The sequence below is a fragment of the Sander lucioperca genome, chromosome 9 (genome assembly GCF_008315115.2).
Source record: "Sander lucioperca isolate FBNREF2018 chromosome 9, SLUC_FBN_1.2, whole genome shotgun sequence".
Classification (NCBI taxonomy): Eukaryota; Metazoa; Chordata; class Actinopteri; order Perciformes; family Percidae; genus Sander; species Sander lucioperca.
This window is the reverse complement of record NC_050181.1, coordinates 15,635,563-15,707,651: the sequence shown is the minus strand read 5'-3', so window position 1 is coordinate 15,707,651 and position 72,089 is coordinate 15,635,563. Positions and strand designations below refer to the sequence as shown.

The 72,089-nt window shown below is 40.3% G+C and overlaps 4 protein-coding genes and 1 pseudogene across 4 annotated transcripts in view; 3 read left to right on the top strand and 2 right to left on the bottom strand.

Annotated features, from left to right (window-relative positions):
* The window catches only part of LOC116046978, a 43,496-nt gene extending 30,011 nt beyond the window's left edge, over positions 1-13,485 (bottom strand). Inside the window, exon 1 of the mRNA XM_036005687.1 lies at positions 13,444-13,485. The gene's annotated coding sequence lies outside the window, so the exon portion shown is untranslated. The remainder of the gene's footprint in view (positions 1-13,443) is intronic.
* LOC116046980 lies at positions 602-4,004 on the top strand (annotated as a pseudogene).
* A 13,379-nt stretch (positions 13,486-26,864) lies between the features above and the next one.
* On the top strand, positions 26,865-69,798 carry LOC116046981. The gene is made up of 4 exons (XM_031295461.2): positions 26,865-26,978; positions 27,297-28,222; positions 46,458-46,465; positions 69,477-69,798. Exon 2 carries the CDS (start codon positions 27,306-27,308, stop codon positions 28,179-28,181), a length of 876 nt encoding a protein of 291 aa, XP_031151321.1. The 5' UTR covers positions 26,865-26,978; positions 27,297-27,305; the 3' UTR covers positions 28,182-28,222; positions 46,458-46,465; positions 69,477-69,798.
* LOC118495954 lies at positions 41,586-43,117 on the bottom strand. The gene is made up of 2 exons (XM_036005686.1): positions 43,048-43,117; positions 41,586-42,632 (listed from the first exon to the last, which is right to left on the bottom strand). The coding sequence occupies exon 2, from the start codon at positions 42,621-42,623 to the stop codon at positions 41,739-41,741; it is 885 nt and encodes a 294-aa protein (XP_035861579.1). The 5' UTR covers positions 42,624-42,632; positions 43,048-43,117; the 3' UTR covers positions 41,586-41,738.
* On the top strand, positions 61,464-69,463 carry LOC116046982. The gene is made up of 3 exons (XM_031295462.2): positions 61,464-61,620; positions 68,181-68,261; positions 68,519-69,463. The coding sequence occupies exon 3, from the start codon at positions 68,553-68,555 to the stop codon at positions 69,399-69,401; it is 849 nt and encodes a 282-aa protein (XP_031151322.1). The 5' UTR covers positions 61,464-61,620; positions 68,181-68,261; positions 68,519-68,552; the 3' UTR covers positions 69,402-69,463.
* Positions 69,799-72,089: the final 2,291 nt, after the last annotated feature.

Genomic DNA, 72,089 nt, shown 5'->3' with positions numbered 1-72,089 from the left:
AATGGCATGACATGTTTTCAGTTTTTAGCTATTTCTATTCTGTTGTATATGTTATAGGGTTAGATATGTAAATATGTACATACAGTATATAAATACATTATCTAATGAAGTTTTATAGTTTTTTGTTTGATCATAATTACTGATAAAATAAGACACATTCTATTCTATTTGTCTTACTATATCAGTAATTATGATCAACCAAAAGGTCAAACAAATGATATAATTATGTTATGCAGTTTAACAGTTTTTCATCTATTTGCCACACAAGCCATTTACGTTCTCCGTCTTCCAATGCCACCATGTCAAGACCTTTTGCCACCCCTTTGCCACCCCATGTCAAATTTTCTAGATCCGCCACTGCCAGTGGGGGAAAAAACGTACACTGTAAACATTTATCTGTAATGTCAAACAAACAATAATGCTCCACATACCACTTGGAACTATCGCTTGTTTGACCAGTTAAGCATAACGTTAGGTGCTGCCGGCGGATTGATAAGCGGATCAGCGCCGTATATCACGTCCTTTGACGTCTAGCGGATCCAATCTAGCATCTACGCATCTACCCCCCACAGGTGTCCATTTAATCATTTCTGGACGGTTATGTTCTTCTTCAGCCAATCAGTGGACAGAACCGGAACTAACGCGTTACCAGGCGGGATCTTGAACTAAAAACACAACAATGGCGGCGGTAACCTCTAGTAGACGGTACCATATTATCATTTTCGGTGCCACAGGGTTCACCGGACAGTTTGTTGTGGAGGAGGTCGCCGATGTGCTGCCGAGGGTCCCGGCGGTAGTTCCCTGAAATGGGCCGTGGCCGGGAGAAGCAGACAGCGTCTGGAAGAAGTGTTGAAACAAGCCGCGGGGAGGCTGTGTATGTGCCTGACAGGGTGTTACTGTAGCTAGCTGAGACACGAGTGTTTGCTGTCAAACTAATGTCGGGCTGCGTTTTACTGCCGCAGGATACTTTACTCACTTGACTGACAGAGGCTGTATAGTCTGTGTTTTTGGTTATGTAATGTTAGCTAGAACCTTCACTGAATATAAGTTGTTGTTTTGCACCAAAAACAGCTATCTAAGCTCTAGTTTTAGAAAGGGGCAGTTGGCAGCTTATTTAGCAGTTTAACTCACAGTTTGACCCAGTCTGACTAACCAGCAAGTAGAGTAATGGATAGTCTTATTTATGCTGTAGTAGGGCTGTGCAATTAATCGAAATTTAATCGTGATTATGATTTTGGCTCCCAATGATCACAAGAACAGAATAATCGAGAAAAACTATTATTTAGCTCATTATGTTTTGCAAGTAAACTGTTATTTTCCTTTGTGTTCTGAATGAAAAAATAAAGTTTCAATAGGAAAAGTATTAAGGTAAAGTTCACAGTCGTATGTGTTTTTTTTTTTTTTTTTTACTGTTGATTTATTTAACTTTTTCCACTGTTTTAAGTTAAAAAATTGCAACATCTTTCCAGAAGTCAACGAGTAATCATGTTAAATTATCGTGATTTCAATATTGACCGAAATAATCGTGATTATATTTTTTCCTATAATCGAGCAGCCCTATGCTGTAGTCCCATTAGTTGACAGTATTTGAGTACACATCATACCCCTCCCAACTTGATAACAGAGCACTGACACAGCTGATATTCAGCAATAACCATTTCAAAATAATTATATTCATATAGACTATTATTTATATTTAATATTTTCTGCTTTGTTTTTAATAACCTTGAATTAAAAGTGGCTCAGAAATGCTTTTCAGACTGCCTACATAATATTGTATATGAAGTGTTGCAGTTTAAGTCTTGACATGAAGACATACTGTACAGTACCACATATGAGGTTAGGGCTATGTGTAAAAGCTATCCACTGTACACGTACTAAAATATGATCTCTCTTTTGTCAGCTATGCCAGAGTTGAAGACAGATATTGAAATAATTGTTGCAGATGTGTCTATGGAGGAATCACTGGCCATCATGTGCCAACAAGGCCTGGTGATTCTCAACTGTGTGGGACCTGTGAGTATGTCATCCAGACTTTGTCAGGGTGTGAAACAAAGGAAACGTTGAGATGACATTTGTAAGGATTTTAAATTTGATTCAAACCGACACCAGTGCAATATTGTAGTTTGTGTTGTGTTTGAAAATTCCCTCTCTGCCCTTTGTCCTTTTAGTACAGATTTTATGGTGAACCAGTGGTCAAAGCTTGCATCGAAAATGGAGCTCACTACATAGACATCTGCGGGGAGCCTCAGGTAGGAACATGAATGTACATTTCTATGTTTTTTAGGTGTTGATTTACTGTGGCTGTGTCTTTGTATTTATAGCTTGGTTATTATCACTGCTCTTAAAGTAGACTGCACTGTGCATGGTGGTTGTGTTCATAAAATCATATATGCAAAACAAAATCATTTAGTTTTTGTGTCTATGTGTACATGTGGGTATCCATCCTCTACAGTTCCTAGAGCGTATGCAGCTAGAGTACCACACCAAGGCGTTGGACAGAGGAGTGTATGTGATTGGCAGCTGTGGCTTTGACTCCATACCGGCAGACCTGGGTATTCTCTATACACAGAGGCAGTTCAGAGGTAGGACACAGAAGACAGGCTGAGTCAAAAAGCTGTAAATGGTTTACTCAATGAAGAAGGTAAAACGTTTAAAATGCTAGTGGGTTCTTTGAGCCCTCAAAACATTAAGGTGTACAACACTACATACATTAAACACAGCGGTGCTTTTTTTCAAAAACTGATGCTTTTACATACGATTGTCAGCTTTTGTTCACTTGTTTACTTTTATACCTCACAATCTCGAAATATAGACAAATCTAATTTTCTTTAGTAGTACCTAGATTAATGAATTAATTACTCAATACAGTAATAAATAATAATACTAGATTTCAACTGATTTTATCAGTTGAAATTGTCATTAATTTATCGACAGATAGAGAGCCTCAAACTGTTTTGCTCCGATCTTTAAAAAAACCAAAGGCTAATAGTGGCAGGTTTAGTTAAATGCATGTGATTGTATTTTAATAATGATACATTTAAACTGGAACTCTAACTGTGCAGTTTGGTCTGATTTCAGGAACACTGACAGCTGTGGAGAGCTTCCTGAACATTAGCAGTGGGCCTGAGGTAGCCTGACCAATTACAGCTTCTGTATTGCATGATGGGAAATGCAGTCTGATACTCCTCCAACCTTTTCAAAAGTAAAGTGATGTCTGTGTTGGTGTAAGTTCATATGATTGAGCTGTCACTTTAAGAACACAGTTAAAGATGTGACCAATCACAGACATCAGAAAAAAAAAAAAAATCAATGCAGGCACAAAGTTGAATACAATTTTTCTTAAATAAAAATCCCTGTGACACAGAAAGGTAATTTAACAGAATGTATGAGAGAGAGTACTTTAATAAACTACTTATTAGAAATCCATTTTAATTTCCCTTGAAATATTCTGATATCCAACCAAAACATTCTACTGACTGCTTTTCTGCAACTACCCTGCAGTTTCAGTCATAAGTAAGTAGGTAGGTAGTTAAGTAAGTAAATAGGTAAGTAATTAAATAGGTACTGTAAGAAAGTAAGTAGGTAAGTCAAGCTACCCCAGCTGGCTCAGGTCACCTAAATCTGTCAATCAGAAGAAATCTGGAGCCTATGTACATTACACCTTTGGTGTTTATTGAGGGGCCTTGTGGATAGCACTGGTTTCCTGCACCGTGACAGAGTTTTAATGTCAACTCAACCCTTGCAGGGCTCGTCTGGCCACGATGCCACTTGGCAGGCTGCTGTGCACGGTTTCGCAGACAGCAAATCCCTCCGCCAGCTGAGGAAGAAGCTCGGCCACAAGCCGCTGCCTGTGGTGGGAGCCAAAATCAGAAAGAGGTAAAGCTATAACTGAACAATTACTGTCTGGCTAAAACACTTTACTCTGAGTAATATTATTTTTATGGGGATGTGGGGCTTGGCAGCGATTAGTCCAGGAAGGTGGAAGGCGTGGTTCTTCAGTGCAGAGCAGAGAGAGAGCTCTTCCCTCTGAAACTGTTCCATCTAAGGGTGCTCCGATCAGGATTTTTGGGGCCGATCACCGATTGCTGTGAGCAGTATCGACCGATGCTGATCACCGGGTCTATTTGAAACCTTCTATTTATCATGTCATATATTTATCATATATTAATTTTAATATTCTTAACAACAATGCATAAGTATTAAAATTAACAGAAGATAATGTATTGTGAATTGTCAACGGTTTACTTTTATTGACAGGAAACGTTCAACATTCCACTTCCTCTGTTAGAAACACACCTTAAACAGCTTAGAGCTTAACATATAGCTAAAGCCTTATTCGGAATAAATTACAAAACAACTGTCAGTGTGTTCTTCAGTGTGTCTTTAGTGTGTTCTGAGCAGGGTGGGGCCACTTAAATTTTTTACCAGCCACTTTTTCCAGAATTCAAATTTATAAAAGAGAGTGCACTATCATATTTTGAATTGCTTTATTAAATTATGTTTTATTATTAATACATATTTTATTAATATAATGCATTTATTATGTGTAAGTAGCTTGTTGATCTTTACATTGTAAGTTAATATCCTATCCTGGCTTGGGACACACATTCATACGGTTTGATAAAGGACTTATTGGACTTTAACTTATCATTGATTTTACAATAACGAGTGTAGCTCATGGATGTATTAAGTGTAGCTGTCCTCAATTTAGGTCATCCTGTACGTCTCCTCTCCGGTTTTTCCTGCATTCACCGTGTGTGTGTGTGTGTGTGTGTGTGTGTGTGTGTGTGTGTCTCGTCAGTTGCGGGGTAGAACTGAGCAGCAGAGAGCCAACAGGATTAAAACGGCAGCAGCTTTCAAGCGACTTAAACATCGTTACAGTCTACATTGACGTTAAAATGTAAACAGGTTGGCAGGACGGTCTGAAATGTTTTGCACGGTCTTTCGCTGTACGTTTTGTCAATGCGCCACTTGTTTGAAAAGTACCTTCTCTTTTTCTTTACTTCGCCCTCAACAGCTTGTACATCCATAGCTACTGCTGACTCCGCGGCAGGCCTCTTAACACCGGGGATATGTCGCCACATTTTTTAACAGATAATTTTCCTTTCGTCTGTACCTCAGCCCAGCTAGCTAGCTAGCTAGTTACACGGCGTCCCAGACCAGCGCTGAAAACTAGCTACTCGACTATGCGTGGTCAAAGCCCCGGCTGTGAACGGTTTCATTTCCTGTAAGTTCTTCACAATAAAAGTCCTCCGTTATTTTGGTATTTGAATGTTTTTATTATGAAGCAGCAAAATCCAGAAATGTTAGGGATTCATTAGCAGTAACGTAACGCGATTCCTATAAGCATTGTGCATTGTTACTTAGCAACAGCATTCTTTGACAAAAACTGTCCAATCCATTACAAGGATACAAGGCTAATTTCCCACCCTGGTTCCGAGGCACTTTTTTTGACCAACTCGGGGAGACTGATCAGTCCAACTGCTTTTTCTGCCAACGGTCGGCCGTCTGGTTGGTGTGTAACTTAGCTTAGCTGCGTATAGAACATTTTCTCACGAGTAGTGCGTCATCTGATCGGCCTATCTGATCGGCCTTTATGGAGACCACCGATCAAACTATTTAAAGCCTTTATCGGCCGATAACGATTGGTTCCCGATCAATCGGAGCACCCTTACTATACAGCCTCTGTCAGTCAAGTGAGTAAAGTATCAAGGGGCAGTAAAACGCAGCCCGACATTAGTTTGACAGCAAACACTCGTGTCTCAGCTAGCTACAGTAACACCCTGTCAGGCACATACACAGCCTCCCCGCGGCTTGTTTCAACACTTCTTCCAGACGCTGTCTGCTTCTCCCGGCCACGGCCCATTTCAGGGAACTACCGCCGGGACCCTCGGCAGCACATCGGCGACCTCCTCCACAACAAACTGTCCGGGGAACCCTGTGGCACCGAAAATGATAATATGGTACGGTCTACTAGAGGTTACCGGCAGCACCTAACGTTACACTTAACTGGTCAAGCAAGCGATAGTTCCAAGTGGTATGTGGAGCATTATTGTTTGTTTGACATTACAGATAAATGTTTACAGTGTACGTTTTTTCCCACACTTTTTTGTCTTTCCCAAAGTTTCCATCACTCTTCTCCTTTGGCTTGTTCACCAGGTCTGGTCCAACCATAAAGCAGGTAACACAAATATTGTATGAGCTTTATAGATTTGTATTATTTTAGTATCCTGAGATGAACTTAAAGCTACCTTGGTGAGAAATGGCTGTCAGTTAGGAGCTTTGAAACCAAGTGATGTGAATTATCTGGTCTTGATGATGTAGTTTGTGTTGTCAAAAGCCCTGAAAACCTATTTTATTAATCGTCTTCTTATTATGAGCAATGGGGTCCAAAAATTAAAAGAAGATCTGCCACAGCTAGAATGGTTTTGGTTACTTTCTGGTCTTTGAACTTAAATGATGTTAGAGTTAAATTCACAAAACAATAAAACTGATTAGCCTGACGTCGTCATACTCAGATTCTAGTCAGAATATGAGTCTGATACTGCTCCATTGGGCTGTGATTATCGGGCGTGTTTCAACCGAACCAGGAAAGAAAATGCCTCTGCACTCAATTGGATAGACCTACAACCAATCAGAGCACAGAGTATGTGACATTGCTGAATCCCGTAGGAAGGACGGCAAAAACATCTTTCCGATTGACAAATGCCTTGATCGCGGTTCTCTGTTCCTCTTTTAAAATGAATGCGTTGTCAGAATCTACACATCTCAATTCTCCAGCGGCAGCCATCTTTGTTGTAAACAAATTCAACACAAGCGCTCTTTGGTGACGTGGTTGATTACGTTACTGTTGATCATCTGTCCATCATCGTCTAAAGCCCGTCCTGACAATTTGATTGGTCCGAACAGCTCTGGTTGGAGCACAGTTGCTCCACAACAGATCAAGTCCAGACCGAACTTCCCGACCTCAAATGTTGTGGGTGGGGCTAAGTTTGGCTGGCATCCAGACTAAAAACTGATATGAATACACACACTCTTGAGACATTCTCTTATTCATACTAAGTCTATGAACCTTTTTCCAAGAGCGATTGTTAATGATGCTTGAGAAAGTATTAAAAAGTCTATGACTGTTTCCTAATGGGATGTTAATCTTGATAGACAAAACAGTTGACTCACTGAACATTGATTATCCATAGTTTTGTATCCTCACAAAGATGGAACCATACAGTACAACACACATAATAAATATGCTGTGGATGACACCTTTTGTGTACAAACCAATGAGGCTGCAGTTTTCCTCCCACTTTTCTGCCACCAGGTGCCAGTGTTTCCTCTGCTCCTCATCCCTGACAAATATTTACACGACATGACAGCAGAGGTCATTTGGTGCCTTTGAGGATGCAGAGACAGTGCACGGCCTCCATTAGAAGACTGTGGCTGCACAATGAGAATGTGGAGAAACGGGAACAGGAACACAGAGGGTTATTATTGTGAGGTAGCAGACATCTCAGATCTGTGAATAGGATGTCAAGTTTAAAAAGAGCTGGCAGCATATTGTCTCTGTTTTTACTCTTTCTCCTCGTTGTGAGTCATTGTGAGCCTTTGTCTCATCTGTGTCCCTTCGCCCAGCTGTCACCACCACTCAAAAAAAAACATAACTATACACACAGAACACTGGTTTCAGCTCTGTGCAGTGAAAACTGAGAGTCTGCTGACAGAAAATGTCAGCTGGGTAGTTTCTATGTTAAATGGCTCTTCAGTACAGTGTGATGGAGGCTGTTGGAGCGGTGGGTGGGGTGGCGTTTCTGCTCTGGGTTTTTATGTACAAGAATGAGAGAGGGGGTGGGGGGGATTGCAGTGGATTCCCTTTGCGTAGCAGAGAGCAGTGAACGTGATATCTCAGGACCCCCTGGAGGGAATTTCTTCACATTTGGCACAGACGTCCACTTTGACTCAAGGATGAACTGATTTGATTTTTTAGTTATTTATTTTTATTGTATTATTTATCTCGAGCAATCAACAATGTTGCGAAAGAAAAAAGAAAAAAAAAAATGAAAACCACAAAATTAAAACAATACAATCAGATACAATCAGAATTTACCAAAGACAAAAAAATAATAAAAAAGGATAAGTTTGAGAAGGAGCAGGCGGAAGCATACAGCTAATCAAAGGTCAAAGGTCAAGGTTACTGTGACCTTCTAAAATATTTTTGGTCATAACTCAAGAATTCCTGCACTAATTATGACAACGTTTCACACAAATGTCTAATAGGATAAAATGATGACATTTTATATCCAAAAGGTCAAAGGTCAACTTCACTGTGACATCATAATGTTCTGCAGACACACTTCCCTGGCCATTATTAAATGCCATAATACAGATACAGATGGAAGATATTTGTTGGATACTGAGTTGGTGACACTAATCTTTAAAAACTGCAGTGGTTGTATAGATCAGTTCAGTTCAGTTTACACTGAAATTCATACACTGAAATAGATTACAGATAGATAACAAGTCTGGACAGACATGGATGCAAACTGCAACTTTACTGGTTGGCTGATTTTAAATTTGGTGGATTTATGAGGACTATTGTTGACTGCTCCTCAGATCTCTGCATGGTAAATTGAGACAGCTAGACTATCTGTCCAATTTGAGTTTTCTATCGCACGACTATTTTGCAGCGGCTCTGTGCGGAGTTTAGCACCGCCCATGATGATTCTGATTGGTTTAAAGAAATGCCATTAAATGCATTAGTCTGTATCTGTGCCCATGTGTCAGCCCTTTTAGGTCAAGGTCTTGCCCCATTAACTTCTGTGCTTTCAGGGTCCTACCTTGAGTGACAGAAAAGAAGGTGGATGGATATATAAACCACAATATTACCAATAAACCAAAAGGAATGTAAGAGGATAAGGTGGAATTTATTACAGTGGCTCCAAAAACCAGAACAATCCATAGTGTTCCTGTACTATGGTCTGGTCTCCTCAAGGGTATTTTGTTATCCTGCTGAATTATGGATGAACCACAGACAGAGAGAGGGAGACAGTCCTTTGGCAATTGAGAAGTATTGCAGCACTAGTTTACACTGATGCTTTTTTTCTTTTCTCAAGTCTCGGCCTTGTCTGAGCCAAGACTTCACTGTTTGAGGGAGAATCAGAGCCTTCTTTTTATGCCTAATCCTTTTGTTTCAGATCAAAGTACTGTAATAATTAGGACTTTTCATCCTACAACAACTGTCTCAAATATCCTCAGTGTTGGAAACAGGCTTCTATTTGTTTTGTCCAGATTTATGATTTATTGTTTTTCCCTCTTTAGTTCTTGTAATAGGAGCAGTTCTGTATTCTACATATAGCTTCAGCTCACGGGATATTCATCATGACCAATAATAAAGTGTTTCTCACCTGTGTTACTGTACTACGCTCATCTAGGATCTACTCTTTTTCTTTTTTTAAAGATCATTTTTTTGCATTTAGGCAATTAGGACATGAAAGGGGAGTGCCGCAGGTTTGTTTCCGACCTGCGGTAATTTCCTGCATGTCATTCCCACCTCTGTGTCGAGGACTGAGCCTCTATATATGGGCACGCGCTCTACCACTAGGCTACCCAGGCAAAAAGCATTTTTACATCATAAGAAATTGCTAAATTAATCTTAGTTTGCGAGTAATAAAAGTGAAGTACTTTTATTGTTCGCACAAGTCCACAGTGGTGGAAAGAAACTAAGTATCTTTACTGAAGTATTGTAGCCTACTTTAGTACAATTTTGAGGTACTTGGACTTCAGTATTTCCATTTCCTATGCTACTTCATACTTTCAGAGACAGATATTGTACTTTTAACTCCACTACACTTATTTGATAACTTTACTTACTTTGCAGATTCAGAGTAATAATACAATCAACAAATAAATGATGATGTATTATTATGGATAAAGATAACACTTTATTGATCCCTTGGTAACATTCACAAGCTACTCTGCAGTATACAGTATATAGTAAAAAAACCTGCAACATTAAAGCAATGTACACATTACTGCATCAATAATTATAATTCAATAATGTACAATATTCTTAAATGGGACATCATCTGTATAATTTGTACTTTTACTTTTTCTACTTTAAAGGGTAATTACATTTTTTTTTTAAACCTGGACCCTATTTTCCCATGCAAGTGACTAATGTGAACAAAAATCTTTAAAATTGGTAAAGAATTGAGCGAGAATGCTGTAACCGGCAGCCGCAAATAAGATAATTAATAAGATGATAAAAACATATAAAGTGAGGTAAAGTTTCTATTGTGTAGAGCCTGAAGCAAACACGCTTTAAGTGCAAAGTTGTCTTTATTGAAAAGTAGGAAATGTGCAGAATAAAGAAATACAGAGCTTCAATACTCAATCAACATCATTGTTTAAAACAGCCATTTAAAATAGTTTGATTGATTTCATTAACAGCAGGTTTAACAGTAGAACCTATATAATGTTGACACTATATGACATTATCAGTAGTGTTACTGTAATATAATTAATTACATTGTTTTATATACTAAAGAAAAAGAGAAAAAAGTGAAAGTGCCCATATTATGCTCATTTTCAGGTTCATAATTGTAATTTGAGATTGTATCAGAATTTAGGTTTACATGGTTTAATTTTTTAGAAAAACACCATATATTTGTTGTACTGCACATTGCTGCAGCTCCTCTTTTCACCCTGTGTGTTGAGCTCTCTGTTTTAGCTACAGAGTGAGACATCACACTTCTGTACCATCTTTGTTGGGAGTCGCACATGCTCAGTAGCTAGGTAAGGATCACATCAGCTAGCTAGCTGTTTCTCTAACTTCAGTCAGTACAAGGCAGGATTAGCCGGGAGACTTCTTCTAAATGAGGGCGTACTTCCAACTTTGCGTGGAATACCTGCAGAACAGGGACATGTAAGTAGTTCATTTGTAGATTATGGTGAACTCGTGTGTGTTGTAGCAGTGTTTTGCCATTGAGAACAGGGGGGCTAGTGACGTAGAAAGCCCTGCAGATTTTGAACAGCTCACCCGGAGACTGAAGGCAGGTTATATACAGAAACCCGTATCTCACTCAAAACAGCATGGATATTTTAGTTTTTTTTCCACGTTTGTATGCGTGTGGAAGCACAAGAGACACAAAATAACACCCCAAATCCCAGAAAAAGTGATTTTTTTCATAATATGGGCACTTTAAATAAATCATCACCAAAATGATTTAACAACATTGTTGCACTCCGCTTTCCACATCAGTGAGTGTTGGTAGTTCTCTGCTCTGCTTCCATGAAGAAGGCTTTCTCAGCCTTTTTACTGATATAAACACAGGTACTCAGTGCTGCCATTATTGCCTGTGTTGAGATTTCTTTCAATAACAGTGACACCAGCCTTCTCTGGAACAACATCTGTGTTAAGAAGCAGGGACATGGCCTGAATGGGATTGTTGCTGTTGTCTTTCTTGTACCACAGGCACACCTGAGGGCTATTTCACAAAACCAAGATTAAGCCGGGATTTCACAGTTATCCTGGCTCAATTTAGTCTTGACTCGGTTTCACAAAAGCAGAGGCACCTAAGTTATCATGGAGATTTATTCTGTAGTAAAAGTGGTCCGGACCAGGCTAACAGCCAGGATTTATTAATTCTGCTGCCTTTTCTGTTCACTTAGCAGTGCTTTTACCTTATTGTTATCTGCCTGCATTAAAAAAACAACAGGTGCATATTGCTGTTCATTTAAGTACTGCTATTATTTAAATAATTATTCATGTGACATTGTTACTGTTATATTGCTGTATGAAGACTGCTGTTCATATTGTTGTTAGACGTTTGATGAATATATTATGGCAGTTGTTGAGATAATTAGACAAGGCTGATAAAGTTGCCAAATGTGTTTTAAATGAAGTCAGTTACTAAGGGCAATATATAAAGTGCTGTACATGTGTGTTTCTATAGTGGACCAGTGGACCGAATCCGATGCTGTATTGCGGCTCGTACAGGTAGCCCCAATACAGCGAGGAACAGTTGCGGATGATGAAGGAACAAGAGGCGGACGGAGCAGCTGCTGCAGTAGAATGTAAAATGTTTGTCTGGCAAAGACTTTTTCAGCAGCAACCTTGCAATTATGTGCATTCAAACTACCGCACATGTGTACGACCGGGATACATTGGTACAGATCAGAGAATATGCAGGAAACTTTATTACAGACAGAATACTCAACACACTACGCAAGCTTCGCCTGCTAGCAGACCGCTAGCCGGGGAAGGGGACATCGAAAGCGGTGTGCGAGAAAGCGGAAACGCAGAACGAGGGCAGGAGTTCGAGCTAGGTGGAAAGCTAACGCTAGCCAGCCACTTGTCCCATCCATCCTGCTTGCAAATGTCCGCTCATTAGACAACAGACTGGACTACATCCAACTTCAAAGAAACTCCCAACGCGAGTTTGCAGACATCCTGCACCTCTGTTAGTATCTTCATCCACACGGATGTAACCTTCCGTGAAATAGTCATTGTCTGATCCATAGGAATCAGTGGCACTGACAACACAGATGTAGGTTTGTTTTGTAGTATCCAATGGTTTATCTATATGAATTATGATTATGTTTCTGGTATAAAGGTTTCATAAGACACTAAAATATGCTGAGTCTTTAGAAGAGAGTTTGGCAGTGCAGTGGTTTAATGATTAACCTCTTAGTGGCGTGATCTCACTGGGATGCTCAAAAGACGGTCTGGGATTGGATGCTGAGGGGTTAACGAACTATAGGAAGCCCCTGAAGAGGACACTAACCTATGCTATGTCAACTTGAATGTTCCATATGTTATCTAACATGTTACCTAAGCTACCCAATATATACTGTGGGTTTTAGAGACAGATTTAGAATGCATATTGGCGGTGTGTTCTCCAGACCTTCCATGGAGTCTGTAAATGGATGCTGTAATCTTTGATGTAATAAACCTTTTATAATCAAGAACAGTATCCAGCGAATCTCTCTTCCACACATCGGCAACACAGCACGGCAACCAAGACACAACAGTTTCTCTCTCTTCACCCAGGCGTAGATCCAGTTCCCTTACCCCTGCGGTTTAGATCACAGTCCACTCAGTCTTGTGATTGGAGATTTTGCTCCTTGGCTTCATCAAGGGACACATCAAGTTGTGTGATGTAGGTGGCCATTGTGGGTAACTGCATTAAAGAAAGACACATCATGAATTAACAGAATATGACAAGTTAGCAGCATGATTGTGCCTTTTCAGATGAGCTCCAATATAATCCTGAAACAAATTATACATCAGTTGTCAAATATGGATCATTATAATGACATGTAAAATTATATTTTATATGTGCATGCGGCACCCATTTACACTGCGTACACTTCATATAATTGATTGAAATCTGAAATAGAAAAATGTATGGTCCCAAGAAAATATTAAAGTTCTTGAACACTTATGTGTCTGCTGACGGTGAATGTTCGGCAGTAAGAAGTCAACTGGTCTGCTGAATTCTGTTGTACTTGTCACAAAGTGTAGCCAGGCAGCTATGTGTTTTCTTATTTTTATTGTATATAGTGTGGTGTTTTGCTTTTGTTTGTGTTTTTGCTTGCTTGGCACAGACACTGACGACTCCTCCAAACACACCGGTAGCGCATCTCCTAATTAGGTGAGCGGAGCTGGACCCAGGATAAAGGGGCAGGCTGTCAGACAGCAAGGAGTACGCCTGGCCACTGGCACTGCACAGACGCACCGACCAGGAACAGTCAGCAGGACAATACGAGTGCCACTGTCCCCCATCCACGCATACTGTACTGCTGTCATGTAGGATCTACTCTTGACCAAGTGACACCTCCTGAGCTCTCTTAAAGAGCTAAATGTCACTTTTAGCAGTTTGATAAATATGGGCCCTGACTTGTCAGCATGATAACCGTGATGGGAATAAGATGATAACATACTCAAAGTGAAGTTTCTATTGTGTAGAGTCTGAAGCAAACCCACTTCACATGCAGATATGTCTTTATTGAAATGTGCAGAATAAAGTGATAGAGAGCTTTAATATTCAACCATTCATTACACACCACAGCTATTTGAAATAGTAATTGTTTCATTAACAGCGATTTTAACAGGTGAACACATATACCTTTATTATTTCCTGATATGTGTAACTGTAATATATATAATATATAATATAATAATTAACATTTGTTTACATAGAAAAAGAGAAAGAAATGTTAAATAAATCATCACCAAAATGATTTATAACATTGTTGGAATTTGTTTTTCCACCTCAGAGAGTGTTGGGAATTCTCAGCTCTGCTTCCATGCAGAAGGTTTTCTCAGCCTTTCACCGATAGACACACAGGTACTCAGTGTGGCCGTTATTGCCTAAGTTGATATTTCTGTCGATAACAGTGACACCAGCCTTCTTATACTCTTGAACAACATCTGTGTTGAGAAGCAGGGTGATGGCCTTGATGGGATTGTTGCATCCTCGTTTCTTGTACCACAGGTACACCTTGTTACCTCCGGTCCCCTCGTTGAGGTTAACACTCACTGAGGTGTAACCTTGCTGCTTAAGGGTCTGATAGTGAAGATCATTAGTTGAGACTTTCAGATCTCTTAGTGCACGCTGGGAGTCGGTGGTCTGACGGTACCAGATGAAGACATAGGCTCCATTTGCACCTCTGTTAGTATCTTCATCCACACGGATGTAACCTTCCAGAAAGTACTCTGTGTCTGATCCGTAAGAATCACTGGCACTGACATCACAGATGTAGGTTTGTTTCTCTCTCTTCACCCAGGCGTAGATCAAGTTCCCTCCAGCCCCGCGGTTCAGATCACAGTCTAGTCTCTCCCAGTCTTGGAGAAACTTGTGAGCTTCACTTTTGCATCTGTAGTGACATCAATCTCCACTATGGGAGTATGGTACTCTCCGGACCCTCTGAAGTACCAAAGGTAAAGGTAATAACCTCGTGCTCCAGCATTGAGATCTTTATCGATCTTTGTGTACCCTGCATTGATCAATCCAACAGCCATGTCATCGTTGAATGTAACTTGAAGTCCGGTGATTGGTGCTGAGCGGGATTCTTTTTTGTACCAAATATAGATATACTTTCCTCCTGCTCCTTTGTTCAGATCAACATTGATTTTCTTGAAGCCTTGTGATTGAAGCTTTTTCTCCTCATCCTCATGGAGGGACACGTCAAGTTGTGTGATGTAGGTGGTCATTGTGGGTAACTGCATTAAAGAAAAACAAATCACGAGTAAACAGAATATGAAAAGTTAGCAACATAATCATGAGAAATTAAAGTCTGATTGTGCAATCACTGCTTCTAAGGTGAGCATTCCCAAATGTATTTTTTTTATTACCATTGATTTACCATGACCATTTTCTCACACTCAACTTCTGAGATTTTGCCACCATCTAGTGCATGAAGTAGTTTTAAAACACATATTTCCAACTCATGTTTGCTACATGTACTATATTCACTACACGAAACACGCACAAAAAGTCATCAAAGCTTACTGCTGATGTGTGTATACCATGTCAATGGCTAATTTCTAGCTCAATAAAGCAAAATGTTAGAGCTGGACAATCTGACAAAAACATATGATGGTATATTTAACATATGGTATTTTAAAGAAACTTTACCTTGCCCTAGGCGGGTAGCTGGTAACTATTTTACGATAGTCTGGGCCAAATCTGCAGTGAAGAATAAGAGGGTGACGCTGTCGTAATGTTGCATCAACATGGACTTTGTTTCCTTTTACACTTTTATAGCTATAATGCTGCACCCTGAGCTTCCCTAGACACTTTATGGCTGACCACAGTAACTTAACCACCATTAACAGCATGCACTTTGCTGCAGCTACGGGCTAGCACTTCACCTACACACCTCCAGAGGGAACTCACTTACTACAAAACTGACAAACCTAGATTAACCCACAAAGGACTCTGCACCTAGGTACAGGCATGCCCATTTACAGAGTCCCTCTATACTGTACAAAGTCCATAAAATCCTAGTAATTACTTACAAGGCTTGACATCTTGAGCCCCCCTTCCTTACCTCACAGTGGTTTGGTCCGTTCGGTGGGAGCTGCGTTGTTAAGAGAGACAGCGCTGGGTGGGAGAGGGAACAAAGTTTGAATCACTTCAGTAACTTAAGGTTGGGGAGCAACTACCCGGTGTCAGAGGTGTATGCAGCAACAATTTTGGCGCCCCTGAAAAAAAATAAATAAACAACAACAAGTAAATAAATAAGTGTGCCGGACATCATCATGTATGGGGTTTAAATAATTAAGGTTTATTTTAAAGTATATCAGCCACTGTAGGCCTAGCATAATTATAAATAAATATATGGTATATACATATATATATATATATATATATATATATATATATATATATATATATATACATATATAAATGTACTTTATTGTCATTGTCATTACAATAAATAAATCATCATTGATGGCATTCGAGCATATGCGTTGCGGATGTTTAAATTTGCGTTCTGATTTGTTTACTACGTCCCCGCTGTCAGACATAGGCTAATTGTTATATTTCCCACATGTGCCGGGTTTTGATACAGAAATGCATTAGATTAGCCTAATAGCATATAACAAAACATGTTAAATTATTTCGATTTGGCATTAGAAATAATCAGACTTCATCTGTAAGCAACACTAACGTTAAAGTGCAAAATGAAACGAATGTGAGGAGGACTCGGAGCTTGAACTGGACATTTAGTTTTGTGTGGTCTAATAGAACTCCTACGTGATGTCATCACTGGTCTCATCTCTGCTTGATGCCATCGCCGACCTCATGTCTGTCTCATTCACTCCTTTCCTGTGTTCTTCTCCACTAAGACATATTGTCAAACAAACATTATGTAATATATTTTCCATATTAATTTTTCCATATTAATAATATTAAGAAATTAATCTGTTGGTATCAAGTGGCTCCCCCTACACTTCCACCTAATGTTAGTCCTACCTGTTGCCTTCCCCTGTCTTTCCTGGTCCACCATCCTCACACCTGAATGAAATGAACTCACTGTTAAATATAGCAGCCTAAATTCAATTCTTATCAGCGTAGTGATGGCATCTGATAAGACCACTATTATGCAGTAAAGTTGTGCTGTTGTTGAAATTACATTCACATTTTGGATTTTAAAAAGTACAAATATGGAGAGCCACTTAGCATAGACCTTTAAAGAGAGAGATGTGACCCTGTAATTACAGCTTCCATTTCACCCAACAGATGTAACTATAGCCTGTATGTCTGACAGCACAACATGAACAGCTAATGGTAAAACAAAATCTATTAATGATTCCATGGTAAACCAGAGTTATTGCATAAGTTATGTTTTCCAGCTTCTTGTCATTTATTGTGCATGCTACCTTATATTTACCAGTTGTTATTTTACCTTATTAAAATTGAGATATGTCATGCATGGGATTGTCACCATAGGGTTTAACCAAAATCTAAATGTAGCTATCAGCAACATTGGTTTGCATTAAGCTAGCCGTAAACCCCACGTTAGCTGCTAGTGTTAGCAAACACTAGCTAGTCTGAGAACTGTTAACATGAATATTTGCAAGCCTCCAAGTTTTGCTTATTTGCAAGCCTCCAACCCCCATTTGGCTGCTACATCAACCTGATCTCACAGAATTCCTTGAAATGAACACGGCCTCTTAACTCAAAATCTGTGGCAGTTTCACGGAATCGCCGAAAATTCCGTGACGGGCCCACGGATGCGATGCCTATGTAAGTCAATGACAGGCATCATCCGTGGTCTACGCACAGATTCCCTGATCACAGCACCTTTCTTTCTGCCAGTCGGGCTGCCGCAGAGAAGCTGTATAGCTTTGCTATTATTGGTATTTTTAGCCCAATAACCGCTGTTTTAATCAACATTTATTCACCAGATCTTATCATGGTTTAATTGTATTTCTTTTATTTCGGTCTATTTCGGCCAGGGAAGCTGGATTGCTTTGTTGTTTATTGATATTTTTAAAACTATAACGCAACATCTATCAACATTTATTTAGATGTTATCATAGTATACATTTCTTTATTTTAATAATATTGTTTTGGTCTTATTACCGGTGAAATATTACAGTATGCTGTAAAACAGAACACGATATGATCCGAGCTAGGCGCATGCAAAGCTGATTTCCCACAATGCAATGCGGGTATTCATTTCAGAGAATCAGACAACGATCAGCGGGTCTTTAACGCCAGTATCGCTTCAATGTACATATATACAGTCAGTGGTTTAGTCACCAGCAACAACACGTTGCTCTGTTTTGTTCTAGTAAGTTATGCACCGTAATAACGTTTTAAAAAATACCATTCCGGAATTCGTCAATACGTCAATTCCGGAATACTCCGGAATTGACGTGATGTGTGCCGCTCAGCGGATAAGAAGATAAAAAATACATAATATTCGTAATATTGTTGTTTTTGTCTAACATTGTATTTGAGGATGTAAACAATGAAATACAGTTTCATGATCATCATTAATTCTGAAATCTACATATACTTGTTATTCATCATGACCAATGAAAGTTTGTACAAACATGTTTTAGAGAGAAGACACACCAGCCCGATAATCAGGCGTCGGGCCGTCTGGCGAGGTCCGTGACTCGAGTCTGTTCCGTGTGTCCCGTGCCGTCGGCCGTCCGAGGAGCCGTCGGCATTCATTTTGGCCGACCCAACATGTTCAGTCAGAGACAGGGCAGTCGGGACTCACCCGGAAATGGGGAGCGGATGAGCCTCTCAAAATCTGACGAAAATCTTTTAAACTGACCTTTGTCAATCTGAAATGAAGACAGATTCAGCAACTGAATGGCCTATTTCTCGCTTAAAATGTTTTCAGAAACACGTTTCGGTGAACTATTTTAGTACAATATGAGATCGTATTCTGAACAAGCCGCCATGACAGTCTGGCTGTGAATTTCCGGAGAAAAAAGACCCACGTGATGCGTTCGTCCAATCAGCTGCCGGTTCTCATTTTCTGGGAAATAATCAGACTGTTAATGGAAACAATACAGAGCAGCGCCGCCTGCTGGTATGGAGACGTATTACGTTTCGCGCACGCGCAGACCGTACGCTCAAGTTGGCGTCGCCACAGTGTGTTCTGAGGCATTTCTTGGACCTCGCGACCCGACTGATCAGTCCGACTGGCTTTTCTGCTGACGGTCGGCCCGTCTGGTTGGTGTGTCAAGGCCGTTAGAAAGTGTTTCTCACCTGTTACTGTACGGCAGTCATCTAGGATCTACTCTTGACCAAGTGACACCTCCGAGCAACATTTCACTTTTAGCAGTTTTAATAAATAACATGATAAAATACTCAAAGTGAAATTTCTGTTGAATAGAGTCTTAATAAGACACACATGCAAAGTTGTCTTTATTGAAAATAAAGAAATGTTTAGAATAAAGTGATACAAGTCTTTAATTTTTTTGTGGCATTTTAGACCTTTATTTTTGACAGCTTACACATGAAGGGGGAGAGAGAGAGGGATGACATGCAGCAAAGGGCGGCAGTTCGGAATCTAACCGCACGGGGCTTAAATATTTGATCGTTCAATCACATCATTGTTGAAAAAAAGCCATTTCAAATACTTTGAGTGATTTCATTAACAGCAAGTTTAACAGTAGAACCCATATACCTTTATTAAATTCTAATATTGCCGGTTGTATTACTGTAATATAATTTTTCATGTTTCTTTTAAGAAAAAGAGAAAAAAAAATTAAATAAATCATCACCAAAATGATTTAACATTTAAAGTGCCCATATTATGAAAAAATCACTTTTTCTGGGATTTGGGGTGTTATGTTGTGTCTCTGGTGCTTCCACACACATACAAACTTTGAAAAAAATCCATCCATGCTGTTTAGAGTGAGATATGGTTTCTGAATGTGTCCTGCCTTCAGTCTCTGGGTGAGCTGTTCAAAATCTGCACGGCTTGTGATGTCACAAGCCGAAACGAGCAGGCTAACCGCAACCATTAGCTTGTAGCGTTAGCATGCTAACGCTATGGCTAACGCTAGCATGCTAACGCTAGCATGCTACCTCGTTCTCAATAGCAAAGCACTGCTACAACACACACAAGTTCACCATAATCTACAAAAGAACTACTTACATGTGCGCCCTCATTTAGAAGTCTCCCAGCTAATCCTGCCTTGTAACTGAGCAAAGTTGTAGAAACAGCCTTTCTTTTACTGTCTATGGAGCTAGCTAGCTGACATGATCTACATCTGAGCTACTGGGCATGTGCAGTGCAATCAAAGATAGTACAGAAGAAGAAGAAGAAAAGAGGTCTCACTCTGTAGCTAAAACAGAGACCAGCTGAAAGAGGATCTGCAGCAGTGAGAGAGAGCACTGCAGTACAACACAAATATGGTGTTTTTTGAAAATTAAACCATGTAAACCTATTCTGGTACAACCTTAAAATACAATTATGAACCTGAAAATGAGCATAATATGGCTGCTTTAACATTGTTGTTCTTAGTTATTAGACAACCTTCCCCTGGGCAGGGCTTTGAAGAAGTAAGGATGAAGAAAGTAAAAAAAACGAAAACACACACACACACACACACACACACACACACACACACACACACACACACACACACCATATTATATCTGGTTACTAACTGGGAATTTTCCTGCTGTACACTCATGTTCTCACCCTCAAAAGGATCTTGTTCTGTTAAAGTCACACCTTCTCAGTAACATGCACACATGCACGCGCACACACACACACACACACACACACACACACACACACACACACACACACTCAGCATTGAGCTCTTAATTATGTAAGTAAAGTTTATTTATATAGCACTTATCACAAAGTGCTTCACAGGCCAAATAAAAAAAATACATTATAAAATAAATGATAATCATAAAAAGCACAATAATTCACAGTAAGTCATAGTAGTCATAGTAAAACACAAAAACATAAAATATATAGGAATACAGTCACAACCTAAAAGATGAAAATTACAGTCAAAATAAAGTGTATAGTATTGTACTTGAACATTTTTTTCAGGGGCCTGTATGAGAAAATAAGAAAGCTCTACAATGACAGCAGTGATTTGAATTCAGTTCACTAGTGTCTTGTTTCTGCTTTGAATGTGTAATATGCATGTGCCGGTGTGTTTCCTATTGATCCAAAAATGACCTTATGAATAAGAAGTCAAGTCAATTTATTCATAGAGCACATTTAAAACCAACCTAGGCTGAACAAAGTGCCGTGCAAAGTTATATTATGTTTTTATAACATAATATAACTTTGCACGGCAAAAAGGAAGACAATAAAAATGTACACACAATGAACTTCATACAAACAACACACTTCTATGCAAATGTCCCACTAAATCATACGCCAAAGAATAAAAATGCGTTTTAAGACAAGACTCAAAGATCTCGGCAATAGAGGAGGACCTAATATGAATGGGACGTTTGTTCCAGAGTCTCAGGGCCACAACGGTTTCTTTATGACCAATGATAGTTTGTAAGAATGTGTCTCAGCAGGTGTTTCCTCACCTGTTACTGTACTGCAGTCACCTAGGACCTTCTTTTAACCAACTTGACCCCTCCTGTGGTCTCTTAAAGAACATTGTAACATATATTGTACAATGTGGTATTGCTACGTTATTTAATTCAAGAGCTGAGTACTTCTTCCACTTCTGTAAGTCCAAAATGCCACTTTTAGCAGTTTGATAAAAAATGGGCCCTGATATGTCAGCATGATATGAGGGCCCTGATATGTCAGCATGATATGAGGGCCCTGATATGTCAGCATGATAAGCGTGATGGGAATAAGACAATGCAAACACAGGAAAATACTCAAGTGAAGTTTCTATTGTATAGAGTATGAAGCGAAGCCACTTCACATGCAAAGTTGTCTATATTGAAATGCAGGATTTTTTCGTTAATATCCAATCATTCGTTAACACTATTGTTGAAAAACAGCCTTTTGAAATAGTTTGAGTGATTCCATTTACAGCAAGTTTAACAGTAGAACTCATATACCATTGATGCTATCTGATAATAATTTCACTGTAATACACCTATTTATGTTGTTGTATACAGTAAAAAAGAAAAAAAAAAAAGATTATGAAGAATTATCACCAAAATAATTTAACAACACTGATAGACACACAGGTACTCAGCGATGCCAATATTGCCTACGTTGAGATTTCTTTTGATAAGAGATTATTCTGACTGGTCATTTTACCGCTGAACACACAAGTGTTTTCCCAAGAAGTTTGGTTAGGCACTTTCTAGTTAATAGACAACCTTCCCCTGGGCAGGGCTTTGAAAAAAGGAAAAACACACGTACACACACACCATGTTATCTCTGGTCACTATCTTTTTGCTGCTGTACACACATGTTCCCACCCTCAGAAGTGTCTTGTTCTGTGGAAGTTACTCATTTTCAGTAACACAAACACACACACACACACACACACACACACACACACACACACACACACACTTGCACGTACGGTGTGTGTACATGTACTTGTATTGTATTCAGTGTGTGTGTGTGTGTGTGTGAGCAGGTTTGAGTTCCATGGAACTCATGAAACCAGTTTTTGCAAAAAATAACAAAAACACTTCTGAGGATGGGAACGTGTGTACAGCAGCAAAATGACCAGTTAGTGACCAGAGGTAACATGGTGCACCTGTGGTACAAGAAAAAAGGGATCCAACTCCCATTAAGGCCATCACCATGCTACACTACCCAGCTGCTGGACAAGATATGAGAAGGCTGGTATCACTGGAATTGAAAGAAATATTAACACTCACAATAACAGCTGCACTGAGTACCTGTGTGTCTATCAGTGAAAGACTGAGAAAGCCTTCTTCATGGAAGCAGAGCTGAATATTACCAACACTCACTAAAGTGAAAAGCAAAGTCCAACAATGTTGGTAAATCATTCTGGTGATGATTTATTGTACTTTTTTCATCTTCTCTGATCAGGGGGGGGCAACAGGGCAACTAATGGTCAACGTTTTGCAAGCACGGGATTTGTGACACAGAGTATGGAAAATGACCTCAGCTCTCATGAAAACTCCTTAAAGTTTGCAGGAGATTAAAACACAGGTGTATCAAAATCCCACAATAGCGACTTGTCTCTGTTGAGCTGAGAATGAGATAAGTCAAGGTCATTTTCATACAGTGTGTTACAATTCGTTAGGAGCCGGCTGGAGCCTGAAGATCTGGACTGGATCCAAACTGATGACAGCACACCAGAGGATGGACAGAATTGGATAAATAAGAGAGACTTTTAACTTAGCGGGACCTGATGCTGGGGGAGACTCTGTTGGTCCGTTAGGAGAGATAGACTTTGCCTTGTATCAGATCCATGTACATGTACTTGTATTCTGCAATATCATTCACTAAACTTGATATTAACTTTAACTGGACGAATCCTGGTCTTGATTTGAAGCCTGAGTTTTATTTCTCTGATCTACCAGTAAACGAACACAAAATCAGAGTGTAGTGACCAAAGAATTGGAGTCAGATTAAGTCTGGCCAGACCGGTCAATCGGTCACATTTTTAGATTAAAATCCTTCAGCGTACAGCAGCAAAATGACCAGTTAGTGACCGGAGGCAACATGGTGTGTGTGTGTGTGTGTGTGTGTGTGTGTGTGTGTGTGTGTGTGTATTACTGAGCAGGTTTGAGTTCCATGGAACTCATGAAACCAGTTTTTGCAAAAAATAACAAAAACACTTCTGAGGATGGAAGCAGCAAAATGACCAGTTAGTGACCGGAGGCAACATGGTGTGTGTGTGTGTGTGTGTGTGTGTGTGTGTGTGTGTGTGTGTGTGTGTGTATTACTGAGCAGGTTTGAGTTCCATGGAACTCATGAAACCAGTTTTTTTTACCAACACTCACTGAAGTGAAAAGCAGAGTCCAACAATGTTGGTAAATCATTCTGGTGATGATTTCTTCTACTTTTTTCATAGTCTATATAAAACATGTGAATTATTAAACTACATAATTATTCTACTGTCAAACTTGCTGTTAATTAATTCCATCAAACCATTGCTGTTGTCAACAATGATGTTAATGAATGAATGAAAGAATGTATATTAAAGCTCTGTATCTCTTTATTCATATTAACAGCTCACAGCAACTTAATACTATATCTGTGTCTGGCTTTTGTTTGATATCTAGTGTAGGTAAAAAATGCCTTTTTTATTAAGTTTCCTCTTGCAAAATGCTCAATGTGAATTTAAGCTGGGCTCTTATAGCGAAGGGTAGAGATGGAAGAGCTAGCGCTTTGGCAGCATTTTATTCCCGTCAACCTTTACTGTGTGGTTGATTCGTTTTATTCACAGTTCATTAATATCCAACACTGTCCAAACTGCTCCAAATTCCAAACCCCAAGTTCATTGGGTACCCAGGAAGCCAAGTGTGAAGAAGATCAGATGAACAGTTCTCGAAATATTTGAAAGACACACACACACACACACACACACACACACACACACACACACACACACACACACACAGTGTATAGTTAGATTTAGTTATGTAGGTATGTCTGGAGTAGAAATCATTATAGTAAAGGTGCATTTCACCCTAAGAAGCGATACAGTATACCTAACATTATAATGAACCCCATCTCCACATGTAAGGGACTATTCAAGTACTACTCTGTGTGCACACCACATGGTGTTCAAATGCATGCAGACAAATAAACATGTAATAGCATTATTCTTCATAGAGCTTTACATTTTAAAACTTGAGATTGATTAAAACTGATGCAAAAATGCAAAAACACAATATTAATGCTAATGCTTTGTTTCCATTGCACAACAAACCAAAGGTTATTTTATGTATTATCAGTTTTCAAGCCAGAACATGAAGACATTCCAATGACTTGAGCACACAAACGAATGTGGTTTGATAAAAAAAGAATTTGCTTCATTTCCTTGATCTACACCTTTTCGTCACAGTCCTGCCAAGAACAATGTTATCTTGTTTAATGATCAGTTAGTGACCGGAGGTAACATGGTGTTAACAACACATTTAAAAAAGAATAGATTTCAGCCTGGTGCATTTCAAACACTGCTGATTGCAATTTCAGCTGAAAGCCTAAGCAGGTGTCTTTTTGTAGACTTGTCAGTGAACATATATTGTACATATGGAAAGCTCAGAAAGACTTTTTTTGTAAATAAACACCAAAAAGGAATGAAACAGTTCTCCACTGTACCGTTGGAGAGAAACAGTGAACAGGTAAAAGAGCAAAGATATCAATATGTCAGGGTAAGATGTCTAAGGTTACATACACAGCTATAAACAATGTGAAAAAATACCTTTATCACAGTAAAACTGCACACTAACTGTTTTTCACAAAGTAAACACCACATTACTGTAATTTGTATTTAGTTTGTAATTTGCAGGTGCATGGCAAGAGAGGACATCCAATGTGATGTTGATGAAAACCTGTGGCCTGATGCTGGAGAGAGGCTGGATTAGTCCCACTAGTCTTTGTTACTATAACGTCCCTTTAGTTTATAACGTTGGTTCTAGTAATTACGTAAATTACTACAGACAAAATAAAAATATCGATCTGTTGAAGCCAACTGTTGATTTTCCTTCCTTCTTGTTAACTAAAAAACTGGTATGTTATAAAATTAAAAATGTCATGTGAAAGAATTTCACTCGTCTTTAAAGAAAATATTGCTGAGAATATATATCTGACAAATATATACATTTTAACCTAAGCCATGATCTTTTTCTATACTCGTTTTCACAGCGTTAATGACGTGTTTAAAACCGCGCCTGTAATGTTTAAGAGCGTAACCACAGATTTCATCAACATTTGTAATAACTAGAAAATCCAGTGTTGGAACATAGTCTTACTTACAGTTACAGTGGGTTGTGTGTTTCACTCCATTTTTAGTCACAGTTTATTAATATCTAATATCCAACACTGTCCAAACTGTGTGTGTGTGTGTGTGTGTGTGTGTGTGTGTATGTGTGTGTGTGTGTGTGTGTGTGTGTGTGTCAAGGTTATTATAGTTTTGCGTTTTTCATTAGTTTTTATTTTTATTTAGTTTTGACTTTTTGTCTTCAAATTCAGTTTAGTTTTAATTAGTTTTTAAAGCAGTTTTGCTAGTTTAGTTTAGTTTTTATTTTTTGAAAATGCTTAATTTTAGTTCAGTATTTATTAGTTTTAGTCTTAGTTTTAGTGTTTTTTGTAAGTTGGGTTATTTGTCAGGGGCAAGATTCAAAAAGGTCAGAAAAAGTATTGTGTAATAATAACTCAACAAAAACATTATACAATTTTAGAAATATGTATTCAACAATAACACCAGTACATAAAATGTAAACAGTCTACACAAGATGCCGCAGTAAGTGCAAAATGTGTAAGTGACGTGTTCCAGGAAAAAACCTAAATAGCCAATAGACTAAAAAAGACATACATGAACAGCATGTATTCAACCCATTTTTGAGCCATACATGACATTGCTGTCAGAGTGTCAGGGAGCTTAATCTGAGAAAAGAACATGAAAAATAAAAATAAAAATAAACTCTAGAGGGTCAACATATTTAGATGAACCATCTCAAAACTAACTAGGCTTCTCACTGAATTGGACTGCCCAGCATTAGATGCATGTGCTGCAGCTCTATGGCAAATCATTGCAGTTGAATAGCAATACAATACTGCAGATGTTGTACTTGACATCATTAATTAATAGTGAATATTTTGGACACTTCAAGTACACTTAGAGCTGGCAAGATACTGCACCATCTCAGCTGGAAGCTGATGTAGTTTGCTTTTCTATGTTAAGTTTACATAGACTTGTGTCCAACATGGTAAACAAAAGAATGGTTGCACAATAAGCCCTAGCATCTCTCTATATAAAGGCAGCTGACTTGTGGTAAGTACAACAGAATTCAGCAGACCAGTTGACTTCTTCCTGCCGAACATTCACCGTTAGCAGACACGTAAGTGTTCAAGAACTTTATTTTCTTTATGTGGAACATACATTTTACTATTTCAAAGTTATTATATTCAGTATAAATAGGTGCAACATGCACATTTAAAATACAATTTTAGATGTCATAATAGTGATCCATATTTGATACTGATATTTTAATTTATTATAATCATATTGGAGCTCATCTCAAAAGGCACAGTCATGCTGCTAACTTTTCGTATTGTGTTTACTCACTATTGTGTTTTCCATACCATATTCACAAGGTAACAATCATAATTATATACATTATACATACACACAAATGACGTGTCTTTCTTTTATGCAGTTACCCACAATGGCCTACATCTCACAACTTGATGTGTCCATTAATGAAGCTGAGGAGCAAGAGCTCCAATCACAAGGCTTCAAGAAAATCTATGTTGATCTAAACAAAGGATCAGGAGGAAATTACATCTATCTTTGGTACAAAAAAGGGTCAGTTCCAATCACCAGGGTTCAATTTACATTCAACGATGACATGGCTGTTGGATTGATCAAAGCAGGGTACACAAAGATCGATAAAGATCTCAATGCTGGAGCAGGAGGTGATTTCATCTACCTTTGGTACTTCAGAGGGTCTGGGGAGTTCCACACTCCCATAGTGGAGATTGATGTCACTACAGATGAAAATAGTGAAGCCGGGAAGTTCACCACAGGCTGGGAGAAATCAGCCTGTGATCTAAACCGCAACGCTAAAGGGAACTGGATCTACGCCTGGGTGAAGAGAGAGAAACAAACCTACATCTGTGATGTCTCTGCCACTGATTCCTACGGATCAGACCCCGACTACTATAAGGCAGGTTACATCCGTGTGGATGAAGATACTAACAGAGGTGCAGGAGGTGCCTATGTCTTCATCTGGTACCGTCAGACCACCGACCCCAAGCGTGCGCTCACTGATCTGAATATCTCCACCAATGATCTTGAGTTTCAGTCCCTTCAGCAGCAAGGTTACACTTCAGTGAGTGTTAACCTCAACGAGGGGACTGGAGGTAACAAGGTGTACCTGTGGTACAAGAAAGATGGCGTCACCAAGCCCATTAAGGCCATGTCCCTGCTTCTTAACCCTGCTGCTGTACCAGTGTATGAGAAGGCTGGTATCGCTGTTATCAAAAGAAATCTCAACACAGGCACTGACGGCAGCACTGAGTACCTGTGTGTCTATCAGTGAAAGGCTGAGAAAGCCTTCTTGATGGAAGCAGAGCTGAGAATTCCCAACACTCACTGAAGTGGAAAGCAGAGTCCAACAATATTCTTAAATCATTTTGTTGATAGCCTCTTTAATTTTAGTTTCTCTTTTTCTTCAGTATAGAAAACCATGTGATTAATTGTATTCTGGTAATATCAGAAGGTTATAATGGTATATGGGTTCTACTGATAAACTTCATGTCAATCAAATCAATCAAATGATTTCCAAATGGCTGTTTTTAACCAATGATGTTAAGGATTGAATATTAAAACTCTGTATCACTTTAATCTGAACATTTCCTGCTTTTCAATAAAGACAACTCTGCATGTAAGGTGTGTTTGCTTCAGACTCTTCACTATAGAAACTGTGTATCACTTCATGTGTTTTCATTATCTTATTCCCATCACTGTTATCATGCTGACATATCAGGGCCCATATTTATCAAACTACTACAAATGAAAATTTGGACTACAGGAGGAGAACAAGTACTCAATCTTTTAATTAAGTCAAATAAGTTACACCACAATGTACAAGCGTGTGCATTTAAAATGTTACTGAAGTAAAAGTACAAAAGTACTAGCATCAAAATGCAGTGAAGCACACATTATACAGAATAGCCCATTTCAGAATAAAGTATATAATATTTAATTTGTGATGCAATACATGTATGTATATATGTACATTGCTTTAATGTTGCAGTTTACTACTTTACACTGTAAACTTCCAGGTAGCTTGTGAATTTCATCAAGGGATCAATAAAGTCTTATCTTTATCCATAATAAATCATTTATTTGCTGATTATATTTTGTATTATTACTCTGAATCTGCAAAATAACTAGTTGGAGTAAAAAAGTTTAATTTAGTTTTTACAACAGGCCACATCACAATTTCCCAAATAAATAACTCCATCGAGTCACCTTAAAATAGATTGTAATGTCTATACCACAACTAAGAATGTGAAAAAAGTAATGGTAGTCAACTACAAAGATTTGTGCCGCTATAGAACATCAGTGTGCTGAGTTGTGTCTATGACGATAGGTGGGATAGTGAGTTAGTACTTGTTACGGCCTCCATTTAAAAGACAAACCAAGGTTCAAAAGGGATTGGAGGATGCAATATATTAAAAAGATGCCAGACACAAAGTTAACAATTAACCAACAAGCTTTATTAAATAATGCTATAATATTACCAAAAGTAGCAAACAAAGAGAAACAAAAGGGACTGGAGACCCTGGCCAAAAACAACAAAAGATGGGAAGACGCTAGACCAACCTCGCAACGGGCCGTCGCTCCCCACGTCTCCCCTTAAATCACGTAAAAAGGGTAAGCTAATCCTAGAACAAACAAAAAAGACGAATAACTGAACTATTGTTAATCTCCAGCCCAAACTAACACAATAAACTAAAATAACAAAAGTCCAGCACCTAAGTGTGCATGGAGGTTGGGAAACACAAACCTGCTTGTGGAGAAAAAAGGTGAGGAGGAAACTCCTCACTAGTGTGCTCTCCATATGCCTCTGTCCCTTCACTCTCTGCCTTCTTATCACCTCCCCCACTCTACCTGAGCACTGATTACGCTCAGGTGTGCAACAGGCAGAGGGAGGAGGGCAGAGAGAGTAAGACTACGTTTACACATGGCCGGCTATTTTCATAAACGGACATTTAGAACCTCTATGTTTTCAGAAAAGTGTTTGTTTACATGTACCCGTGTATATATGCTGTCAATGCTGTCAAGAGCATGCCACACCTGTAGGTGGCAGTGTAACAAGAAGCTCAAGCCCACGTTAGCCAATCAGAATCCCGAAAATAGCAACAACAGCAACGACTCACTTCCTCTTTCTCTCTCTCGACTGCCTAAACCTCCATTTGTCTCAGTTTACATGCAAACGTGCAAACGAAGTTTTCCAAAATCTCCACTTTGGCCGGAGTTTTTAGAAATAATCGTTTTCTGTGATAAAAACGGGGTTTTCGTGTAAATGAGAGGCCAAACCGCAGGAAAATATCTGCGTCTTCCCTTCGTGTAAACGGGGCTAAAGAGACAGAGGGAGAAAACAAGACACACACACACCAGGGGCACATGTAACAGTACTAACAAAAGGATGAATGTACATATCATTTGAATAACTAGCTAACCTGTTCTGTAGGCCTGTGTGTCCTGTGGGCTGGTTGGGTCAGCAGATGAGATGCCTCCAGCCATAGGTCGCCCACTCTACAGCCTTTTTTCTTTTGGTTTTAATGGAGGTCGAATTTGTCCATAAAGCATGGAATTGGAGACTTGCATGTATAAGGGCATTACTTTCAAACTATTAAATAGGGGCTGTTTTGGGATGGCAGAAAAAGTTACTCTGTATACTTAGAAAATTCCAATACTATGGGGTAGGCTAAAAATCACAATTGCTTGAAATAAAATTATACCTGATTGTATATTTTTGTATTTCATCTTCAGTTGTTGCCAAATACGTTTTGTGTCTGTTGGGCTTGACCTGAATAAATATAAAGACATGCGCACACACAAAAATGTTGAATAATTAGAATAGCCAAGATAGAACTTCAATTCTTTTTTTAATTATTTCTCACGCATTGACTCGACATGCTAACGAACAGCAACAGTACCTACAGGTCTGCCTTTACCCGCCAGTAAAACTCCACCGGATGACTCGCATCAGAAGGCTGAAAATCTGCGAGCTCCAAATACCAAGATGACGACGGGCAAAATGCAAACTCAAAACGGTAGTCCACAAACCAACGGGTGAGGTCAGCGATGCTACGTCCATTTTTATGGGGGTGACAGTAGCTCAGTCAGTAGGGAGTTGGGTTGGGAACCGAAGGGTTGCTGGAACGGACCAAAGTATGGTGGTGGACTGATAGCTGGAGAAGTGCCAGTTCACCTCCTGGGCACTGCCAAGGTGCTCTTGAGCAAGGCACCGAACCCCCAACTGCTGAATTTGCTTTCTTTCCTTGATCTACACCTTTCCTCATAGTCCTGCCAAGAACAATGTTATCTTGTGTAATCACAGCAGGTGTAACTTAAACAAACACTTCTGAGGGTGGGAACATGTGTGTACAGCAACATAATGACCAGTTAGTGACCGGAGGCAACATGGTGTTAACAAAACATTCAAAACAGAATGGATTTCAGCCTGGTGCATTTCAAACACTGCTGATTGCAATTTCAGCTGAAAGCCTAAGCAGGTGTCAAAAAGCAGAGCACTTTATGAACCAACAATTGTGTTTCCTGGCACAAGTAACACAACATTATTGAGCGGACCAAATGGAATTTGACCAGCATGTTCCTTTTTTTCCTTTGCCTTGTTGTATTGATGATTTTACTGATTTCAACACATTTTTATTTTTTAATTGGTGTGTAAAAAGAGTTTCTCACCTTTAAATAAAATGCATCCTAATAATAATTTAATTGAATCACAAATGTATTAAAATCATTGTTTGTTCGACTGTAACATGCATGCTCCCATGAGAGTTTTACATTGCCACAAATTCCCCAAATGTAACATCTCAAAGTCGCCACCAGATGTCGATGTACACCACGGAATCTTTTTGTCTAGAAACATACTGCTACAGTCTTTACCATGGTTCCATGGATGTCATATATTAATGAGTCTTATGCCTACCATACACTAGAAGACTAAAGTCTGACTCCATCTCACATCTAAAGACAATCATCTCTCATCTAAAGTTAAAGACTGTCATAATCAGGGGCGCCGCCAGGAATTTTGGGCCCCATGACAAAAAATCAAATTGGGCCCCCTCTGCGCAGCTGTTGTCACCACATCTCTAGGACCTAACTGTCCCATCAAAAGCTTTACATAACTCTAATTAAAGGCTTGCAACTGTCTTGCTTCTTGTAGTTCAATACAGTTAATATTGTCTGTATCTTACATGCAGGCTCAGGTAAGCTACTCACTGTTTCCAACTGTCCAGCATCTAGTACAGACAGTAGGTTGTTGTTTTTTTATTTTATTTCATAATGATCATTATGTGATAAAATAATTGTTATTAATGTGTTTGAATTTCTGTCATTAATACATATTTCATTTTCTTTTTTGTAATGGTAAAAAGAGCAAGAGAGACAGAGAAAACCCCACAGACTCCCTGCTATGATGCTAACTGGCATGTCATTGAACACAATGTTGCTCACCTTCTTCACTGGGACAGGGAGGGGCACAGTTAGGGGGAGACTAGGGTGCTGCTGACTCATCTGTTGTTAAGTCTGCTAAAAGGGGCAGGGACAATGATTTAATATGAATATCTTGCTAAACGTTTCCCTGCACTGATTAAATGGTGATTAAATGTAGGCTAACACTAGTCTGTAGCTAGCTAGCTTATTTCACTATGGACATTAAGTCAACAGGTTAATACCACTCACAGACTATAGGCTACCCACCTTTCTTGGAGAAAAACTGGATTACAGTTTGACAACCTTTCCTTTGTCTTTCCTCTCTCTCTTTTTTCTCTTTCCTTTTTTGAAAACCAGATTTTGATTTAACGTTACTTGGTAAGACTGTGGTCACTGTAGTTCTGGCGCATCTACTGACTGCAACTAAACACCGTCACTGAGCGCTAAGGCAGGACCAAACCATTTCATGCAGATACAGGGGGGTAGTCGGTCAATATGGATGTTTACTTATTGGTTAATGGGGATATTTAACTTTTACTGCCAAAAACAAGTAAATACAAAGAGATCATTAATTTTATTATTATATTTGAAATATATATACTGAATGATGATGGTTTAATAATTTTATATTAGTTTTTACCTATTTTTGGCCCCTGTCAGTCATGGGCTCTTGGAATTGTCCTAACTTTTCCCCCCTATACGGCGCCCCTGGTCATAATATGTAAAGACTGGGGATCTTGCAGGGTCAGACATTGCTAGACCACAACTAGATTTGTTTTGAAAAATGTTACCAAGATAGCGAGCTAGCATTAGCTGGTAATTTAAGAATTAAAATGCTTATTCTAAGCATTTAAATGTGGATAAATGTCAGTCAGGTGTTGGTATTAGCCAAAAAGGCTTACTCAATGCTACTCATGTTAAATGCAGCAGCAGAGTGTGGCAACAACTGGGATATTACTTGATGCGTGCGAGTGTAGAAATGTTTCATATCAACATGGATTATACAGTTTTAATGCTTCATCTGTCACACTGCAAATCAAGAAAAAACAGAGAAGTCATGGAGACTAAATGGAGTCAGTACAAGGAATGTCATTTTTATAATCCCAGTTCTTTACAAACTTAGTTTATAATTCAGCTGTAAGCCCAATTTGGTGACAATAACATGTTTGTATAAATGCCATTTGTTTTTTTGTCTTTCCCAAAGTTTCCATCACTCTTCTCCTTTGGCTTGTTCACCAGGTCTGGTCCAACCATAAAGCAGGTAACACAAATACTGTATGAGCTTTATAGATTTGTATTATTTTAGTATCCTGAGATGAACTTAAAGCTACCTTGGTGAGAAATGGCTGTCAGTTAGGAGCTTTGAAACCAAGTGATGTGAATTATCTGGTCTTGATGATGTAGTTTGTGTTGTCAAAAGCCCTGAAAACCTATTTTATTAATCGTCTTCTTATTATGAGCGATGGGGTCCAAAAATTAACAGAAGATCTGCCACAGCTAGAATGGTTTTGGTTACTTTCTGGTCTTTGAACTTAAATGATGTTAGAGTTAAATTCACAAAACAATAAAACTGATTAGCCTGACGTCGTCATACTCAGATTCTAGTCAGAATATGAGTCTGATACTGCTCCATTGGGCTGTGATTATCGGGCGTGTTTCAACCGAACCAGGAAAGAAAATGCCTCTGCACTCAATTGGATAGACCTACAACCAATCAGAGCACAGAGTATGTGACATTGCTGAATCCCGTAGGAAGGACGGCAAAAACATCTTTCCGATTGACAAATGCCTTGATCGCGGTTCTCTGTTCCTCTTTTAAAATGAATGCGTTGTCAGAATCTACACATCTCAATTCTCCAGCGGCAGCCATCTTTGTTGTAAACAAATTCAACACAAGCGCTCTTTGGTGACGTGGTTGATTACGTTACTGTTGATCATCTGTCCATCATCGTCTAAAGCCCGTCCTGACAATTTGATTGGTCCGAACAGCTCTGGTTGGAGCACAGTTGCTCCACAACGGATCAAGTCCAGACCGAACTTCCCGACCTCAAATGTTGTGGGTGGGGCTAAGTTTGGCTGGCATCCAGACTAAAAACTGATATGAATACACACACTCTTGATACATTCTCTTATTCATACTAAGTCTATGAACCTTTTTCCAAGAGCGATTGTTAATGATGCTTGAGAAAGTATTAAAAAGTCTATGACTGTTTCCTAATGGGATGTTAATCTTGATAGACAAAACAGTTGACTCACTGAACATTGATTATCCATAGTTTTGTATCCTCACAAAGATGGAACCATACAGTACAACACACATAATAAATATGCTGTGGATGACACCTTTTGTGTACAAACCAATGAGGCTGCAGTTTTCCTCCCACTTTTCTGCCACCAGGTGCCAGTGTTTCCTCTGCTCCTCATCCCTGACAAATATTTACACGACATGACAGCAGAGGTCATTTGGTGCCTTTGAGGATGCAGAGACAGTGCACGGCCTCCATTAGAAGACTGTGGCTGCACAATGAGAATGTGGAGAAACGGGAACAGGAACACAGAGGGTTATTATTGTGAGGTAGCAGACATCTCAGATCTGTGAATAGGATGTCAAGTTTAAAAAGAGCTGGCAGCATATTGTCTCTGTTTTTACTCTTTCTCCTCGTTGTGAGTCATTGTGAGCCTTTGTCTCATCTGTGTCCCTTCGCCCAGCTGTCACCACCACTCAAAAAAAAACATAACTATACACACAGAACACTGGTTTCAGCTCTGTGCAGTGAAAACTGAGAGTCTGCTGACAGAAAATGTCAGCTGGGTAGTTTCTATGTTAAATGGCTCTTCAGTACAGTGTGATGGAGGCTGTTGGAGCGGTGGGTGGGGTGGCGTTTCTGCTCTGGGTTTTTATGTACAAGAATGAGAGAGGGGGTGGGGGGGATTGCAGTGGATTCCCTTTGCGTAGCAGAGAGCAGTGAACGTGATATCTCAGGACCCCCTGGAGGGAATTTCTTCACATTTGGCACAGACGTCCACTTTGACTCAAGGATGAACTGATTTGATTTTTTAGTTATTTATTTTTATTGTATTATTTATCTCGAGCAATCAACAATGTTGCGAAAGAAAAAAGAAAAAAAAAAATGAAAACCACAAAATTAAAACAATACAATCAGATACAATCAGAATTTACCAAAGACAAAAAAATAATAAAAAAGGATAAGTTTGAGAAGGAGCAGGCGGAAGCATACAGCTAATCAAAGGTCAAAGGTCAAGGTTACTGTGACCTTATAAAATATTTTTGGTCATAACTCAAGAATTCCTGCACTAATTATGACAACGTTTCACACAAATGTCTAATAGGATAAAATGATGACATTTTATATCCAAAAGGTCAAAGGTCAACTTCACTGTGACATCATAATGTTCTGCAGACACACTTCCCTGGCCATTATTAAATGCCATAATACAGATACAGATGGAAGATATTTGTTGGATACTGAGTTGGTGACACTAATCTTTAAAAACTGCAGTGGTTGTATAGATCAGTTCAGTTCAGTTTGCACTGAAATTCATACACTGAAATAGATTACAGATAGATAACAAGTCTGGACAGACATGGATGCAAACTGCAACTTTACTGGTTGGCTGATTTTAAATTTGGTGGATTTATGAGGACTATTGTTGACTGCTCCTCAGATCTCTGCATGGTAAATTGAGACAGCTAGACTATCTGTCCAATTTGAGTTTTCTATCGCACGACTATTTTGCAGCGGCTCTGTGCGGAGTTTAGCACCGCCCATGATGATTCTGATTGGTTTAAAGAAATGCCATTAAATGCATTAGTCTGTATCTGTGCCCATGTGTCAGCCCTTTTAGGTCAAGGTCTTGCCCCATTAACTTCTGTGCTTTCAGGGTCCTACCTTGAGTGACAGAAAAGAAGGTGGATGGATATATAAACCACAATATTACCAATAAACCAAAAGGAATGTAAGATGATAAGGTGGAATTTATTACAGTGGCTCCAAAAACCAGAACAATCCATAGTGTTCCTGTACTATGGTCTGGTCTCCTCAAGGGTATTTTTGTTATCCTGCTGAATTATGGATGAACCACAGACAGAGAGAGGGAGACAGTCCTTTGGCAATTGAGAAGTATTGCAGCACTAGTTTACACTGATGCTTTTTTTCTTTTCTCAAGTCTCGGCCTTGTCTGAGCCAAGACTTCACTGTTTGAGGGAGAATCAGAGCCTTCTTTTTATGCCTAATCCTTTTGTTTCAGATCAAAGTACTGTAATAATTAGGACTTTTCATCCTACAACAACTGTCTCAAATATCCTCAATGTTGGAAACAGGCTTCTATTTGTTTTGTCCAGATTTATGATTTATTGTTTTTCCCTCTTTAGTTCTTGTAATAGGAGCAGTTCTGTATTCTACATATAGCTTCAGCTCACGGGATATTCATCATGACCAATAATAAAGTGTTTCTCACCTGTGTTACTGTACTACGCTCATCTAGGATCTACTCTTTTTCTTTTTTTAAAGATCATTTTTTTTGCATTTAGGCAATTAGGACATGAAAGGGGAGTGCCGCAGGTTTGTTTCCGACCTGCGGTAATTTCCTGCATGTCATTCCCACCTCTGTGTCGAGGACTGAGCCTCTATATATGGGCACGCGCTCTACCACTAGGCTACCCAGGCAAAAAGCATTTTTACATCATAAGAAATTGCTAAATTAATCTTAGTTTGCGAGTAATAAAAAGTGAAGTACTTTTATTGTTCGCACAAGTCCACAGTGGTGGAAAGAAACTAAGTATCTTTACTGAAGTATTGTAGCCTACTTTAGTACAATTTTGAGGTACTTGGACTTCAGTATTTCCATTTCCTATGCTACTTCATACTTTCAGAGACAGATATTGTACTTTTAACTCCACTACACTTATTTGATAACTTTACTTACTTTGCAGATTCAGAGTAATAATACAATCAACAAATAAATGATGATGTATTATTATGGATAAAGATAACACTTTATTGATCCCTTGGTAACATTCACAAGCTACTCTGCAGTATACAGTATATAGTAAAAAAACCTGCAACATTAAAGCAATGTACACATTACTGCATCAATAATTATAATTCAATAATGTACAATATTCTTAAATGGGACATCATCTGTATAATTTGTACTTTTACTTTTTCTACTTTAAAGGGTAATTACATTTTTTTTTTTAAACCTGGACCCTATTTTCCCATGCAAGTGACTAATGTGAACAAAAATCTTTAAAATTGGTAAAGAATTGAGCGAGAATGCTGTAACCGGCAGCCGCAAATAAGATAATTAATAAGATGATAAAAACATATAAAGTGAGGTAAAGTTTCTATTGTGTAGAGCCTGAAGCAAACACGCTTTAAGTGCAAAGTTGTCTTTATTGAAAAGTAGGAAATGTGCAGAATAAAGAAATACAGAGCTTCAATACTCAATCAACATCATTGTTTAAAACAGCCATTTAAAATAGTTTGATTGATTTCATTAACAGCAGGTTTAACAGTAGAACCTATATAATGTTGACACTATATGATATTATCAGTAGTGTTACTGTAATATAATTAATCACATTGTTTTATATACTAAAGAAAAAGAGAAAAAAGTTAAAGTGCCCATATTATGCTCATTTTCAGGTTCATAATTGTAATTTGAGATTGTATCAGAATTTAGGTTTACGTGGTTTAATTTTCAAAAAACACCATATTTTTGTTGTACTGCACATTGCTGCAGCTCCTCTTTTCACCCTGTGTGTTGAGCTCTCTGTTTTAGCTACAGAGTGAGACATCTCACTTCTGTACCATCTTTGTTGCGAGTCGCACATGCTCAGTAGCTAGGTAAGGATCACATCAGCTAGCTAGCTGTTTCTCTAACTTCAGTCAGTACAAGGCAGGATTAGCCGGGAGACTTCTTCTAAATGAGGGCGCACTTCCAACTTAACGTGGAATACCTGCAGAACAGGGACATGTAAGTAGTTCATTTGTAGATTATGGTGAACTCGTGTGTGTTGTAGCAGTGTTTTGCCATTGAGAACAAGGGGGCTAGTGACGTGGAAAGCCCTGCAGATTTTGAACAGCTCACCCGGAGACTGAAGGCAGGTTATATACAGAAACCCGTATCTCACTCAAAACAGCATGGATATTTTAGTTTTTTTTCCACGTTTGTATGCGTGTGGAAGCACAAGAGACACAAAATAACACCCCAAATCCCAGAAAAAGTGATTTTTTTCATAATATGGGCACTTTAAATAAATCATCACCAAAATGATTTAACAAAATTGTTGCACTCCGCTTTTCACATCAGTGAGTGTTGGTAGTTCTCTGCTCTGCTTCCATGAAGAAGGCTTTCTTAGCCTTTTTACTGATATAAACACAGGTACTCAGTGCTGCCATTATTGCCTGTGTTGAGATTTCTTTCAATAACAGTGACACCAGCCTTCTCTGGAACAACATCTGTGTTAAGAAGCAGGGACATGGCCTGAATGGGATTGTTGCTGTTGTCTTTCTTGTACCACAGGCACACCTGAGGGCTATTTCACAAAACCAAGATTAAGCCGGGATTTCACAGTTATCCTGGCTCAATTTAGTCTTGACTCGGTTTCACAAAAGCAGAGGCACCTAAGTTATCATGGAGATTTATTCTGTAGTAAAAGTGGTCCGGACCTGGCTAACAGCCAGGATTTATTAATCCTGCTGCCTTTTCTATTCACTTAGCAGTGCTTTTACCTTATTGTTATCTGCCTGCATTAAAAAAACAACAGGTGCATATTGCTGTTCATTTAAGTACTGCTATTATTTAAATAATTATTCATGTGACATTGTTACTGTTATATTGCTGTATGAAGACTGCTGTTCATATTGTTGTTAGACGTTTGATGAATATATTATGGCAGTTGTTGAGATAATTAGACAAGGCTGATAAAGTTGCCAAATGTGTTTTAAATGAAGTCAGTTACTAAGGGCAATATATAAAGTGCTGTACATGTGTGTTTCTATAGTGGACCAGTGGACCGAATCCGATGCTGTATTGCGGCTCGTACAGGTAGCCCCAATACAGCGAGGAACAGTTGCGGATGATGAAGGAACAAGAGGCGGACGGAGCAGCTGCTGCAGTAGAATGTAAAATGTTTGTCTGGCAAAGACTTTTTCAGCAGCAACCTTGCAATTATGTGCATTCAAACTACCGCACATGTGTACGACCGGGATACATTGGTACAGATCAGAGAATATGCAGGAAACTTTATTACAGACAGAATACTCAACACACTACGCAAGCTTCGCCTGCTAGCAGACCGCTAGCCGGGGAAGGGGACATCGAAAGCGGTGTGCGAGAAAGCGGAAACGCAGAACGAGGGCAGGAGTTCGAGCTAGGTGGAAAGCTAACGCTAGCCGGCCACTTGTCCCATCCATCCTGCTTGCAAATGTCCGCTCATTAGACAACAGACTGGACTACATCCAACTTCGAAGAAACTCCCAACGCGAGTTTGCAGACATCCTGCACCTCTGTTAGTATCTTCCTCCACACGGATGTAACCTTCCGTGAAGTAGTCATTGTCTGATCCATAGGAATCAGTGGCACTGACAACACAGATGTAGGTTTGTTTTGTAGTATCCAATGGTTTATCTATATGAATTATGATTATGTTTCTGGTATAAAGGTTTCATAAGACACTAAAATATGCTGAGTCTTTAGAAGAGAGTTTGGCAGTGCAGTGGTTTAATGATTAACCTCTTAGTGGCGTGATTTCACTGGGATGCTCAAAAGACGGTCTGGGATTGGATGCTGAGGGGTTAACGAACTATAGGAAGCCCCTGAAGAGACACTAACCTATGCTATGTCAACTTGAATGTTCCATATGTTATCTAACATGTTACCTAAGCTACCCAATATATACTGTGGGTTTTAGAGACAGATTTAGAATGCATATTGGCGGTGTGTTCTCCAGACCTTCCATGGAGTCTGTAAATGGATGCTGTAATCTTTGATGTAATAAACCTTTTATAATCAAGAACAGTATCCAGCGAATCTCTCTTCCACACATCGGCAACACAGCACGGCAACCAAGACACGACAGTTTCTCTCTCTTCACCCAGGCGTAGATCCAGTTCCCTTACCCCTGCGGTTTAGATCACAGTCCACTCAGTCTTGTGATTGGAGATTTTGCTCCTTGGCTTCATCAAGGGACACATCAAGTTGTGTGATGTAGGTGGCCATTGTGGGTAACTGCATTAAAGAAAGACACATCATGAATTAACAGAATATGACAAGTTAGCAGCATGATTGTGCCTTTTCAGATGAGCTCCAATATAATCCTGAAACAAATTATACATCAGTTGTCAAATATGGATCATTATAATGACATGTAAAATTATATTTTATATGTGCATGCGGCACCCATTTACACTGCGTACACTTCATATAATTGATTGAAATCTGAAATAGAAAAATGTATGGTCCCAAGAAAATATTAAAGTTCTTGAACACTTATGTGTCTGCTGACGGTGAATGTTCGGCAGTAAGAAGTCAACTGGTCTGCTGAATTCTGTTGTACTTGTCACAAAGTGTAGCCAGGCAGCTATGTGTTTTCTTATTTTTATTGTATATAGTGTGGTGTTTTGCTTTTGTTTGTGTTTTTGCTTGCCTGGCACAGACACTGACGACTCCTCCAAACACACCGGTAGCGCATCTCCTAATTAGGTGAGCGGAGCTGGACCCAGGATAAAGGGGCAGGCTGTCAGACAGCAAGGAGTACGCCTGGCCACTGGCACTGCACAGACGCACCGACCAGGAAGAGTCAGCAGGACAATACGAGTGCCACTGTCCCCCATCCACGCATACTGTACTGCTGTCATGTAGGATCTACTCTTGACCAAGTGACACCTCCTGAGCTCTCTTAAAGAGCTAAATGTCACTTTTAGCAGTTTGATAAATATGGGCCCTGACTTGTCAGCATGATAACCGTGATGGGAATAAGATGATAACATACTCAAAGTGAAGTTTCTATTGTGTAGAGTCTGAAGCAAACCCACTTCACATGCAGATATGTCTTTATTGAAATGTGCAGAATAAAGTGATAGAGAGCTTTAATATTCAACCATTCATTACACACCACAGCTATTTGAAATAGTAATTGTTTCATTAACAGCGATTTTAACAGGTGAACACATATACCTTTATTATTTCCTGATATGTGTAACTGTAATATATAATATATAATATAATAATTAACATTTGTTTACATAGAAAAAGAGAAAGAAATGTTAAATAAATCATCACCAAAATGATTTATAACATTGTTGGAATTTGTTTTTCCACCTCAGAGAGTGTTGGGAATTCTCAGCTCTGCTTCCATGCAGAAGGTTTTCTCAGCCTTTCACCGATAGACACACAGGTACTCAGTGTGGCCGTTATTGCCTAAGTTGATATTTCTGTCGATAACAGTGACACCAGCCTTCTTATACTCTTGAACAACATCTGTGTTGAGAAGCAGGGTGATGGCCTTGATGGGATTGTTGCATCCTCGTTTCTTGTACCACAGGTACACCTTGTTACCTCCGGTCCCCTCGTTGAGGTTAACACTCACTGAGGTGTAACCTTGCTGCTTAAGGGTCTGATAGTGAAGATCATTAGTTGAGACTTTCAGATCTCTTAGTGCACGCTGGGAGTCGGTGGTCTGACGGTACCAGATGAAGACATAGGCTCCATTTGCACCTCTGTTAGTATCTTCATCCACACGGATGTAACCTTCCAGAAAGTACTCTGTGTCTGATCCGTAAGAATCACTGGCACTGACATCACAGATGTAGGTTTGTTTCTCTCTCTTCACCCAGGCGTAGATCAAGTTCCCTCCAGCCCCGCGGTTCAGATCACAGTCTAGTCTCTCCCAGTCTTGGAGAAACTTGTGAGCTTCACTTTTTGCATCTGTAGTGACATCAATCTCCACTATGGGAGTATGGTACTCTCCGGACCCTCTGAAGTACCAAAGGTAAAGGTAATAACCTCGTGCTCCAGCATTGAGATCTTTATCGATCTTTGTGTACCCTGCATTGATCAATCCAACAGCCATGTCATCGTTGAATGTAACTTGAAGTCCGGTGATTGGTGCTGAGCGGGATTCTTTTTTGTACCAAATATAGATATACTTTCCTCCTGCTCCTTTGTTCAGATCAACATTGATTTTCTTGAAGCCTTGTGATTGAAGCTTTTTCTCCTCATCCTCATGGAGGGACACGTCAAGTTGTGTGATGTAGGTGGTCATTGTGGGTAACTGCATTAAAGAAAAACAAATCACGAGTAAACAGAATATGAAAATTTAGCAACATAATCATGAGAAATTAAAGTCTGATTGTGCAATCACTGCTTCTAAGGTGAGCATTCCCAAATGTATTTTTTTTATTACCATTGATTTACCATGACCATTTTCTCACACTCAACTTCTGAGATTTTGCCACCATCTAGTGCATGAAGTAGTTTTAAAACACATATTTCCAACTCATGTTTGCTACATGTACTATATTCACTACACGAAACACGCACAAAAAGTCATCAAAGCTTACTGCTGATGTGTGTATACCATGTCAATGGCTAATTTCTAGCTCAATAAAGCAAAATGTTAGAGCTGGACAATCTGACAAAAACATATGATGGTATATTTAACATATGGTATTTTAAAGAAACTTTACCTTGCCCTAGGCGGGTAGCTGGTAACTATTTTACGATAGTCTGGGCCAAATCTGCAGTGAAGAATAAGAGGGTGACGCTGTCGTAATGTTGCATCAACATGGACTTTGTTTCCTTTTACACTTTTTATAGCTATAATGCTGCACCCTGAGCTTCCCTAGACACTTTATGGCTGACCACAGTAACTTAACCACCATTAACAGCATGCACTTTGCTGCAGCTACGGGCTAGCACTTCACCTACACACCTCCAGAGGGAACTCACTTACTACAAAACTGACAAACCTAGATTAACCCACAAAGGACTCTGCACCTAGGTACAGGCATGCCCATTTACAGAGTCCCTCTATACTGTACAAAGTCCATAAAATCCTAGTAATTACTTACAAGGCTTGACATCTTGAGCCCCCCTTCCTTACCTCACAGTGGTTTGGTCCGTTCGGTGGGAGCTGCGTTGTTAAGAGAGACAGCGCTGGGTGGGAGAGGGAACAAAGTTTGAATCACTTCAGTAACTTAAGGTTGGGGAGCAACTACCCGGTGTCAGAGGTGTATGCAGCAACAATTTTGGCGCCCCTGAAAAAAAATAAATAAACAACAACAAGTAAATAAATAAGTGTGCCGGACATCATCATGTATGGGGTTTAAATAATTAAGGTTTATTTTAAAGTATATCAGCCACTGTAGGCCTAGCATAATTATAAATAAATATATGGTATATACATATATATATATATATATATATATATATATATATACATATATAAATGTACTTTATTGTCATTGTCATTACAATAAATAAATCATCATTGATGGCATTCGAGCATATGCGTTGCGGATGTTTAAATTTGCGTTCTGATTTGTTTACTACGTCCCCGCTGTCAGACATAGGCTAATTGTTATATTTCCCACATGTGCCGGGTTTTGATACAGAAATGCATTAGATTAGCCTAATAGCATATAACAAAACATGTTAAATTATTTCGATTTGGCATTAGAAATAATCAGACTTCATCTGTAAGCAACACTAACGTTAAAGTGCAAAATGAAACGAATGTGAGGAGGACTCGGAGCTTGAACTGGACATTTAGTTTTGTGTGGTCTAATAGAACTCCTACGTGATGTCATCACTGGTCTCATCTCTGCTTGATGCCATCGCCGACCTCATGTCTGTCTCATTCACTCCTTTCCTGTGTTCTTCTCCACTAAGACATATTGTCAAACAAACATTATGTAATATATTTTCCATATTAATTTTTCCATATTAATAATATTAAGAAATTAATCTGTTGGTATCAAGTGGCTCCCCCTACACTTCCACCTAATGTTAGTCCTACCTGTTGCCTTCCCCTGTCTTTCCTGGTCCACCATCCTCACACCTGAATGAAATGAACTCACTGTTAAATATAGCAGCCTAAATTCAATTCTTATCAGCGTAGTGATGGCATCTGATAAGACCACTATTATGCAGTAAAGTTGTGCTGTTGTTGAAATTACATTCACATTTTGGATTTTAAAAAGTACAAATATGGAGAGCCACTTAGCATAGACCTTTAAAGAGAGAGATGTGACCCTGTAATTACAGCTTCCATTTCACCCAACAGATGTAACTATAGCCTGTATGTCTGACAGCACAACATGAACAGCTAATGGTAAAACAAAATCTATTAATGATTCCATGGTAAACCAGAGTTATTGCATAAGTTATGTTTTCCAGCTTCTTGTCATTTATTGTGCATGCTACCTTATATTTACCAGTTGTTATTTTACCTTATTAAAATTGAGATATGTCATGCATGGGATTGTCACCATAGGGTTTAACCAAAATCTAAATGTAGCTATCAGCAACATTGGTTTGCATTAAGCTAGCCGTAAACCCCACGTTAGCTGCTAGTGTTAGCAAACACTAGCTAGTCTGAGAACTGTTAACATGAATATTTGCAAGCCTCCAAGTTTTGCTTATTTGCAAGCCTCCAACCCCCATTTGGCTGCTACATCAACCTGATCTCACAGAATTCCTTGAAATGAACACGGCCTCTTAACTCAAAATCTGTGGCAGTTTCACGGAATCGCCGAAAATTCCGTGACGGGCCCACGGATGCGATGCCTATGTAAGTCAATGACAGGCATCATCCGTGGTCTACGCACAGATTCCCTGATCACAGCACCTTTCTTTCTGCCAGTCGGGCTGCCGCAGAGAAGCTGTATAGCTTTGCTATTATTGGTATTTTTAGCCCAATAACCGCTGTTTTAATCAACATTTATTCACCAGATCTTATCATGGTTTAATTGTATTTCTTTTATTTCGGTCTATTTCGGCCAGGGAAGCTGGATTGCTTTGTTGTTTATTGATATTTTTAAAACTATAACGCAACATCTATCAACATTTATTTAGATGTTATCATAGTATACATTTCTTTATTTTAATAATATTGTTTTGGTCTTATTACCGGTGAAATATTACAGTATGCTGTAAAACAGAACACGATATGATCCGAGCTAGGCGCATGCAAAGCTGATTTCCCACAATGCAATGCGGGTATTCATTTCAGAGAATCAGACAACGATCAGCGGGTCTTTAACGCCAGTATCGCTTCAATGTACATATATACAGTCAGTGGTTTAGTCACCAGCAACAACACGTTGCTCTGTTTTGTTCTAGTAAGTTATGCACCGTAATAACGTTTTAAAAAATACCATTCCGGAATTCGTCAATACGTCAATTCCGGAATACTCCGGAATTGACGTGATGTGTGCCGCTCAGCGGATAAGAAGATAAAAAATACATAATATTCGTAATATTGTTGTTTTTGTCTAACATTGTATTTGAGGATGTAAACAATGAAATACAGTTTCATGATCATCATTAATTCTGAAATCTACATATTACTTGTTATTCATCATGACCAATGAAAGTTTGTACAAACATGTTTTAGAGAGAAGACACACCAGCCCGATAATCAGGCGTCGGGCCGTCTGGCGAGGTCCGTGACTCGAGTCTGTTCCGTGTGTCCCGTGCCGTCGGCCGTCCGAGGAGCCGTCGGCATTCATTTTGGCCGACCCAACATGTTCAGTCAGAGACAGGGCAGTCGGGACTCACCCGGAAATGGGGAGCGGATGAGCCTCTCAAAATCTGACGAAAATCTTTTAAACTGACCTTTGTCAATCTGAAATGAAGACAGATTCAGCAACTGAATGGCCTATTTCTCGCTTAAAATGTTTTCAGAAACACGTTTCGGTGAACTATTTTAGTACAATATGAGATCGTATTCTGAACAAGCCGCCATGACAGTCTGGCTGTGAATTTCCGGAGAAAAAAGACCCACGTGATGCGTTCGTCCAATCAGCTGCCGGTTCTCATTTTCTGGGAAATAATCAGACTGTTAATGGAAACAATACAGAGCAGCGCCGCCTGCTGGTATGGAGACGTATTACGTTTCGCGCACGCGCAGACCGTACGCTCAAGTTGGCGTCGCCTCAGTGTGTTCTGAGGCATTTCTTGGACCTCGCGACCCGACTGATCAGTCCGACTGGCTTTTCTGCTGACGGTCGGCCCGTCTGGTTGGTGTGTCAAGGCCGTTAGAAAGTGTTTCTCACCTGTTACTGTACGGCAGTCATCTAGGATCTACTCTTGACCAAGTGACACCTCCGAGCAACATTTCACTTTTAGCAGTTTTAATAAATAACATGATAAAATACTCAAAGTGAAATTTCTGTTGAATAGAGTCTTAATAAGACACACATGCAAAGTTGTCTTTATTGAAAATAAAGAAATGTTTAGAATAAAGTGATACAAGTCTTTAATTTTTTTGTGGCATTTTAGACCTTTATTTTTGACAGCTTACACATGAAGGGGGAGAGAGAGAGGGATGACATGCAGCAAAGGGCGGCAGTTCGGAATCTAACCGCACGGGGCTTAAATATTTGATCGTTCAATCACATCATTGTTGAAAAAAAGCCATTTCAAATACTTTGAGTGATTTCATTAACAGCAAGTTTAACAGTAGAACCCATATACCTTTATTAAATTCTAATATTGCCGGTTGTATTACTGTAATATAATTTTTCATGTTTCTTTTAAGAAAAAGAGAAAAAAAAATTAAATAAATCATCACCAAAATGATTTAACATTTAACATTGTTGTTCTTAGTTATTAGACAACCTTCCCCTGGGCAGGGCTTTGAAGAAGTAAGGATGAAGAAAGTAAAAAAAACGAAAACACCAACACACACACACACACACACACACACACACACACACACACACACACACACACACCATATTATATCTGGTTACTAACTGGGAATTTTCCTGCTGTACACACATGTTCTTACCCTCAAAAGGATCTTGTTCTGTGAAAGTCACACCTTCTCAGTAACATGCACGCATGCACGCGCACACACACACACACACACACACACACACACACACACACACACACACACACACACACACACGTTCAGCATTGAGCTCTTAATTATGTAAGTAAAGTTTATTTATATAGCACTTATCACAAAGTGCTTCACAGGCCAAATAAAAAAATACATTATAAAATAAATGATAATCATAAAAAGCACAATAAATCACAGTAAGTCGTAGTAGTCATAGTAAATCACAAAAACATAAAATATATAGGAATACAGTCACAACCTGCAAAGATGAAAATTACAGTCAAAATAAAGTGTATAGTATTGTACCTGAACATTTTTTTCAGGGGCCTGTATGAGAAAATAAGAAAGCTCTACAATGACGGCAGTGATTTGAATTCAGTTCACTAGTGTCTTGTTTCTGCTTTGAATGTGTAATATGCATGTGCCGGTGTGTTTCCTATTGATCCAAAAATGACCTTATGAATAAGAAGTCAAGTCAGTTTATTCATAGAGCACATTTAAAACCAACCTAGGCTGAACAAAGTGCCGTGCAAAGTTATATTATGTTTTTATAACATAATATAACTTTGCACGGCACAAAGGAAGACAATAAAAATGTACACACAATGAACTTCATACAAACAACACACTTCTATGCAAATGTCCCACTAAATCATACGCCAAAGAATAAAAATGCGTTTTAAGACAAGACTCAAAGATCTCGGCAATAGAGGAGGACCTAATATGAATGGGACGTTTGTTCCAGAGTCTCAGGGCCACAACGGTTTCTTTATGACCAATGATAGTTTGTAAGAATGTGTCTCAGCAGGTGTTTCCTCACCTGTTACTGTACTGCAGTCACCTAGGACCTTCTTTTAACCAACTTGACCCCTCCTGTGGTCTCTTAAAGAACATTGTAACATATATTGTACAATGTGGTATTGCTACGTTATTTAATTCAAGAGCTGAGTACTTCTTCCACTTCTGTAAGTCCAAAATGCCACTTTTAGCAGTTTGATAAAAAATGGGCCCTGATATGTCAGCATGATATGAGGGCCCTGATATGTCAGCATGATAAGCGTGATGGGAATAAGACAATGCAAACACAGGAAAATACTCAAGTGAAGTTTCTATTGTATAGAGTATGAAGCGAAGCCACTTCACATGCAAAGTTGTCTATATTGAAATGCAGGATTTTTTCGTTAATATCCAATCATTCATTAACACTATTGTTGAAAAACAGCCTTTTGAAATAGTTTGAGTGATTCCATTTACAGCAAGTTTAACAGTAGAACTCATATACCATTGATACTTTCTGATAATAATTTCACTGTAATACACCTATTTACATTGTTGTATACAGTAAAAAAGAAAAAAAAAAAAAGATTATGAAGAATTATCACCAAAATAATTTAACAACACTGATAGACACACAGGTACTCAGTAATGCCAATATTGCCTACGTTGAGATTTCTTTTGATAAGAGATTATTCTGACTGGTCATTTTACCGCTGAACACACAAGTGTTTTCCCAAGAAGTTTGGTTAGGCACTTTCTAGTTAATAGACAACCTTCCCCTGGGCAGGGCTTTGAAAAAAAGAAAAACACACGTACACACACACACACCATGTTATCTCTGGTCACTATCTTTTTGCTGCTGTACACACATGTTCCCACCCTCAGAAGTGTCTTGTTCTGTGGAAGTTAAACCTTCTCAGTAACACACACACACACACACACACACACACACACACACGTTGTCAATGCAGCCAATGTCATCAAATAAAAAGGGCTCCACCCATTTTATAACAGACAGATGTTTCTCATGACCCTTGATTCGGCTTATCTGTGTGTGTGTGTGTGTGTGTGTGTGTGTGTGTGTGTGTGTGTGTGTGTGTGTGTGTGTGTTTGTCCTGGGTACACAATGAACTTGGGGTTTGGAATTTGGAGCAGTTTGGACAGTGTTGGATATTAGATATTAATAAACTGTGACTAAAAATGGAGTGAAACACACAACACACTGTAACTGTAAGTAAGACTATGTTCCAACACTGGATTTTTAGTTATTACAAATGTTGATGAAATCTGTGGTTACACCGTTAAACATTACAGGCTCGGTTTTAACGTCATTAATGTTGTGAAAAAGAGTATAGAAAAAGATCATGACTTAGGATAAAATTGATATATTTGTCACGTTAATTCCCTTCAGTGCATACTGTGTATACAAGCAGGTATAAATTTTGGATTTATTGCCAAGTCAGTAACACTTACCAGGAATTTGCCCTGATGGATGGTGCACACATAAACATAAACATAAACATATTAAAAGACAATAAACAATGAATGTAAAAGAAACAGTAACAATAAAAATATGTACAATATAACTGTTTAACAATGGGAAAAAAGGCTTTATGGTTTATTTATAAATGTGCAAAGAGTTCAGGAGATATACTTTGTGTAATGTTCAGCTATATAGTCCAGGATGTAGGTTAATGTAACGTGAAGAAGAGTCATTATAACGGCCGTGTGTGATTTGAGACAACACCACCTTGCTGAAATGTACACACTACAAAGTGAGTACATACTGTAGTGTACACAGTCTACTACAAGTAAGTGTACAAAGTTACTGAAGTATCCAAATTGAGACACAGCAAGTCTTTTTTTGATGTGACTGGTTCCCTCCACCGTGCTTGAATAAAAATATGAATTGTTTACATTTTCACATTTTACAAAATTTGAAAAAGAGCAGCACTGAATCAAAACAATTTCAGTTATATATTCAATTCAAATTACTTTAACTCTATTAAACATTCTTGAATAAACCACTGATTTCATCATATTCATATAACAAAATAAGAAAAGAAATATTGCATATGTATTACTGTTATTTATAAAGATAACTTACCTAATATCCTAATTGTTTTTTTGTTTTGTTTTTATTATTTTGTCGGCACATGGTCCAAATGAAATTTGATCAGCATGTTCCTTTTTTCCTTTGCCTTGTTGTATTGATGATTTTACTGATTTCAACACATTTTTATTTTTTATTCGGTCGGTAAAAAGAGTTTCTCACCTTTAAATAAAATGCCTCTTATTAAATAATCATTTAATTGAATCACAAATGTATTAAAATCATTGTTTGTTCAAATGTGCCACAAATTCCCCAAATGTAACATCTCAAAGTCGCCACCAGATGTCGATGTACACCACGGAATCTTTTTGTCTAGGAACATACTGCTACAGTCTTTACCAAGGTTCCATGGATGTAATCTATTAACGAGTCTCATGCCTACCATACACTAGAAGACTAAAGTCTGACTCCATCTCACATCTAAAGACAATCATCTCTCATCTAAAGTTAAAGACTGTCATAATATGTAAAGACTGGGGATCTTGCAGGATCACACATTGCAAGACCACAACTAGATTTGTTTTGAAAAATGTAACCAAGCTAGCGTTAGCTGGTAATTTAAGAATTAAAATGCTTAATCGAAGCATTTTAAATGTGGATAAATGTCAGTCAGGTGTTGGTATTAGCCAAAAGGCTTACTCAATGCTACTCATGTTAAATACAGCAGCAGAGTGTGGCAACAACTGGGATATTACTTGATGCGTGCGAGTGTAGAAATGTTTCATATCAACATGGATTATACAGTTTTAATGCTTCATCTGTCACACTGCAAATCAAGAAAAAACAGAGAAGTCATGGAGACTAAATGGAGTCAGTATAAGGAATGTCATTTTTATAGTCCCAGTTCTTTACAAACGTAGCTTATAATTCAGCTGTAAGCACAATTTGGTGACAATAACATGTTTGTATAAATGCCATTTGTTTTTTTGTCTTTCCCAAAGTTTCCATCACTCTTCTCCTTTGAATCGTCTTCTTATTATGAGCGATGGGGTCCAAAAATGAAAATCTGCCACAGCTAGAACGGTTGTGGTTATTTCTCATCATGAGAGATTTCTGTACTTGTCTTCAGGATCACAACATCTGAATCAAAATGTGAAACCGTTGTCCTGATGGACTAGGTTATCTGAGCTTTTGAGTAAATTCACAAAACAATAAAACTGATATGAATACACACACTCTTGATACATTCTCTTATTCATACTAAGTCTATGAACCTTTTTCCAAGAGAGATTGTTTATGATGCTTGAGAAAGTATTAAAAAGGCTATGACTGTTTCCTAATGGGATGTTAACAGTTGACTCACTGAACATTGATTATCCATAGTTTTGTATCCTCACAAAGATGGAACCATACAGTACAACACACATAATAAATATGCTGTGGATGACACCTTTTGTGTACAAACCAATGAGGTTGCAGTTTTCCTCCCACTTTTCTGCCACCAGGTGCCAGTGTTTCCTCTGCTCCTCATCCCTGACAAATATTTAGACGACATGACAGTAGAGGTCATTTGGTGCCTTTGAGGATGCAGAGACAGTGCATGGCCTACATTAGAAGACTGTGGCTGCACAATGAGAATGTGGAGAAACGGGGACAGGAACACAGAGGGTTATTATTGTGAGGTAGCAGACATCTCAGATCTGTGAATAGGATGTCAAGTTTAAAAAGAGCTGGCAGCATATTGTCTCTGTTTTTACTCTTTCTCCTCGTGAGTCATTGTGAGTCTTTGTCTCATCTGTGTCCCTTCGCCCAGCTGTCACCACCACTCCAAAAAAAAAACATAAATATACACACAGAACACTGGTTTCAGCTCTGTGCAGTGAAAACTGAGAGTCTGCTGACAGAAAATGTCAGCTGGGTAGTTTCTATGTTAAATGGCTCTTCAGTACAGTGTGATGGAGGCTGTTGGAGCGGTGGGTGGGGTGGTGTTTCTGCTCTGGGTTTTTGTGTATAAGAATGGGAGGGGGGGGGGATTGCAGTAGTTTCCCTTTGCGTAGCAGAGAGCAGCCCCACCCCTCTCCCCTGCCCCTGCTTGCCTCCTGTCCGCCATTGTGGCTGGGCAGATATTCATGTCATGTCCCTCACCTCAGCCTCCTCCACTCTCCTCCTCTCTCTTTTGGACCATTGTTAAGGACAGCCCAAGCATGTTGTTCAAGATTTACAGTTGAAGTTTTAAAAATGTTGAATGTTTGATTGGTTTTACACCACACTATCAAACAGACCACATCTTAACCCTTCATACTATACATGTATAGAATAGACAACAGACATGTCTATCAGAACTGTTTTGATTAATTAATTAATTAATAATTAATCTGCCAAAATGGGCTTTTCCTAAATTGTTTCAAAATAATGGAAGACATGTTTTTGGGGTTGTCCTTCCGTCCCGTTTTTGTAAACGCGATATCTTAGGACCCTTCAGGGAATTTCTAGAATTTTGGCACAGACATCCACTTTGACTCAAAGATGAACTGATCAGATTTTGGAAGTCAAAGGTCAATGTTACTGTAGTCTGGCTTTGCCAGACCCTCCTCCAAAGCACGCTGAAGGAGGGTCTGGCTACTCCACATAGCATTCAGGGATGGTAGGAAAACGTGCTCTGGTTTATTGGCATTTCTTTAAACCAATCACATTCTGCATGGGCGGTGCTAAGCTCCGCACAGAGCCGCTGCAAAATAGTTGTGCGAGAGAAAACTCAGATTGGACAGATAGTCTAGCTAGCTGTCTGGATTTACCCTGCAGAGATCTGATGAGCAGTTAACCATAGTCCTCATAAATCCACAGAATTTAAAATTCCAACACAAAGAAAGCGGAAGGAAACGGAAAATACATGCATCCTGTGGAATTTCCTGCAGCTTCGGAGCAATACCGGAAGTGGAACACGAAGGATAAAGACTAATGTTACTGTGACCTTATAAAACATTTTTTGGCCATAACTCAAGAATTCCTGTGCTATTTATGAAACAATTCACACAAATGTCTAATAGGATAAAATGATGAAGTGATGACATTTTTTATCCAAAAGGTCAAGGGTCAACTGTGACATCATAATGTTCTGCAGACACACTTTCCTTGCCATTTTTCAACGGCATAATGCAGAAACAGATGGGGAGACATTTGTCGGATACTGAGTTGGTGACACTAATCTTGAAACTGTATAGATCTTCTGTGAAGCCGAGTTGAAGATGTATGTAAAGCATCCATGTTTTGCCAAAAAATACACTTAATACCTGTTTTAGTAAATTGTCTCAAAAAATTCATACACTGAAATATATGGCGTACAGCTGCATATATATATATATATATATCTTCAACAAGTCTAAAAAAAGACACCTGCTGAAATTGCAATCAGCAGTGTTTGAAATGTACCAGGCTGAAATCCATTCTGTTTTGAATCTGTTAACACCATGTTACCTCCGGTCCCTAACTGGTAATTATGTTGCTGTACACACATGTTCCCACCCTCAGAAGTGTTTGTTTAAGTTACACCTGCTTTGATTAAACAAGATAACATTGTTCTTGGCAGGACTATGAAGAAACGGTATAGATCAAGGAGAGAAAGCAAATTCTTTTTTTATTAAACCACATTTGTTTGTGTGCTCATGTCAGTGGAATGTCTTCATGTTCTGGCTTGAAAACTGATACATACATAAAATAACATTTGGTTTGTTGTGCAATGGAAACAAAGCATTAGCATTAATATTGTGGTTTTGCATTTGCCGGTTGGAAACAAGGCATCGGTTTTAATCAATCTCGTTTTAAAATGTAAAGATCTATAAAGAATAATGCTATTACATGTTTATTTGTCTGCATGCATTTGAACACCATGTGGTGTGAGCTGTTAATATGAATAAAGAGATACAGAGCTTTTATATTATTACAGTTTTTTCCAACTGTTTACACACGTTTTCAAAACTATGTCTCCTTTTTTCAAAACTCTACACACCATTCCCAAAACTGCACACACAAAATGTGTGTGCGTGTGTGTGTGTGTGTGTTGTGTGTGTTTGTGCGTGCTTGTGTGTCGGGACGCGTGCTTGTGTGTCGGGCGGGGGGTATTGTATGCACTTTGTGCAAAACACAAAACAATCTGATTGATTTATAATATATATATATATATATATATATATATATATATATATATATATATGCTGAAATAGTCATTAGATAGTTGCGTGCCTGTTCTCATTTCTGAAGGTTTGTCAGGGTTTCGGTATTTTGTGGTGTGTCTTATTTTTGTAGTTTGTTTTCTGTTCTGTATTTTGCTTGTTTCCTGTTTTACTTTGATAATCTGTTCTCTGTCTTGTCTTGTCTTGTTTTACTATCGGTTTTCCCGCTCTTGTGATTACCTGATGTTTTCCACCTGTTTCCCAGCCCTTGTGTCACCTGCCTCTTGTTTCCTCGTTACCCTGTGTATTTAGTCTTTGTCTTCCCCTTGTCATTTGTTGGATCATTGTTTTATGTTGCGTGTATGTGTTTGGTTTTGTTTCTGTCAGCACGTCGTAGCCTGCTCAGTTTATTCTGCCTGCTCCATTTTTGGACCGCCTTTGGTTTGTTCTGTTTTTGTGTTAATAAATCCTCGTGCTCATAACTCCTTCGCCTGCTCTCTGCATTTGGGTCCACCATTCTCTCTCTACACGTGACAGAATGATCCAACCAAATATGGACCCAGCAGAATTCAAGCCAGTTTTCCATCCACTGGATTCGGATGGAGAACTTTTGACGGAGTTTCTCCGCTCCCTGCACGAGGAGGACCCTGCCTTCGCCAGGCACCTTATGGAGGTGCGTTGGCAGGCCACAGCCCAGGAGTTTCGCTTCCCCGTCTCCATGCCTGTGTTTTGTCCTGATCCCGGGCGGACGTGCAGCTCTCCTGATCCCGGGCGGACTAGCAGCTCCTCGGATGCAGCCCGGCCAGCGTGCGCCCCCGCCCGCCAACAGTCCTATAAAGGAACCCGCCTGGCTGTGTTTTCTGGGACTCGTGGAGGCCGAAGACGGGGGAGGGGAAGACATGGCTCCCAGCGCCATGCCCTGCATCAACCTCTTGTCGAGCCTGACCTGACCTGTGTACCTGAGCCTGACCTGACCTGTGTACCTGAGCCTGAGCTAACCTGTGTACCTGAGCCTGAGCTAACCTGTGTTCCTGAGCCTGAGCTAACCTGTGTACCTGAGCCTGAGCTGACCTGTGTACCTGAGCCTGAGCTGACCTGTGTACCTGTGCCTGAGCAAACCTGTGTACCTGAGCCTGAGCAAACCGGTGTTTCTGAGCCTGAGCTGACCTGTGTTTCTGAGCCTGAGCTGACCTGTGTATCTGAGCTTAAGCTGACCTGTGTATCTGAGCCTGAGCTGACCGGTGTTCCCGAGCTGACGTGCAACCCTTCTGTTCCCGAGCTGACGTGCAACCCTTCTGTTCCCGAGCTGACGTGCAACCCTTCTGTTCCCGAGCTGACGTGCAACCCTTCTGTTCCCGAGCTGACGTGCAACCCTTCTGTTCCCGAGCTGACGTGCAACCCTTCTGTTCCCGGGCTGGCGTGCAGCTCTCCTGACCCTGGGTTGACGTGCAGCTCTCCTGACCCTGGGTTGACGTGCAGCTCTCCTGACCCTGGGTTGACGTGCAGCTCTCCTGACCCTGGGCTGACGTGCAGCTCTCCTGACTCTGGGCTAGCTAGCAACTTCCCTGAACCCCGGCTAGCTAGCAATTCCCCTCATTCCCTGCTAGCTAGCATCTCTCCTGACTCTGGGCTAGCTAGCAACTTTCCTGATTCCTGGCTAGCTAACAACTTCCCTGAACCCCGGCTAGCTAGCAACTCCCCTTATTCCCCGCTAGCTAGCAGCTCTCCTGACTCCAGGCTAGCTAGCAACTTCCCTGACTCCTGGCTCGCTAGCAACATCCCTGAACTCCGGCTAGCAAGCAACTGTCCTGAGCCCCGGCTAGCTAGCAACCTTCCTGAGCCCAAGCTAGCTAGCAGCTCCCCTGAATCCAGGCTAGCTAGCAGCCTTCCTGAGCCCCGGCTAGTTAGCAACCTCCCTGAGCCACAGCTAGCTAGCAACTCCCCTCATTCCCTGCTAGCTAGCATCTCTCCTGACTCTGGGCTAGCTAGCAACTTTCCTGATTCCTGGCTAGCTAGCAACTTCCCTGAACCCCGGCTAGCTAACAACTTCCCTGAGCCCCGGCTAGCTAGCAGCCTTCCTGAATCCAGGCTAGCTAGCAGCCTTCCTGAGCCCCGGCTAGTTAGCAACCTCCCTGAGCCACAGCTAGCTAGCAACTCCCCTCATTCCCTGCTAGCTAGCATCTCTCCTGACTCTGGGCTAGCTAGCAACTTTCCTGATTCCTGGCTAGCTAGCAACTTCCCTGATCCCCGGCTGGCTAACAGCCTCTCTGAGCCCCGGCTAGCTAGTAGCCTTCCTGAGCCCCAGCTAGCTAGCAGCCCTCCTGAATCCAGGCTAGTTAGCAGCCTTCCTGAGCCCCGGCTGGCTAACAGCCTCTCTGAGCCCCGGCTAGCTAGTAGCCTTCCTGAGCCCCAGCTAGCTAGCAGCCCTCCTGAATCCAGGCTAGGTAGCAGCCTTCCCGAGCCCCGGCTAGCTAGCAACCTCCCTGAGCCCCAGCTAGCTAGCAACCCCCCTGATTCCCTGCTAGCTAGCATCTCCCCTGAATCCAGGCTAGCTAGCAGCCTTCCTGAGCCCCGGCTGGCTAGCAGCCTCCCTGAGCCCCACCTAGCTAGCAGCTCCCCTGAATTCAGGCTTGCTAGCAGCCTTCTTGATCCCCGGCTGGCTAGCAGCCTCTCTGAACCCCGGCTAGCTAGTAGCCTTCCTGAGCCCAGGCTAGTTAGCAACCCCCCTGAGTCCAGGCTAGCTAGCACTCTCCCAGATCCCAGACTAGCTAGCAGCCCCCCTGAATTTAGGATGGCTAGCAGCCTTCCTAGTGTCCCCGAGCTTCCTAGTGTCCCCGAGCTTCTCCTAGAGTTTCCTAGGGTCCCCGAGTTTCCTAGAGTCCCCGAGTTCCCTAGTGTCCCAAGGCGGTCTTTTATCCGGGATCCCCGGCTGGCTAGCCAGCCCCCTGAATCCTGGCTGGTGTCCAGCCCCTCTGAACTGGCTATAGCCGCCTCTGAGACCGCCCCTGAGACTTTGCCGGTCCCCGGCACCCCTGTGACCGTCCCTGAGACCGCCCTTGAGACCACCCCTAGGACTTTGCCCTTGTTCTGCCCCCCTGAGACTTTGCCCGTGGTGGTCAGGCCCACTCCTGCCCCTCGTGTCCTGTCGGCGGTCAGGCCCACTCCTGCCCCTCGTGTCCTGTCGGCGGTCAGGCCCACTCCTGCCCCTCGTGTCCTGTCGGCGGTCAGGCCCACTCCTGCCCCTCGTGCCCTGTTGGCACCCCAGTCAACCTCTGCCCCGGTTGCCTGGCCACCAGACTCCGGCCCAGCTGACCCGCCGCCAGACTCCGGCCCAGCTGACCCGCCGCCTGACTCCGGCCCAGCTGACCCGCCGCCTGACTCCGGCCCAGCTGACCCGCCGCCTGACTCCGGCCCAGCTGACCCGCCGCCTGACTCCGGCCCAGCTGACCCGCCGCCTGACTCCGGCCCAGCTGCCCCTTCACCTGCGCAGCCACCCAAGGGGCTCCGCCTCGGCCGACCTGCAAGGCCCCCGGAGGGGCGCTGCCCTCGACGTCCTGCCTGGCCGCCTGAGTGCCCTCGACGTCCAGTACGGCCACCTGAAAGATTCTGCCTTTGTCGCCGGTGGCCAGAAGGTTTCCGCCTCCGTCGCAGGCCGCCAGAGGGATTCTGCCTTCGTCGTCGGTGGCCAGAGGGATTCCGCCTTCGTTGCCGGTGGCCAGAAGGTTTCTGCCTCCGCCGCAGGCCGCCAGAGGGATTCTGCCTTCGTCGCCGGTGGCCAGAAGGTTTCTGCCTCCGCCGCAGGCCGCCAGAGGGATTCTGCCTTCGTCGCCGGTGGCCAGAGGGATTCTGCCTTCGTCGCAGGCCGCCTGAAGGTTTCTGCCTTCGTTGCGCCTCTCAGTCCCCTGTTGCCGAGGCCTCTCAGTCCCCTGTTGCCGAGGCCTCTCAGTCCCCTGTTGCCGAGGTCTCCCAGTGACTCTCTGTGTTTCCCCCGAGTGGCCCCGCTCTGTGTCCCCCAGGCCTCACCGGCCCTCTGTTTCCTTTGTCCCAGTGACTCCATTCCCTAGCCCCACTTGACTTGGTTGCTGACCTGTTTGGCCCTCCTCCGGTCCCCCTCCGCCCTCCCTGGGTTGTCTTTTTGTTCTGTTTTTGGGACATCTGGGATCTGTCCCTTGGGGGGGGGGGTACTGTCAGGGTTTCGGTATTTTGTGGTGTGTCTTATTTTTGTAGTTTGTTTTCTGTTCTGTATTTTGCTTGTTTCCTGTTTTACTTTGATAATCTGTTCTCTGTCTTGTCTTGTCTTGTTTTACTATCGGTTTTCCCGCTCTTGTGATTACCTGATGTTTTCCACCTGTTTCCCAGCCCTTGTGTCACCTGCCTCTTGTTTCCTCGTTACCCTGTGTATTTAGTCTTTGTCTTCCCCTTGTCATTTGTTGGATCATTGTTTTATGTTGCGTGTTTGTGTCTGGTTTTGTTTCTGTCAGCACGTCGTAGCCTGCTCAGTTTATTCTGCCTGCTCCATTTTTGGACCGCCTTTGGTTTGTTCTGTTTTTGTGTTAATAAATCCTCGTGCTCATAACTCCTTCGCCTGCTCTCTGCATTTGGGTCCACCATTCTCTCTCTACACGTGACAAGGTTTGAAGTATGGACGCCAATGTAAAGCTACTCAAGATGGGCTTCTCTCATGGTCAATCCGTGGTTGATCACATGATGAATAAGAGTGGCCCTGATCTCATCAGAGATGGCTCTACTTCTTCCTCCTCCTCCTCGTTGTTGTCCCCTGTCTCTCCCTCCTCCTCCCCTTGCTCTCTGTCTATTGTTGGCATCCATTGTTCAAAACAGGTAATCTGACCTTTGACCTATGTATAGGCCTATACTAAAGCAGTGATTGGTTAGTGTTCAGTTAAGCATAATGGCCCTCATTTAAGAAACGTGCGTACGACCTAAAACAGGTGTAGGACGGGCGTACGCCGATTCCTACACAAAGCAAGGCATTTATCAATTTGAACGTGAGCGTAGGCAGCGATAAAATCTCACGTCTGGTCTGAACTCGTGTACGCAGGTTTTTGAGTCAGTGTGGACTTGCGGTGCAGCATATAATCAGTTTACCAGGAGAAGGAGAAGTCATCAGTTGATCACTTATCAGCATTGGCAGATCTGGTTCTTATAGAGGACCTCTATGCGCCGGTAACAGTGCACGGGCCACGGTGGAGCGCTCCATCGGACTGATTAAGGGCAGATGGCTGTGCCTTGCATCAGCAATATCACCCATACACGGCAGAAAAAGTCTGTAACATTGTTTTAGCCTGTGGGGTTCTGCCCAACATCGCACAGAAAAACAGGGTGCCATAAATGTAGTGATGGAGCCAGATGACCTGATGGCCAGAGGACAGTGTCCAGCACAGCCCCAACTGGGGCTATACGAAGGAGACAGGATAGTATTCCTCGCTTTTAAAAGGTATAGTGTTATGTTTGGCAATGATATTCAATACAGGAAACATGACGATGCACAACATTTTTATTTATTCTTCAGGTTTTCGTTTCTCTTTTAAAGTGTCATTAATGGCCACAAGTGAACGATTTATTTCTGCCATTGACCGAGTTATTTCGGCTTGTTTTTCCAGCCCCTCTGCTGTCAGGAGACAGGGTCGGGGTGGTGGTCCAGCAAGGGGGGCGGAGGACACGCGCTCTCCCTCACAGTTGTTGCCTGGTTCTGAATCATGAAAAAAACACGAGTAAAATAAAAGCCACTGCATAAACTCCGCTACTGTGTGTTTATTTAAATATAGGTACACCATGTAGGCCTAAGAGATTGCAATATAAGACTGTATATTACTATTAGGACTAGCATAAATGTCAAGGATGTACATTAAATAAACTTCAGCTGGAGTCCGATTTACCACGGCAACACTGTTGACTGCATCAGTGATCTCTTTCCATTCCCCATTCTTTCTACAGCCTTTAATACCAGTTTTCAGGCTGACAAATAGAACACACGTTAGTGCTAATGAACCTGAGATATCAGGGTTTCAATCTCCACCTCTGAAAAGTGTCGCTTCTTAGCCGGATTACGTCTCGCCATGTCGTAAATTGTAGGGGCGAGGCCTCAAAACCGAGAATATATTGGGGCGTGATATTTAAATTACGATCGTTTCCAGCCGCTGCATTTATCAATGTACGACCATCCTTACACTCTGATTGGTGTGATACGAACGTCGTAAGATGATTTCTGCGCTCAGATCTGCGCTGGTTTCTACGTTAGTTTGATAAATGAGGGCCAATGTGTTTGCACATGTGAGGAGTGTGTGTGCCCTGGTAAATAAGTGTAGCATTTTTGATTGGTTGTGTTTGGAAAAGGAAAGCAAGTCACTTCCTGTTAGATTTCTGTGTCTTAGTGTTTTGTGCAATTGAAAACTGAGTGAAAGGCTGAGAAATAGCTTATGGTTTTGGAGATTTGGTGTGTAGTTTTGCACTTTGAGTGAGAGGTTTCATAAATTGTGTGGCATGAAAAGATTTTGTGTGTAAGCAGTTGGAAAAAACTGTAATAAACTGTAAATAAAACTAATCAACCGCACAATAAAGGTTGAGGAGAAATAAAGCTGCCATAGTACTGGTTCTTCTGTGTGTTCCCTTCACAATAAGAGCCCAGCTTAAATTCACTTAGAGCATTTTGTAAGAGGAAACTCAATAAAAAAGGCATTTTTTACCGACACTAGATATCAAACAAAAGCCAGACAAAGATATTTTATTAAGTTGCTGTGAGCTGCAAATTTGAACAAAGAGATACAGAGCTTTAATATGCATTCATTCATTCATTAACATCACTGTTGAAAAAACAGCCATTTACAGTAAAATAGTTTAATTGATTTCATTAACAGCAAGTTTAACAGTAGAATATTTCTGTACTTTAATTAGTTTTTTTTTTTTTTGATTGCTAGACGACAGTGGTCACAACTGAAGCCACATGTGCAAAACTCTAACCACAGTCTGCATTACCAACAGTCACCTGAGCTAAACAGTTCACATCTCCTGCAAAACTCATTCACAGCAACACAACACAACTCTTCACACACGTCTCAGAACAGGGTCAGTGCAGCGAGACACTATGAACAATCCTCATGGAGACAACACACGCTGTCACTCATCTTTACAGTTTCAATCATTTCAGTGACTTCACACTAATTAATATAAGGTAAGTAAAATTCTTTCACATGACATTTTTATTTTATGATATACCAGTTTTGAGGTAAATAATAAAGAAGGAAAATCTGCAGTTTGCTTCAATATATTACTTTCGTTTTTGTCTGAAATGCACCAGGCTGAAATCCATTCTGTTTTGAATGTGTTGTTAACACCATGTTGCCTCCGGTCCTTAACTGATAATTTTGTTTTGCTGTACACACATGTTTCCACCCTCAGAAGTGTTTGTTTAAGTTACACCTGCTTGGATTAAACCACACTACTTCCTCAGGTTTGTGTGTTCAAGTAGGTGGAATTTCTTCATGTTCTGGCTTGAAAACTGATGAGCAGCTCTTTTTAATTAGTTAATTGCACGTTATGTGAGAGTAACAACTGACATTTATAAACACACCACAGCCCCACACACACACACACACACACACACACACACACACACACACACACACACACACACACACACACACACACACACACACAGACACGCAGACACAGAAGCGCACACACACACACACACACACACACACACACATTGGTAATTTTGTTGCTGTACAAACATGTTCCCACCCTCAGAAGTGTTCGTTTAAGTTACACCTGCTTTGATTAAACAAGATAACATTATTCTTGGCAGGACTATGAGGAAAAGGTATAGATCAAGGAGAGAAAGCTAATTATTTTTTATTAAACCACATTTGTTTGTGTGCTCAAGTCAGTGGAATATCTTCATGTTCTGGCTTGAAAACTGATACTACAAAATAAAATAACCTTTGGTTTGTTGTGCAATGGAAACAAAAGCTTTAGCATTAATATTGTTTTTTTGCATTTGCCGGTTGGAAACAAGGCATCGGTTTTAATCAATCTCAAGTTTTAAAATGTAAAGCTCTATAAAGAATAATGCTATTACATGTTTATTTGTCTGCATGCATCTAAACACCATGTGGTGTGCACACAGAGTAGTACATGAATAGTACTTACATGTGGAGATGGGTTTAATTATAAAGGTTAGGTATACTGTATCGCTTCTTAGGGTGAAATGCACCTTTACTATAATGATTTCCACTCCAGACTCTACTCTACATAATTAAATCTAACTATAAATTGAGGACCCTTTGTGTGTGTGTGTGTGTGTGTGTGTGTGTGTGTGTGTGTGTGTGTGTGTGTGTGTGTGTGTGTGTGTGTGTGTGTGTGTGTGTGTGTGTGTGTGTGTGTGTGTGTGTGTGTGTGTGTGTGTGTGTGTGTGTGTGTCTTTCAAATATCTTGAGAACTGTTCATCTGATCTACTTCACACTTGGCTTCCTGGGTACCCAATGAACTTGGGGTTTGGAATTTGGAGCAGTTTGGACAGTGTTGGATATTAATAAACTGTTAATAAAACGAATCAACCACACAGTAAAGGTTGATAGGAATAAAACGCTGCCATAGCGCTAGCTCTTCCATCTCTATCCTTCGCTATAAGAGCCCAAATTAAATTCACATAGAGCATTTTGCAAGAGGAAACTCAAAAAAAGGCATTTTTTACCTACACTAGATATCAAACAAAAGCCAGACACAGATATAGTATTAAGTTGCTGTGAGCTGTTAATATGAATAACGAGATACAGAGCTTTAATATACATTCTTTCCTTCATCAACATCGTTGTTGAAAACAGCCATTTGCAATGGTTTGATTGATTTAATTAACAGCAAGTTTAACAGTAGAATAATTATCTAGTTTAATTATTCACATTGTTTTATATAGAACATGAAAAAGTTGAATAAATCATCATCAGAATGATTTACCAACATTGTTGGACTTTGCTTTTCACTTCAGTGAGTGTTGGTAATATTCAGCTCTGCTTCCATGAAGAAGGCTTTCTCAGTCTTTCACTGTTAGACACACAGGTACTCAGTGCAGCTGTTATTGTGTGTGTTGATATTTCTTTCATTTCCAGTGACACCAGCCTTCTCATATCTTGTCCAGCAGCTGGGTAGTGTAGCATGGGGATGGCCTTAATGGGAGTTGGATCCCTTTTTTCTTGTACCACAGGTGCACCATGTTACCTCTGGTCACTAACTGGTCATTTTGCTGCTGTACACACATGTTCCCACCCCCAAAAACTGATTTGATCATTGACTCACACCTTCTCAGTAACACACACACACACACACACACACACACACACACACACACACACACACTTGTGCGTTCAAGTCAGTGGAATTTGTTCATGTTCTGGCTTTAAAACTGATGATAGGTGCTCTGGTGACTCAACCTGGTTGAGCATTTCTCTACAAATGCAGAAAGTGAAATCCTAAAGTTCAGCGACGGCTGGGAGAGACATGGAAAAAAATAGCCCTGTTTATCAGAGAAGGGAAATCTTCAGACTGTACAAAACACTGTGTTTCTTCGGTGTCACGACACAACAGGTCCCACTCAGACACTCCTGTTCGGTGGCCATAGCTTCACAATGTCTGCAGGTACACCACCAGTTTCCCAAAGTACGAGGCTGTGTTGCGGCATTGACTACCGGTAGCTCTCTCTCTCTCTCGTAGCCCTTTCGCGGAGCTCCCGTAGCTCTTCGTTCAATAAATTGTCTGTACACTTACAAAGTTCTCAATGCTTCGGTTAACATTTAGGGACCCTCATTATGCTACCGTTGAAGTTTGGTGATAATTTCAGCCTTTTTAGTGGTATAAATAGCGATTTGTTTTTACTTTCCCTGTGCCCCGAATACTAGCGTTGTAAGCTAATCAGCGGTCCGCGCTAGCGTCTTTCAAGCTACAAACACATTCGATTAGCATGAAAACATGTCCCAGAGAGCAACAGAGTGGGTACACATATGTTAATAACCCCTAGGTTCGTTTTGCGCCGGAATTGTCCTTTAAATCATTTTGGTGAAAGCCTCTTTAATTGTTTTCAATATAGAATACAATGTGATTATAATAATACACAACTGGTTATATCAAAGTAATAATGGTATATGGGTTCCACTGTTAGTCTTGTTAATGAAATGAAATCAAACCATATCAAATCAAATGGCTGTTTTTTTTTTAACAATGATGTTAATGATTGAGTATTTAAGCTCTGTATCACTTTATTGTGAACATTTCCTGCTATTCAATAAAGACAACTTTGTATGTCAAGTGTGTTTTCTTCAGACTCGTGTGAGTAAGAGTATGTTCTCTATCGTACCGAGACTACCTCTCCACCGCTACATATGGAATATGTAACGGTGGAGAGATAGTCTCTTCACTCAGAGAATCAAGGTTACAACGTAACCGAGCGTTATTTTCTATTCCCATCACTGTTATTATGCTTATAAATCAGGGCCCATATTTATCAAACTGCAAAAAGTTACATTTTAGTCTTTAAGAGAGCTCAGGAGGTGTCAAGTTGATTAAGAGTGGATCCTAGATGAATGCAGTACAGTAACAGGTAAGCAAACTTCTGAGAAATGTTTGTACAAACTATCATTGGTCATGATGAATAACAAGTTAGCTGAGTATTCTTTAGCCAAAAGTCTAGAGTGGAAATAATTATAATAAAGGTGCATTTTACCCCCCGAAGAAATTATACAGAATACTTTACCTTTATAATAACCAAATCTCCACATGTAAGGGACTATTCAAGTACTACTCTGTGTGCACACCACATGGTGTTCAGATGCATGCAGACAAATAAACATGTAATAGCATTATTCTTTATAGAACATAAAACCGATGCTTTGTTTCCAGCCGACACATTCAAAAACACAATACAGTATTAATGTATTGCTTTGTTTCCATTGCACAACAACAAACAAAAAGTTTATATTATGTATCATCGGTTTTGGAGCCAGAATGTGAAGAAAGTTCACTGACTTCACACAAAAAAAAAAAAAGCAAAAGCAAAATTACCAGTCAGTGAGTGTTAACCTCAACGAGGGGACCCAGGAAGACTAAAGTTGGTTAAGATTAGATCCTAGATGAGCGCCTTACAGTAACACAGCAAATACCTTCTGAGACAGGTTTGTACAAACTATCATTGGTCAAGATGATAACACGTTAGCTGAGCATTCTTTAGTCAAAAAAATTGTTTTGACATTATGTACAGGAGGCATTTAAAAACATGCTTTCTATAGATTTAGAGAGTACAGAGCCTAGAATGGTGCATTTAACAATAAAGACATTATACAGAATACTTAACCTTTATAATTAACCACATCTCCAAATGTAAGGGACTAATCAAGTATGTTCGGTTACAATGTAACCTTGGTTCTCTGAGTGAAGAGACTATCTCTCCACACAGTTACATATTCCATATGTACGGGGAACTGACCCACCAGGGGAAGTTGACTCAAATATCACTTTAAGACCCACTACTACGTGTCCCATGCCAGGGCATAAAAGGCCCACAGTTCACTGATTAAAATGGATTGGAATGGTATTTGAGCGGCCTTGCCCTGGAGAAATAGTCTTTTCACTCATAGAACCAAGGTTATCATGTAACCAAACGTTCTCTATCATATCGATACTATCTCTCCACACAGTTACATATTCCATATTGGGGACACTTTACAGCTATAGTGCGTAGTTTCTGTCTTCCCCATGAGGAATTCTAAGTAATGACAACAAAAATGTCGGTGCGTCCACGTGACACAAGCCTTCCGTGATCCTGCCTAGCCCCCACCCCTCCTCCAAACAGTTGCTAGTAGCCAAGGAGGACACGGAGGAGCAAAAAAACCTGATGGACTCTTCAGAAGAGGTAATTATCTTCACTCATGTTTCTGAACGCGAAAGTGGCAGGACAATCTTCTGAAGAGTCATACTGAGAAATACAGAGACAGCAGCAAAGTCTTTGTCGCGCTGGACAGCAGCAGAGTCTCTATAGAGCAGGGTAGTAGAGGATCCGGGGTGAGGAGAGGCGCATAGCGCATGACTACTTCCCCTTTTAGAGCCTCCACAGGTCCCAGGAAAGATGGCGAGGTGAGTTCACTGGCCAGGTTGCAGTAGGACTGACAGACGAGAGTTCAAGTTGGCTGCTAACTGATGTACAAGCCATCTGGCTAGTAGAATGGAGGCTGGCTGCCTTGGCCTTCTCAGTCTCTTTTGCACATCCAGCAAAATATTCAAACAGTGAAATTAAAGTCTCTGGTTCTCTTCCATGTGGTGAACCTCATTTAATCTGGGAAGCAGGCTAAAGCCTACTACACACCGAGCCAATAATCGGCCGTCGGACAGTCTAGCGAAGTCAGCTTTGTGGGTGAGGAGGAGGACTTCAAACTGGATGCGTTGGGAAACAGGGAGCCAGTGGAGGTTCTGAAGGACAGGAGTGATGTGATCACGGTAACGGGTGTGGGTGAGGAGACGGCCGGCAGAGTTTTGGATGTATTGGAGTTTATTTAAGGCTTTTGCAGGTGAACCATAGAGGATGCTGTTGCAGTAGTCAATTCTGGAAGTGATGAAGGCGTGAATCAAAGTTTCGGCAGCAGAGAAAACGAGTGATGGGCGGAGACGGGCAATGGTTTTGAGGTGAAAGAAGGCAGTTCTGCTTATTTGGTTGATGGTTTGGTTGAAGGTTGCTGTCGAAGATGACTCCCAGGTTACGGATGTGTGGGGATGGAGACAGGGTGGAGTTGTTGACAGTGAGACCGAAGTTATGGGTGTTCTTTGTGAGGGATTTCGGGCCGATGAGCATCAGGTCGGATTTATTGTAGTTGAGTTGGAGGAAGTTGGTTTGCATCCAGGTTTGAATATCAGTGAGGCTGTTGGTCAGGGTGGAGGATATAAGACGAGGAAGCAGCTTGAAGGTTTAATAAATTAAAACGGCTAGAACAAAAGGTGTCCAAAAGCAACCAGGTAAAAAACTAGCAAATGGAATATCCATACAAAATCCAAAACACTATGAATAACTAAAAACACTAGGAATGAAACTTCACTGGGAGAGATACAGGTACACGTACAATCGCACAACAGACAAAAAATGCACTGAGACTAAATACAAAAGGTAATGAGGGTAGTGATAAGGGACAGGAGACAAGAGGGCTGATGAACAGGTGAGATACATCAGGACAGGACAGACAATCACAAAATACACAAGGCAGGAAGTAAAACAAGACATGACAATGAAGAAACAACACTACAAAATACAACCGGAAACCAAGGCATCAAAAACATAGACAAGGATAGAACCGGGAAACCAAAACGGAACACAGAATAAAAGAACCATGAACAAGGAATGACAATACAGCAAAAACAGGAAACGGTGAACAAACAGGGAATTAATTATTCAAAATAAAACAGAAAAAAACACAAATGAAATCACAACCCTAACATATCATTGATCATGATGAATAACACATTAGCTGATCAATATGTAGAATTCAGAATTCATGTCTGTTATTTGTAACAAATTTAGTGTTATTTCCTTACACTATATTTTTTTTTATCTACAAACCGTCTGTTTATCATTATCTTGGGCTGTCAACGCATTCATCTGGTTTGACAACTTATTTGGAAAAAAAAACACATTCGTTGGCTAATGATTCCTCACAGGTAGAGATTGCACAATAAGCCCTAGCATCTCTCTATATAAAGGCAGCTGACTTGTGGTAAGTACAACAGAATTCAGCAGACCAGTTGACTTCTTACTGACGATCATTCACCGTCAGCAGACACGTAAGTGTTCAAGAACTTATAATTTTCTTTGGACCATACAGTTTTCTATTTCAGATGTGAATCAATTATATTCAGTGTATGCAGTGTCAATGAGTGCCACATGTACATTTAAAATATAATTTTAGCTGTTGTTATAATAATCCATATTTGACAATTGATATATAATTTGTCTCAGGATTATATTGAGCTCATCTGAAAGAGTACAGTCATGCTGCTAACTTGTCAAAATGTATTAACACATGATTTGTCTTTCGCAGTTATCCACAATGGCCACCTACATCTCAGACCTTAATGTGTCCATTGATGAAGCTCAGGAGAAAGTTCCAATTACAAGGCTTCAAGAAAATTAATGTTAATCTGAACCAAGGAGCAGGAGGAAATGCCATCTATCTTTGGTACAAAAATGGGTCACCAGCAATCACCAAGCTTCAAGTTACATACAACCATGACATGGCTGCTGGATTTCAAAAAGCAGGGTACACACAGATCTCTAACGATCTCAATGTTACAGGAGTAGGTGACCCCACATACCTTTGGTACTTCAAAGGGTCCGGAGACTATGATACTCCTATAGTGGACATTGATGTCACTACAGATCCAGAAAAAGAAGCTGTGAAGTTCAGCACTGGCTGGGAGACTCTAGCCTGTGATCTAAACAACAACGCTGGAGGGAACTGGGTCTATGTCTGGGTGAAGAGAGAGAAACAAACCTACATCTGTGCTGTCAGTGCCACTAATACCTTCAGCTCAAACGACGACTACTTAACGGCAGGTTACATCCGTTTGGATGAAGATACTAACACAGGGGCCGTAGGATGCTATGTCTTCATCTGGTACCAGCAGACCACCGACCCCAAGCGTGCGCTCACTGATCTGAAAATCTCCACCAATGATAAAGAGTATCAGCCCCTTAAGCAGCAAGATTACACTCGTGTGGTTGTTAACCTCAACAAGGGGACCGGAGGTAACAAGGTGTACCTGTGGTACAAGAAGGGAGGCGTCAAGCCAATTAAGGCCATCACCCTGCTTATCAACCCATCTGCTGTTTCAGAGTATAAGAATGCTGGTGCCACTGTTATTGAAAAAAATCTCAGCAAAGGCATTAAAAGCCAAATGAAGTACCTGTGTTTCTATCAGTGAAAGGCTGAGAAAGCCTTCTTCATGATCACAGAGCTGAGAATTACCAACACTCACTGAAGTGGAAAGCAAAGATCATAAATGTTGTTAAATCATGCTGGTGATGGGCTCTTTTTTCTGCTTTTCTTCAATATAGAAAACAATGTGATTAATTATATTACAGTAACACAACTGGTAATATCAGAAAGTAATAATGGTAAATGGCTTATACTCTTAGACTGTTAATATGAATAATAATAATTTGACTAATATTTACAGTATGTGGTTCTAAAGTATGTGGTTAAACTTGCTGTTAATGAAATGAAATCAAACCAAATCAGATCAAATGGCTGTTTTTTTTTTAACAATGATGTTAATGATTGAGTATGTATCACTTTATTCTGAACATTTCCTGCTTTTCAATAAAGACAACTTTCCATGCGAAGTGAGTTTGCTTCATACTCCACACAATAGAAACTTCACTTTTAGTGAGTGACAGTACTTCATCTTCTTATTCCCATCACTGTTATCATGCTGACAAATCAGGGCCCATATTTATCAAAAAGTGACATGTTGCTCTTCAAGAGAGCTCAGGAGGTGTCGAGTTGGTTAAGAGTAAATCCTAGATGAGCGCAGTACAGTAACAGGTAAGCAAACTTCTGAGAAGTGTTTGTACAAACTATCATTGGTCACAATGAATAAGACGTTAGCTGAGCATTCTTTAGTCAAGGCATTTGTTTTAACTTAATGAACAGGAAGCATTTGAAAAAGCATGCTTTCTATATTAAGATGTAGAGACTTCACAGTCTGTAGTCTTTATAATAAATATATATTTTACCCTCAGAAATCCTACAGAATAATGAAAGTTGTGCGCACAGAGTAGAACTGAAATAGTCCCTAGTAGTAATGTGTGCATTATTCTTTGTAGAGCATATCGGGAAGGTATGAGGACCGGAAACATTCCTGTGGGTCGTATTCCCTGCCACAGTTAGGGGGCGTCAATTTATGAAACACTCCTGTGGGTCCTGTTAGAAAGTAGGAACAAAAAACCTATGTGGTCAAATGGTTTGTTGGATATTAGATTTCTCACATATATAATGATTTTTGAATGAAGATCCCTTGCTGCTATTAGGGAAGTGTCACAAATGTGAAAAAGGTCAATGCATTGCAATGTATTTATTTATACAGTCTATGATGAACAGGGTTTCCCCTTCCATACTAATAGTTCAATAACTCGTAGCGCTTTGTTAATAACTGTATTAACATCACATTTAACTTAACTGGTAGAGGCCTAAAAAAAATAACCATGTTGTAATGCTGTGTTCGTCATTTTAACCACAAGAAATGCAGCCAGCAAAGACTAGAATATTAGTGTAATAAAAATCTGTTCTTGTGCCAGGTTTAAAGGACAGCTCCGGCGCAAAACGAACCTAGGGGTTATTAAGTGATGTGTACCCACTCTGTCGCTCTCTGGGACATGTTTTCATGCTAATCGAATGAGTTTGGAGCTTTAACGGGGCTACTGCGGACCGCTGGTTAGCTTGAAATGCTAGTATTCGGGGCATGGGGTTACTCAAATTAAATCGCTATTTAATACCACTAAAAAGGCTCGAAATATCACCACACTTTAACGTTAGCATAATTAGGGTCCCTAAATGTGAAACGAAGCATTGACAACGTTGTAAGTGTACAGATAGTTTATTAAAAAGATAGATTATAAAGACAGTCGCGTTCATGTTTACTTGCGGGAGCCATCTTGGAAACCAGTCATGACTAGTCAAACCCCGTGCAACGTGGAATCTCCATAGACAGTATGGGAATTCCACGTTGCACGGAATTGTCCTTTAACTAAATTCTTCACAATAAAAACTTAAAAAAAAAACGTTATTTTGTTAGTTAAATGCTTTTGTTATGAAGCAGCAAAATCAGAAAATGTTGGGTCTTCGTCAGCAGGATTGAACATTATCCTTTAAGCGAACATGAAAAGTAAAATAAAGCAGATATGATATAGAAACTAAAAACAACAGAGATTCAGTTACAGATGTACTGAGAGATTACTATATTGAGACTGTTTTTCTCTCCTGTACAGGTCCTTGCGCCTGTCAGCTGACATTCTTTTGGCACACAGACAGACTGTGTGCCAAAAGAATGTCAAAACTCTTTTTCATTAGTTATTGCACGTTTCTAATGTATGATTTATGTGACATTTATAAACACACCACAGCCCCACACACACACGCATGCACGCACACACACACACACACACACACACACACACACACACACACACACACACACACACACACACACACCTCTTGAGGCCCTCTGGTAGTCACATGGCTCCATAATATAACTGGCAAAAATACAAGAATTTCACGCATCGGCCTACAATGGGAAAACGGTTGAATCTGGTGGAATACAGTCAAATTTTCAAATTTTTCTTCTTTCTTTTTCTTCTAAATGAAATGCTGAAATTACAGAATGCATGATTTTATACTGCAATGGCAATGAGTTAAAAAATGTGGTTTTAATAGAAGTCAATGAGGCATTTTTGGCCACCAAAGCCAGAGGGAGTATATGGCACTACATACAAAAATACTAATACAATTAAATCAATTTTGTTGCTAATCTTTGACATATCCATGACTCTAACTACCACCAAAGCTCCATCCCCTAAGGCTTGTATCATGTGGATGCGCCAGCAGTTTTGTT

Excerpts from the sequence above, each read along its gene's own strand:
- LOC116046981 (XM_031295461.2), top strand. The coding sequence starts at position 27,306 with ATGGCCTACATCTCACAACTTGATGTGTCCATTAATGAAGCTGAGGAG.
- LOC118495954 (XM_036005686.1), bottom strand. The coding sequence starts at position 42,623 with ATGACCACCTACATCACACAACTTGACGTGTCCCTCCATGAGGATGAG.
- LOC116046982 (XM_031295462.2), top strand. The coding sequence starts at position 68,553 with ATGTGTCCATTGATGAAGCTCAGGAGAAAGTTCCAATTACAAGGCTTC.